Here is a 72089-nt window from a genome sequence, read left to right as displayed (position 1 = left end):
AACATTCAAAGAAGAAATAATACCTATTCTCCTGAAGCTGTTTAAAAAAAAATAGAAACAGAAGGAAAGCTACCAGACTCATTCTATGAGTCCAGCATTACCTTAATCCCCAAACCCGGCAAAGACCCCATCAAAAAGGAGAATTTCAGACTGATATCCCTGATGAATATGGATTCCAAAATTCTTAATGAAATTCTAGCTAATAGGATCCAACAGTACATTAAAAGGGTCATCCACCACGACCAAGTGGGATTTATCCCCAGGATGCAAGGGTGGTTCAACATTCGCAAATAAATCAGTGTAATAGAACACATTAATAAGAAGAGAGAGAACCATATGATCCTCTCAACTGATGCAGAAAAAGCATTTGACAAAGTACAACACCTTTTCCTGATTAAAACTCTTCAGAATATAGGGATAGAGGGAACGTTCCTCAAGTTCATAAAATCCATCTATGAAAAACCCACAGCAAATATCATTCTCAATGGGGAAAAGCTGAGAGCATTTCCCTTAAGATCAGGAACACGTCAAGGATGCTCACTTTTGCCACTATTGTTCAACATAGTACTAGAAGTCCAAGCAACAACAATCAGACAACAAAAATAATTAAAATGTATTCAAACTGGAAAGGAAGAATTCAAACTCTCTCTTTTCACAGATGACATGATACTTTATGTGGAAATCCCAAAAGATTCCAACCCCAAATTTCTAGAACTCATACAGCAATTCAGTAATGTGGCAGGATACAAAATCAATGCACAGAAATCAGCTGCTTCTTATACACTAACAATGCAACTGTAGAAAGTGAAATTTGAGAAACTATTCCATTTACAATAGCACCAAAAACCATAAGATACCTCAGAATAAACCTAACCAAAGAGGTAAAGGATCTATACTCTAGGAACTACAGAACACTCATAAAAGAAATAGAAGAAGACCCAATAAGTTGGAAAAGTATTCCATGCTCATGGATTGGAAGAATAAACTTTCTTAAAATGTCTATGCTACCCAGAGCAATCTATACCTTCAATGCCATCCTGATCAAAATTCCAATGACATTTTTCAAAGTGCTGGAACAAACAATTCTAAAATGTGTATGGAATCAGAAAAGACCCCAAATCGCCAAGGAAATGTTGAAAAAGAAAAACAAACTGGGGGCATCACGTTGCCTGATTTCAAGCTATATTACAAAGCACTGATCACCAAGACAGCACGCAAACAGACATATAGACCAATGGAACGGAATAGAGAGCCCAGATATGGACCCTCAATTCTATGGTCAAATAATCTTTGACAAAGCAGGAAAAAACATGCAATGGAAAAAAGACAGTCTCTTTGATAAATGGTGCTTGGAAAACTGGTCAGCCACATGTAGAAGAATGAAACTCGACCATTCTCTAACACCATACCCAACGAGAAACTCAAAATGGATGAAAGATCTCAATGTGAGAGAGGAATCCATCAAAATCCTAGAGGAGAACATAGGCAATAATCTCTTTGACATCTTCCACACCAACTTCTTTCAAGATACCTCTCCAAAAGCTAGTGAAACAAAAGCAAAAATGAACTTTTGGGACTTCATCAAGATCAAAAGCTTCTGCACAGCAAAGGAAACAGTCAACAAAAGAAAGAGGCAACCCACAGAATGGGAGAAGATATTTGCAAATAACACTACAGACAAGGCTTTTATATCCAAAATCTATAAAGAACTTCTGAATCCCAACACCCAAAAAACAAATAATCACTCAAAAAATGGGCAGAAGACATGAACAGACACTTCTCTGAAGGAGACATAGAAATGGCTAAAATATATTTTAAAAAAAATATTCATCATCGTTAGCCATCAGGGAATTTCAAATCAAAAGCACTTTGAGATACCACCTTACACCATTTAGAATGGCAAAAATGGACAGGGCAAGAAACAACAAATGTTGGAGAGGTTGTGGAGAAAGGGGAACCCTCTTACACTGTTGGTGGGAATGCAAGTGGGTACAGCAACTTTAGATAACAGTGTGGAGGTTCCTCAAAAAATGAAAGAAAGAGCTGCCTTATGACCCAGCAATTGCACTCCTGGGTATTTACCCCAAAGACACAGACGTAGTGAAAAGAAGGGCCACATGCACCCCGTGTTCATAGCAGCAATGTCCGCAATAGCCAACCTGTAGAAAGAGACAAGATGTACTTCAACGGATGAATGGATAAAGAAGATGTGGTCCATATTATACAATGTATATACAATGGAATTACTCCGCCTTCAGAAAGGATGAATACCCAACTCTTATATCAACATGGATGGGACTGGAGGAGATTATGCTAAGTGAAATAAGTCAAGCAGAGAAATTCAATTATCATATGGTTTCACTTATTTGTGGAACATAAGGAATAGCATGGAGGACATTACGAGAAGCAAGGTAAGATGAATGGGGGGAATTGGAGGGATAGATGAACCATGAGAGACTATGGACTCTGAGAAACAAACTGAGGGTTTTTGAGGCGAGGGGGGTGGGGGTGGTTAGCCCAGGGATCGGTATTAAGGAGGGCACATACTGCATGGACCACTGGGTGTTATAAGAAAACAATGAATCGTGGATCACCACATCAAAACTAATGATGTATTGTATGGTGACTAACATAACATAATATAATAAAATTTAAAAAACTAAAAAATAAAATAAAAAAAATCTATGGTCCAATATGTCTGATGAACATAGATGCAAAAATCCTCATCAAAATATTTTCAAAAGAAATCTAACAATAATTAAAAAAAACATTCACCACAATCAAGTGCAATTTATTCCCGGAAATCAAGGGGAGCTCATTATTTTCAAATCAATCAAAGTGATATGTCACATTAACAAAGGAAGGATAAAAACCACATAATCTTTTCAATAGATACAGAAAAACATTTCACATAGTACAACATTCATTCATGATAAAACTCAACAAAGTGGGTTTAGAGTAACATACTTCAACATAATAAAGGTTATATATGAAAAACCCACATCTAAGAGCTGAGAGCTTTCCCTCTAAGATAAAAAACAAAACAAGGTGTTCACTCTCACCACATTTATTCACTACAGCCAACTGGAATTCTTAAATGCAGTAATCATTTAAGGACAAAAACTAGAGGCACACAAATTGGTAAGGAAGATACAAAACTTTCACTATTTGCTGATGACTTAATACTATATATTAGAGAAAACCCTATAGACTCCACCAAAATAATTAGTATAATAAATGAATTCAGTAACATCACAGAAGACAAAATTAATATGCAGAATTTGGTTGCATTTCTATAAACTGGTGATAGTGACATAACAGAGAGAGAAATTAAGAAAATAATCCCTTTTATTATTGAGCCCAAAATAAAAAAAATACTTAAGAATTAACTTAACCAACGTAGTGAAAGGCCTGTATACTGTAAATCATAAATCATTGATAAAAATAATTAAAGGTAATACAAATGAAAAGATATTCCATGTTCATTGATTAGGAGAACAAACACTGTTAAATTATCCATACTACCTAACATGATTTATAGAATCAATGCAAACCCTATCAAAATGCCAAGAACGTTTTTCAAAGAACTAGAATCAATAATCATAAAATTTGTGTGGAAGCACAAAAGACCCCAAATAACCAAGGCAATCTTGAGAAAGCACAAACCTGGAAGTATCAAGATCCCAGATTTCAAGGTTTACTACTAAACTGTAGTAATCAAAGCAGTATGGTACTGACACAAAAATAGACACATAGATCAATAGAACAGCATAGAGAGTCCAGAAATAAATCTCTGCTTTTATGGTCAATTAATTACGACAAATAGGCAAGAATATCCAATAAGAAAAAAGACGTCTCTTCAACAAATGGTTTTGGGAAAACTGGAAAGCTACATACAACAGAATGAAATTGGACCACTTTCTTATATCATACACAAAAATAATCTCAAAATGGATTAAAGACCTAAATGTGAGACCTGAAACAATAAAAATCCTAGAAGAAAACATAGGCAGCAATTTCTTTCACATTGGCCACAGAAATATTTTTCTATATATGTCTCCTCTGGCAAGGGTTACAAAAGCAAAATTAAAGTATTAGGACTATACAGTGGATGAAACCATTGACAAAATGAAAAGGCAATCTACTGAATGGGAGAAGATATTTGCCAATGATATATCTGATGCAGGGTTAATATTCAAAATATATAAAGAACATATACAACTCAACACACACACACACACACACACACACACACACACACACACACACACACACACACACACACACACTACCTCAATTAAAAAATTGACAGAGGACCTGAATAGACATTTTTCCAAAAATACATACGGATGGCCAATAGACACATGAAAAGACACTCAACACCACTAATCATCAGGGAAATGCAAATATAAACCATAGTGAGATATCATTTTATGCCTGTGATAATAGGCATAAAATAAAATAAAAAAATTAACACGTGTTGGTGAGGATGTGGAGAAAAGGGAACCCTCATGCACTTTTAGTGGGAATGCAAATTGGTGTATGCTCTGTGGAAAACAGTATGTAGGTTCCTCAAACATTTTAGAATTGAATTACCAAATGATCTAGTCACTCCACTATCAGGTATTTGCCCCCAAGAAACAAAACCACCAATTCAAAAAGTTATATGCCCCCCTGTGTTTATTGCCGCATTGTTTGCAATAGCCAAAATATGGATGCAATCAAAATTTCCATTGGTAGATGAAAGGATAAGGAAGATATGGTGTATATACAATGGGATATCAGTCAGCCACACAAATGAATGGAATCTTGCCATTTGAAACAATATGTATGGACCTAGAGGGTATAATGCTAAGTGAAATAAGTCAGTCAGAAAAATTAAAATACCATAAAATTTCACTCATATGTGGAATTCAGGAAACAAAATGAAAAAAAAAAAGAGGCAAACAAGAAAACAGACTCTTAAATATAGACAACAAACTGGCGGTTGTCACAGGGGAGGTGGGTGGGGAATGGGTGAAATAGATAAACAGCATTAAGAATACACTTATCTTGATGAGCACTGAAAAATGTATAGAATTGTTGGATTATATTGCATACCTGAAAATAATATAACACTGTTAATTATGCTTGAAAAAATAATTATTGATGTGAATGGTGACTAACATAACATAATAAAATTTAAAAAATTAAAAAAAGAAAAAATAATTATCGATAGGTAATGACTTAGTATTACCACTTTGTTCATTGTTTTCTGGCATTTTGTTTATCATTTGTTCCTTGGTTCTTGCTTTTTTTTTTTCCATTTGAAGACTTTTGGTGTCAGTATGTTTTAATTTCTTTCTTATGTTCTTTTGTGAATTTTACCATAGATTTATTCCCTTGCATTTACCATAAAGCTTACATAAAATATATTAAAATCATGCCACCCTATTTTAAATTGATAATTATTTAATTTTGATAGCTCTCCTATTCTTTACACATTTATTTGCTTACATATTGTAGGTCATTGATGTAATAGTTTACATATTTGTTATATTGTGTACCCAATAGCACATTATTATAGTTATGACTACTTTTACTGTTTTCAACTTTCAAAATAGAATTATAAGTGAATTATATACCATAGCAACCATATTGACTATATATTTACCATCGAATTTCACTACCCTCTTACGTTTTTATGATTGTTAATAAGCATTCTCTTAATTCCACTCAAAGAACTACCTTAAGCATTTCTTGGGTGCCTGGGTGGCTCAGTCGTTAAGCGTCTGCCTTCGGCTCAGGTCATGATCCCAGGGTCCTGGGATCGAGTCCCACATCGGGCTCCCTACTCAGCGGGAGGCCTGCTTCTCCCTCTCCCAGTCCTGCTGCTTGTGTTCCTGCTCTCACTATCTCTGTTTCTGTCAAATAAATAAATAAAATCTTAAAAAAAAAAGCATTTCTTTTAGGGCAGGTCCAGTGGCAATGAACTTCCTTAGTTCATGTTTGTTTAGGAAAGTTTTCATCTCTTTTTCATTCCTGAAGGACAATTTTCTGAGTATAGAATTTTTGGTTGACTGTCCCCATGCCAATATTTTGAATATATCATCCATTCTCTCCCGGCCAAAAACATTCCTGTTAAGAAATCAGCCTACAATCTTAAAGAAGTGCCCTCATATGTAACTTATCTCTTTTCACTTCCTTCTTTCAAAATTTTTCTTTGTTTTTCACTTTTGAGAATGTAATTATAATGTTTCTCAATGTAGCCCTGTTCAGGTTCAACCTATTTGGGATCTTTTGGGCCTCAAGAATCTGGATGTCTCTTTTTCTTCCTAGGTTATCAGCATTATTGCTTTAAATATTCTTTCTGTCTCTATTTTTTATCTCTTTCTGGAATTTTCACAAGGCAGATATTGTTTCTTTTGAAGGCATCTTATAAATCCTGTAGACTTTCTTCACTCTTTGTTATTCTTTGTCTCTTTGCTTCGCTGAATGAATAATTTCAAATGTCATCCTATTAAGTCACTGATTCTTTCTTCTACATGTTTGAGTCTGCTTTGAAGCTCTTTGTTGAATTTTTCAGTTTTGTCATTGTATTTCAGTTTTAGGATTTCTTTTTTAATGTCTATTTCTTGTTGAACTTGTTTCATTCATGTTTTCCTAATGTTGTTTAGTTGTGTGTCTGTATTGTTATAGTCCACTAACCTTTAAGAGATTTATTCAGAATTCTTTGTGTGACAGCTTATTAATCTCCATTTATTATGTTAGTTATTAGAACTTCATTAGTTTCCCTTGGTGGTGTCCTGTTTTTCTGCCATATTTCCTGGACAGACTCTTCCACTGTCTTTCTACTGCAGATGAGAAAAACTGCTGATTGGGAGTACTACATGTATACTTCAAGTAAGAACTTGGTCTGCCAGGATATGCACTGGTTATTGCAAATCCTTCTTCCCTTCTCTATCACAACCAGAATTCCAGTGCTTAAGCCCCATATATTCCTCCATGATCCCTGTGAGACAAGGTTAGGGTGGGGACTCCCAAAAAGTGACACACAATCCTAGGGTAGCTAAATATCTACTACTGGGTCTCTCTTTTCTCACTGGAGAAACTCTAGGCTCCACAGAGACTTCTTAGTGTGGTTCTGTGCCAGTATGGGGAAGGGGCAGTACAGTTAGCATGTAGCCACTTCTCTTAATCTGTAGAATCTCTTGGTCTCTCTAGTGCCGCGAGTGCTTCAGCTTCACTCCATCTTCTACAATTTTCAGTGGTATCTTTTTCATAAGTAGTTGTTATCTGTTCTTGTGAGGGGGTGAATTGGGAACAATCTATGTCAACATTGTTATGATATTACTCTTTCGTTTCCATAGTTCAAAGCCTCATAGAGAGGTGCCTTGAGTCTGCAATTCTGCAGTTTTTTTTCTTGTGGTAGACCCAACAATTAGGCTATTGTTAATATGCCATAATCACTAAAAATATGGCAAAATCCATCTAGGAAAGTATTACCAAACTTAAGAAAAAGCCTTGTGTTCTGATCACTGAGAAGAGTGACCACAATCTGCTTTCAATTCTGCTAAACTGACAGTGAGATTAAATATATGCAGCAGCATAGTGAACACCATCAAATTTCAGCTTATCCAAACAATCAATGAACCAGGCCAAGGTATTTCGTTGAACCTCTAAATACTCAAGGCCTCATTTAGCCGGTTTACTTTACTTTTTAAAATTAATTTATTAATTTTATTATTAAAATAAATATTTTATTATTTATTTTATTTATTATTTTTAATTTATTAATTGAATTTATTTTATTAATTTTTTAGATTAACATATAATGTATTATTCATTTAAGGGGTACTGGTCTATGATTGATCACTCTTACACAATTCACAGCACTCACCATAGTACATACCCTCCCCAATGTCCATCACCCAGCCACCCCATCCCTCCCGCTCCCCTCCACTCCAGCAACCCTCAGTTTGTTTCCTGAGATTAAGAGTCTCTTATGGTTTGTCTCCCTCTCTGGTTTCATCTTGTTTCATTTTTTCCCTCCCCTTCCCTATGATCCTATGTCTTGTTTCTCAAATTCCTCATATCAGTGAGACCATATGATACTTGTCTTTCTCTGATTGACTTATTTGGTTTAGCATAATACCCTCTAGTCCCATCCACGTCATTGCAAATGGCAAGATTTCATTTTTCTGATAGCTGCATAATATTCCATTGTGTGTGTGTGTGTGTGTGTGTGTGTGTGTGTGTGTGTGTGTACATACCACATCTTCTTTATCGATTCATCTGTTGATGGACATCTAGGCTCTACCCATAGCTTGGATAGTGTGGACATTGTTGCTATAAACATCGGGGTGCATGTATCCCTTTGGTCACCACATTTGTATCTTTGGGGTAAATACCCATTAGTGCAATTGCTGGGTCGTAGGGTAGCTCTATTTTCAACTTTGTTAGAAACCTCCATACTGTTTTCCAGAGTGGCTACACCAGCTTGCATTCCCACCAACAGTGTAGGAATGTTCCCCTTTCTCTGCATCCTTGCCAACATCTGACATTTCCTGAACAGTTAATTTTAGCCATTCTGACTGGTGTGAGGTGGTATCACATTGAGGTTTTGATTTGGGGTCCCTGATGCCTACTGATGTTGAGTACTTTTTCATGAGTCTGTTGGCCATTTGGATGTCTTCTTTGGAAAAATGTCTGTTCATGTCTTCTGCCCATTTCTTGATTGGATTTTTTGTTTTTGGGTGTTGAGTTTGATAAGTTCTGTATAGATTTTGTATACTAGCCCTTTATCTGAAATGTCATTTGCAAATATCTTCTCCCATTCGGTCGGTTGTCTTTGGTTTTGTTGACTGTTTCCTTTGCTGTGCAAAAGCTTTTTATCTTGATGAAGTCCCCATAGAAAATTTTTGCCCTTGCTTCCCTTCCCTTTGGTGATGTTTCTAGGAAGACGTTGCTGTGGCTCAGGTCAAAGAGGTTGCTACCCATGTTCTCCTCAAGGATTTTGATGGATTCCTGTCTCACATTGAGGTCTTTCATTAATTTTGAGTCTATTTTTGTGTGTGGTGTAGGGAAATACTCCGGTTTCATTCTTCTGCATGTGGTTGTCTAATTTTCCCAACACCATTTGTTGAAGAGACTGTCTTTCTTCCATTGGACATGCTTCCCTGCTTTGTGGAAGATGAGTTGACCATTGAGTTGAGGGTCCATTTCTGGGCTCTCTATTCTATTCCATTGATCTATGTGTCTGTTTTTGTGCCAGTACCTCACTGTCTTGATGATAACAGCTTTGTAATAGAGCTTGAAGTCTGGAATTGTGATGCCACCAGCTTTGCTTTACTTTTTCAACATTCCTCTGGCTATTCCGGGTCTTTTGTGGTTCCATACAAATTTTAAGACTATTTGTTCCATTTCTTTGAAAAAAGTTGATGGTATTTTGATAGGGATTGCTTTAATGTATAGATTGCTCTAGGTAGTGTAGACATTTTCACAATATTCGTTCTTCCAATCCATGAGCGTGGAATGTTTTTCCATTTCCTTGCATCTTCCTCAATTTCTTTCCTGAGTATTCTATAGTTTTCTGAGTACAGAATCTTTGCCTCTTTGGTTAGTTTTATTCCTAGGTATCTTATGATTTGGGGTGCAATTGTAAATGGGATCCACTCCTTAATTTCTCTTTCTTCTGCCTTGTTGTTGGTGTATAGGAATGCCATTGATTTCTGTGCACTGATTTTATATACTGCCACTTTAATGGATTCCTGTATGAGTTCCACATACAGTATCATATCATCTGCAAAGAGTGAGAGTTTGACTTCTTCTTTGCCGATTTGGATGCCTTTGATTTCTTTTTGTTGTCTGATTGCTGCGGCTAGGACTTCTAATACTATGTTGAATAGCAGTGGTGATAGTGGACATCCCTGCAGCGTTCAGCTTTTCCCCATTGAGAATGATATTCGCTGTAGGTTTTTCATAGATGGCTTTTATGATATTGACATATGTACCCTCTATCCCTATACTCTGAAGAGTTTTGATCAAGAAAGGATGCTGTACTTTGTCAAATGCTTTTAATGCATCTATTGAGAGGATCATATGACTCTTGTTCTTTCTCTTGTTAATGTATTGTATCACATTGATTGATTTGTGGATGTTGAACCAACCTTGCAGCCCAGGGATAAATCCCACTTGGTCATGGTGAATAATCCTTTTAATGTACTGTTGGATCCTATTGGCTAGTATTTTGGTGAGCATTTTTGCATCTATGTTCATCAAGGATATTGGTCTGTAATTCTCCTTTCTGATGGGGTCTTTGTCTGGTTTTGGGATCAAGGTAATGGTGGCCTCATAAAATGAGTTTGGAAGTTTTCCTTCCATTTCTATTTTTTGGAACAGTTTCAGGAGAATAGGTATTAATTCTTCTTGAAATGTTTGATAGAATTCCCCTGGGAAGCCATCTGGCCCTGGGCTTTTGTTTTTGGGAGATTTTTGATGACTGCTTCAATTTCCTTAGTGGTTATAGGTCTGTTCAGGTTTTGTATTTCTTCCTGGTTCAGTTTTGGTAGTAGATGTATCTCTAGGAATGCATCCATTTCTTCCAGGTTATCTAATTTGCTGGCATAGAGTTGCTCATAATATGTTCTTATAATTGTTTGTATTTCTTTGGTGTTGGTTGTGATCTCTCCTCTTTCATTCATGATTTTGTTGATTTGGGTCATTTCTCTTTTCTTTTTGATATGTCTGGCCAGGGGTTTATCAATCTTGTTAATTCTTTCAAAGAACCATCTCCTAGTTTCGTTGATCTGTTCTACTGTTCTTTTGGTTTCTATTTCATTGATTTCTGCTCTGATCTTTATTATTTCTCTTCTCCTGCTGGGTTTAGGCTATATTTGCTGTTCTTTCTCTAGCTCCTTTAGGTGTAGGGTTAAGTTGTGTATTTGAGATCTTTCTTGTTTCTTGAGAAAGGCTTGTATTGCTATATACTTTCCTCTTAGGATTGCCTTTGCTGTATCCCAAAGATTTTGAACAGTTGTGTTTCCATTTTCATTGATTTCCATGAATTTTTTTAATTCTTCTTTAATTTCCTGGTTGACCCATTCATTCTTTAGTAGGATGCTCTTTAGCCTCCATGCATTTGAGTTCTTTCCGACTTTCCTCTTGTGATTCAGTTCTAGTTTCAAAGCGTTGTGGTCTGAAAATATGCAGGGAATAATCCCAATCTTTTGGTAATGGTTGAGACCTGATTTGTGACCTAGGATGTGATCAATTCTGGAGAATGTTCCATGGGCACTAGAGAGGAATGTGTATTCCGTTGCTTTGGGATGGAATATTCTGAATATATCTGTGAAGTCCATTTGGTCCAGTGTTTCATTTAAAGTCTTTATTTCCTTGTTGATATTTTGCTTAGTTGATCTGTCCATTTCAGTGAGGGAGGTGTTAAAGTTCCCCACTATTATTGTATTGTTGTCAATGTGTTTCTTTGCTTTTGTTATTAATTGCCTTATATAATTGGCTGTTCCCATGTTCGGGGCATAGATATTTACAATTGTTAGATCTTCTTGTTGGATAGACCCTTTAAGTAAGATATAGTGTCCTTCTTCATCTCTTATTACAGTGTTTGTTTTAAAATCTAATTTGTCTGATATAAGAATTGCCACCCCTGCTTTCTTTTGGTGTCCATTAGCATGGTAAATGGTTTTCCAACCCCACTTTCTATCTGGGGGTGTCTTCGGGTCTAAAATGAGTCTCTTGCAGACAGCATATTGATGGGTCTTGTTTTTTAATCCAATCTGATAGCCTGTGTCTTTTGATTGGGGCATTTAACCCATTTACATTCAAGGTAACTATTGAAAGATATGAATTTAGTGCCATTGTATTGCCTGTACGGTGACTGTGACTGTATATTGTCTGTGTTCCTTTCTGATCTATGCTGCTTTTAGGCTCTCTCTTTGCTTAGAGGAACCCTTTCAATATTTCTTGTCGGGCTGGTTTCGTGTTTGCAAATTCCTTTAGTTTTTGTTTGTCCTGGAAGCTTTTTACCTCTCCTTCTATTTTCGATGACAGCCTAGCTGGATATAGTATTCTTGGCTGCATATTTTTCTCGTTTAGTGCTCTAAAGATATCATGACAGTCCTTTCTGGCCTGCCAGGTCTCTGTGGATAGGTCTGTTGCCAATATAATATTTCTACCATTGTAGGTTACATATCCCTTCTCCCGAGCTGCTTTCAGGATTTTCTCTTTGTCTCTGAGACTCGTAAGTTTTACTATTAGATGTCGGCCTGTTGACCTATTTTTATCGATTTTGAGAGGGGTTCTCTGTGCCTGCTGGATTTTGATGCCTGTTTCCTTCCCCACATTAGGGAAGTTCTCTGCTATAATTTGCTCCAACATACCTTCTGCCCCTCTCTCTCTTTCTTCTTCTTCTGGGATCTCAATTATTCTAATGTTGTTTCATCTTATTGTATCGCTTATCTCTTGAATTCTGCCCTGTGATCCTGTAGTTGTTTATCTCTCTTTTTCTCAGCCTCTTTATTTTCCATCATTTGGTCTTCTATATCGCTGATTCTGTCTTCTGCCTCATTTATCTTAGCAGTTAGTGCCCCCATTTTTGATTGCACCTCATTAATAGCCTTTTTGATTTCGACTTGGTTAGATTTTAGTTCTTTTATTTCTCCAGAAAGGGTTTCTCTAACAACTTCCATGCTTTTTTCAAGCCCAGCTAGTATTTTTAAAGTCATGATTCTGAACTCTAGGTCCAACATCTTACTAATGTCCATATTGAGTAGGTCCCTGGCAGACGGTACTACCTCTTGTTCTTTTTGCTGAGGTGAGTTTTTTCATCTTGTCATTTTTTCCAGAGGAGAACAGATGAATGAGAGAACAAAATGCTAACAGGTTCACAACGTCCCCAGGAAATATACTGTATACAAATCAGAAAAGACCTGAAACCAGGGGAAAAGAAAGGGAAAGAAAGAAAAAAGAAAGAGAAAAAAAAGAGAAAGAAAAAGATAAAAACAGACAAAAACAGAACAAAACAAAAATAAAACAGAATATGATCAAATATGATCAGGCTAGTGCATAGATCAGTGCCACACACTAGATTTTGGGTGTAGTTTGGTCTGTTAGAAGAAAGTTCCTCGTAAAATTTTAAAGGAAGAAAGACTTATATATGTACAAAATAAGGGTTGATACAATGAAGGGATGGAAGATGACTGTAAAGATGAAAATTATAAAAGGTTTTATAAAAGGAATTGATAAGATAAGAAGTTGTTTGAAAGAAGAAAGAAGATTTAAAAAAAAAGAAAAGAAAAGAAAAAAATGGGAGAGACTGTGATCAGGCAGAAGACTAGAACAAAGCCATACACTAGTGATTTAGGGTATATTTTGATCTGTTAGAAGAAATTGTATCTTAAAATTTTAAAGAGAGAACAACTTATATATATATATGCCAAAAGTAAGGGTAACTACTATGAAGGGATAAAATATGACTCTAAAAATGAAAAATAAAAAATGTTTTCTTAAAAAAGTGATTGATAAGATGTTGGTTGAAAAAGGGAAAAAGAAAAATTAAAAAAAAAACAAAAAACAGTTAAAAAAATTAACTTTGAAAAACTAATGAATCATGGTAAAAAAGCCATGAATTCTATGTGCAGTGTTCCCCTAGCGCCGGAGTTCTCCCGTTTTCCTTGATTGGTAAACTTGGTCTTGGCTTGCTGGCTGTTCTGCTGATTTTCTGGTGGAGGGGCTTGTTGCCGTGGTTTCTTTCTTTTTTTTTTTTAAAGATTTTATTTATTTATTCATGAGAGACAAAGCGGGGGAGAGAGAGAGAGAGAGAGAGAGAAGCAGAGGGAGAAGCAGGCTCCCAAGGAGCAGGGAGCCCGATGCGGGACTCGATCCCAGGACGTCGGGATCATGACCTGAGCCGAAGGCAGATGCTTAACCATCTGAGCCACCCAGGCGCCCATTGCCGTGGTTTCCAAATGTCTTTGCCGGAGGCAGAATTGCCCCGCCCTTGTCAATCCGGGCTAAGCAAGCTGCTCGGGTTTGCTCTCAGGAGCTTTTGTTTCCTGCAAGTTCTCGGTACAGCTTTGGAGGACCAGGGTGAAAATGGTGGCCTCCCACTCTCTGCCCAGAGGAGCTGAGAACTTGGGGCCCTGCTCCTCAGTGCACCCCCAGAGAAAAGCAGTCAATCACTCCCGTTTCCTTGGTCTCCGGCGGCACTCCGTGCTCACCCGGCCTGTGACTGAACGTTTATATCTCTGGCACCCGACCCCGTGTGGAGTCTCCAAACCCAGCAGATCCCTGCGGTGCACACCCGCGCCGCTCCTCCTGGGGAGGAAGGGGAGTCTCCCCAGCTCTGCTGCTTGTTGGGTCCCTGCTGGAGGTGCAGTGGCCCAACTGGGCCGCGGATCACGGTTTATGGCCACCCAGAGCTGAGAGCCCGCGCCTCGGCTCCGTCTCTGCAGCCGGCTTCCCCGCTCTGATACCTGGGAGCTCTGCTGCACTCAGGCACCCCCGGTCTTTCTGTGACCCCGAGGGTCCTGAGTCCACACTGTCCCGCGAGGTTTCCACCTCCTGCTTAGCCACTGGAGTGATGTCCCTCAGTGGAACCGACTTCTAAACATTCCAATTTTTTGCTCTGTGACTCTAGCACTTGCCAGAAGCGGCCGACGGAGGCCCCCTCCCCCGCCATCTATCCTCCCGAATATCGCCTTGGATTCACTTCTCCGCACGTCCTACCTTCCAGTAAATGGTCGCTTCTCTGTTCAGAGAGTTGTTGCTACTCTCTTCTTCAATCTCCTGTTGGGTTCGTAGGTGTTCAGAATGGTTTGATCCCTATTCAGCTGAATTCCTGAGACCAGACGAAATCCAGGTCTCCTACTCCTTTGCCATCTTGCTCCCCATCTCTCCTTCTATTTTTAATGGCAGCCAAGCCGGATCTAGTATTCTTGGCTGCATATTTTTCTCATTTAGTGCTCTGAATATATCATGACAATCCTTTCTGGCCTGCCAGATCTCTGTGGATAAGTCTGCTGCTAATCTAATGTTTCTACCATTGTAGCTTACAGACCTCTTGTTCCGAGCTGCTTTCAGGATGTTCTCTTTGTCTCTGAGACTTGTGAGTTTTACTATAAGATGTCGGGTGGCTGACCTATTTTTATTGATTTTGAGGGGGTTTCTCTCTGCCTCCTAGATTTTGATGCTTTTTCCTTCCCCCAAATTAGGGAAGTTCTCTGCTATAATTTGTTCCAATACACCTTCTGCCCCTCTCTGTCTTTCTTCTTCTTCTGGGATCCCAATTTTTCTAATGTTGTTTCACTTTATGGTATCACTTACTTCTCAAATTCCCACCTCATTATCTGGTAGTTGTTTATCTCTCTTTTTCTCAGCTTCTTTATTCTCCATCCTTTGGTCTTATATATCACTAATTCTCTCTTGTGCCTCATTTACCCTAGCATTTAGAGCCTCTATTTTTGATTGCACCTCATTAATATCCTTTTTTATTTCGACTTGGTTAGATTTTAATTCTTTTATTTCTCCAGAAAGGATTCTCTAGTATCTTCTATGCTTTTATCAAGCCCAGCTAGTACCTTTATGATCATCATTCTGAACTCCAGTTCTGACATCTTACTAATGTCTGTATTGATTAGGTTCCTCGCAGTCTGTAGTGCCTCTTATTCTTTTTTTATGAGGTGAGTTTTTCCATCTTGTCATTTTGTCTGGTGGAAATATAGATGAATGAGTGAACAAAATGCTAAAAGCTTAACAACGACCCCAGGAAAATATACACAAAACAAATCAGAAGGGACCCTGGACAGGGAGGGAAACAAAGGGAAAAAAAAATACGATCAGGCTGGTGAATAGAATAGAGCCACACACTAGATTTTGGGTGTATTTAGGTCTGTTAGAAGAAATTGCCTCCCAAAATTTTAAAGAAAGAAAATCTTTATATATATATATATACACACACACATATATGTGTGTGTGTGTGTGTGTGTGTAAATGCAATGAAGGAATGGAATATGACTGTGAAGATGAAAATTAAAAAAGTGGGGAAATGATGATGGAGTGTAGGTAATAACCCTATCCCAAATGGTCCTTGGAATTGAGCTGGATATCTACCACACCACTCTGAGCACCCATGCAATCAGCCTGAGATGTAAGAAGATCTGGATCTCTACAAACAGAATATCGCCAGCAGATGGTTCTGAGGTATGAAGAGGGGAGCCGAGATTCTGCAGGCCGATATTGGAGGATAAATGGCAGCATCATGGAGCCTGGCTGTGGGGATCTTACACCACCGGGGAGAGATAACCTCCCGCGATGGGGACTGGGCACAGTCTCACAGACCGGTAGGGGTGGGGAAAGGATTTTAGACTGAAACCAGAGCAGCAGTGTCTCATATGCGAACTGTGGGTGGCTGGCGGTTTTAGAGTCACAAATGGCAGAGAAGTTCCCCGAACTGGAGGCAGGACTGGGAGTGCTGCATAGGGGTGCACAACCCAGGATGCTGCAATTTATAGCAGCATAGACAGAAACGGAGAGATTGTGGCCTGGAGAGCTCACTGAAGAATAGACTGTGATCTCTCTGGTCTGAGACAGAAGGTTGGAAATGGTCTCTTCTGCTCTGATTCGCAGAAGACATGCAGAGAGCATCCATGGAAAGCCACCAGAGAACAAAAGCCCCAAAACACCGGTTCCCACTGAGCCCATCCCCTGGCACAGGGGTCAGGGCAACTCTTCCCAAACAGGGTTGCCTGAGTAACAGTGTAGCAGGCCTCTCCCCAGAAGACAGGCTGGGAGAACAGGAGGCCAGCAACCCTAAGGTCCCTAGAAAACAGGTGCATCTTGCTTGGGTTCTGGACAATACTTTGGAGTCTATACATTCCCTCAACCCCCCATCAACATATTGACTAAGAGGAGGAACCCCCAAAATAAGAAAGACTCAGAGATTATGACTTATGCCACAGATTTACAAATGGATGCATATATAACCAAGATGTCAGAGATGGAATTCAGGCTAGCAATTGTGAAGACAATAGCTAGAATGGAGAAATCAATTAATGGCAACATAGAGTCTCTAAGAGCTGAAATGAAAGTTGAATTGGCAGAACTTAAAAATGTTATCAATGAGATCCAATCTAATCTAGATAATCTAACAGCTAGGGTAATTGAGGTAAAAGGAAGAATGAGTGACCTGGAAGACAATTTAATAGATAAGAAGGGAAAAGAGGAGGCCAGGGAAAAACTCAGAATCCATGAAAATAGAATCAGAGAAATACGTGACACCATGAAGCATTTCAATGTCAGAATTACTGGAATCCCAGTGGGGGTGGAGAGAGAGGATTAGAAGATATATCTGAGCAAATTGTAGCTGAGAATGTCCCTAATGTGGGGAATGAAACCAACATTCGTGTCCTAGAGGCAGAGGGGACCCCTCCCAAGATCAAGGAAAACAGACCAACACCCTGGCATATAATAGTAAAACTCACAATCTTAGAACAAGGAAACCACCTAAAGGGCAGTTAGGGGGAAGAGATTCCTTACTTACAGAGGGAGGAACACCCAAATAATGTCAGATCCATCCACAGAGAACTGGCAAGCCAAAAAGGGTAGCCAAGACATATTTAGGGTACTAAACAGGAAAAGCATGCAGCCAAGAATACTATATCCGGCAAAGCTGTCATGTAGAATAGATGGAGAGATGCAGAGCTTCCAAATTGGCAGAAATTGAAAGAATAAGTGACCACTAAGCTGGCCCTGCCAGAAATATTAAGGGGGTTCTATAAAAGGATAAAGACCCCAAGAGTGATATACAACAGAATTTCACAGGGACAATCTATAAAAACAACTTCTTCACAGGCAATATGATGAAAATTAATTCATATCTTTCAATAATCACTCTCAACGTGAACAGCCTAAATGTTCCCAGAAAATGGCACAGGGCTGCAGATTGGATAAAAAGATATGACCCATCCATGTGTTGTCTACAAAAGACTCATTTTGAACCTAAAGATACAACCAGACTGAAACTGAAGGGATGGAGATCCATCTTCCATGCCAGTGGACCTCAAAAGAAAGCTGGGGTAGTAATTCTCACATCAGACAAATTAGATTTTAAACTAAAGTCTGTAGTTAGAGACACAGAAGGACATTATATCATTCTTAAAGGGTCTATCCAACAACAAGATCTACAATTGTAAATATCTATTCCCAAAACATGCGAGCAGCCATCTACATAAGCCAACTTTTCACCAAAATAGAGTTATATTGATAAAAATAGGTTAATTGTAGGAGACCTCAATACTCCACTCTCAGCAATGGACAGATCATCTAAGCAGAAAATCAACAAAGATACAAGAGTTTTGAATGACACACTGAACCAGATGGACCTCATAGATATATACAGAAAATTCCACCCTAAAACAACAGAATACTCAGTCTTCTCGAGCGCACATGGAACTTTTTCCAGAATAGATCACATACTTGGTCACAAAGCAGGTTTCAACCGATACCAAAAGATTAAGATTATTCCCTGCATATTCTCAGACCACAATGCTTTCAAACTGGAACTCAATCACAAGAAAAAATTTGGCAGAAATTCAAAAACTTGGAAGCTAAAGACCACTCTGCTCAAGAATGTTTGGGTCAACCAGGAAATCAAAGAAGAACTTAAACAATTCATGGAAATCAATGAGAATGAAAACACATTGGTCCAAAACCTATGAGATACTGCAAAGGCGGTCCTAAGGGGGAAATACATAGCCATCCAAGCCTCACTCAAAAAAATAAAAAAATCCCAAATTCACCAACTAACTCTAAACCTTAAGGATCTAGAGAAAAAGCAACAAACGATGCCTAAGCCACACATTAGAAGAGAAATATTTAAGATTACAGCAGAGATCAATGAATTCAGAACCAGAAACACAGTCGATCAGATAAGTTGGTTCTTTGAAAGAATTAATAAAATAGAAAAACCCCTGGCCAGACTTATCCAAAAGAAAAGAGAAAGGACCCAAATTGATAAAATTATGAATGAAAGGGGAGAGATCATGACTAATACCAAGGAAACAGAAACAATTCTTAGAAATTATTATCAACAACCACATGACAATAAACTGAGCAAGCTGGATGAAATGGAGGCCTTCCTAGAAACCTTTAAGTTGCTAAGACTGAAACAGGAAGAAATTGACAACCTGAATAGGCCAATAACCAGTAAGGAGATTGAAGCAGTGTTTAAAAACCTCCCCCAAAACAAGAGTCCAGGGCCTGATGGATTCCCTGGGGAATTCTACCAAACATTCAAAGAAGAAATAATACCTATTCTACTGAAGCTGTTTCAAAAAATAGAAACAGAAAGAAAACTTCCAAACCAATTCTATGAGACCAGCATTACCTTAATGCTCAAAGCACTCAAAGACCCCATCAAAAAGGAGGATTTCAGACCGATATCCCTGATGAATATGGATTCCAAAATCCTCAACAAAATCCTAGCTAATAGGATCCAACAATACATTAAAAGGAACATCCAACACAACCATGTGGGATTTAGCCCTGGGTTGCAAGGGTGGCTCAACATTCGCAAATCAATCAATGTGATAGAACACATTAATAAGGGCGCCTGGGTGGCTCAGTCAGTTAAGTGGCTACCTTTGGGTCAGGTCATGATCCTAGCGTCCTGGGATCGAGTCCCGCATCGGGCTCCCTGCTCAGCAGGGAACCTGCTTCTCCCTCTGCCTCCCTCTCTGCCTACTAGTGCTTCTATCTCTCTGTCAAATAAATAAATAAAAAATCTTTAAAAAGAACACATTAATAAGAGGAGAGAGAAGAACCATATGGTCCTCTCAATTGATGCAGAAAAAGCATTCTACAAAATACAGCATCCTTTTCTGATTAAACTTTCAGAGTATAGGGATAGGGGGAAAATTCCTCAAGTTCATAAAATCCATCTATGAAAAACACACAGTGAGTATCATCCTCCTTGGGGAAAAGCTGAGAGCCTTTCCCTTAAGATCAGGAACACATCAAGGACGCCCACTCTCGCCACTAGCAACAGAAATCAGACAAGAAAGAGAAATAAAAGGTATTCAAATTGGCAAAGAAATAGTCAAACTCTCTCTTTTTGCAGAAGACATGATACTTCATGTGGAAAACCCAAAAGACTCTACCCCCAAATTACTAGATCTCATACAACAATTCAGGAACGTGGCAGGATACAAAATCAGTGCACAGAAATCAGCTGCTTTCTTATACACTAACAATGCAACTGTAGAAAGAGAAATTAGAGAAACGATTCCATTTACAATAGCACCAAAAACCATAAGATATCTCGGAATAAACCTAACCAAAGTGGTAAAGGATCTATACTCTAGGAACTACAGAACACTCATGAAAGAAATAGAAGAGGACGCAATAAGTTGGAAAAGTATTCCATGCTCATGGATTGGAAGAATAAACATCGTTAAAATGTCTATGCTACCCAGAGCAATCTATACCTTCGATGCCATCCTGATCAAAATTCCAATGACATTTTTCAAAGCGCTGGAACAAACAATTCTAAAATGTGTATGGAATCAGAGAAGACCCCAAATCGCCAAGGAAATGTTGAAAAAGAAAAACAAACTGGGGGCATCACGTTGCCTGATTTCAAGCTATACTACAAAGCTGTGATAACCAAGACAGCATGGTCCTGGCACAAAAACAGACATATAGACCAATGGAACAGAATAGAGAACCCAGATATGGACCCTTGACTCTATGGTCAAATAATCTTTGACAAAGCAGGAAAAAACATGCAATGGAGAAAAGACAGTCTCTTCGATAAATGGTGCTGGGAAACTTGGATAGCCACATGCAGAAGAATTAAACTCGACCATTCTGTCACATCATACACAAAGATAAAGTCAAAATGGATTAAAGACCTCAATGTGAGACAGGAATCCATCAAAATTCTAGAGGAGAACATAGGCAGTAACCTCTTGGACATCAGCCACAGCAACTTCTTTCAAGATACCTCTCCAAAAGCTAGAGAAACAAAAACAAAAATGAACTTTTGGGATTTCATCAAGATAAAAAGCTTGTGCACAGCAAAGGAAACAGTCAAAAAACAAAAAGGCAACCCACAGAATGGGAGAAGATATTTGCAAATGACACTACAGACAAGGGGCTGATATCCAAGATCTATAAAGACCTTCTGAATTCCAACACCCAAAAAACAAATAATCAATTCAAAAAGTGGGCGGAAGATATGAAAAGACACTTCTCTGGAGAAGACATACAAAGGCTAACAGACACATGAAAAAATGTTCATAATTAGCCATCAGGGAAAATCAAATCAAAACCACATTGAGAAACCACCTTACAACAGTTAGAATGGCACAAATGAACAGAGGAAGAAACAACAAATATTGGAGAGGTTGTGGAGAAAGGGGACCCCTCTTATACTTTTGGTGGGAATGCAAGTTGGTACAGCCACTTTGGAAAACAGTGTGGAGGTGCCTCAAAAAATTAAAAATAGAGCTACCCTATGACCCAGCAATTGCACTCCTGGGTATTTACCCCAAAGACACAGATGCAGTGAAAAGAATGGCCATATACACCCCGATGTTCATAGCAGCAATGTCTGCAATAGCCAAACTGTGGAAAGAACCAAGGCGTTCCTCAACAGATGAATGGATAAAGAAGATGTGGTCCATATATACAACGGAATATTACTCAGCCATCGGTAAGGATGAATACCCAACTTTTGCATCAACATGGATGGGACTGGAGGAGATTATGCTATGTGAAATAAGTCAAGCAGAGAATGTCAATTATCATACGGTTTCACTTATTTGTGTAACATAAGGAATAGCATGGAGGCCATTAGGAGAAGGAAGGGAAAAATAAAGGGGGGGGATTCGGAAGGAGAAATGAACCATGAGAGACTATGGACTTTTCCCTCCCGCCATGGTCTGTCTTCCCAAATATTGCTTTGGATTCACTTCTCTGCACGTCCTACCTCCAGAAAGTGGTCGCTTTTCTGTTCATAGAATTGCTGCTATTCTTTTCTTAGATCTTCTGTTGAGTTTGTAGGTGTTCAGAATGGTTTGATAACTATCTAGCTGGACTCCTGGGACCAGATGAAATTTAGGTCTCCTACTCCTCTGCCATCTTGCTCCTCCCTGCCAGTTTACTCTAGGTTGCAGAATGGTTAATAGAGTTTCTCCAAAAAGTGTAACACCCATTTTTTCATGTAGAGCCTATATGTCACTAGGGTGAAGCCAGGCAACTTTTTTTAAGAATTACATTTATTTATTTGAGAGAGAGAGAGCGCACAATCACAAGCAGGGTAGGGGCAAAGGGAGAGGGAGAAGCCAAGTCTGCACTAAGCAGGTAGCCCGATGTGGGGCTATATCCCAAGACCCTGGGATCATGACCTGAGCCAAAGGCAGCCACTTAACACACTGAGCCACCTAGGCGCCCCCAGGTTACTTTTTAAATATATAATTTACCTTTGAGAAACAAGGCTTGTTGAACTTTTCCCACGATTATAGGTATTAAGTTGGAACTGGCCATCAAAAAAGGAAACATCAGGCTAGAGAGACACAAGGCCTCCATGGTTTTGGTGTTCAGTTTGGAAAAGACCCCAGTAGCAAATGCATAGTTGCTTTTCAAAAGGGATGTATCTAACACTCATGTCAACGAGAAGCTGAGTCCAAAACTGCAAGGCATACCCCCAGGCAGAGTCTGCTTCCCTTGGCCAGAGACTCCAATTATAAAATCATTAGTTACAGAGACTTAAAGCTCAAAGTGGTGAATATGAACATAGAGTCCTAAAGATAAAAAGACTGACACAGCTTGCTGGACTCTTTTCATATCAGAATGTTGTTTTGGGCCCTATTCAAAAGATGCTAATTTGTGGATTAATTGATATAAAGGACCAAACAGCAATCCAAATCCAATATGCAAAGGATCCAGTTTGGTGCCAGGCCTCCTTTTCAGTGGTGAGGGCCTGAAAAGACAACAATTTTTCTTTAGCCGCCCGAGGATTCAGTACTGTGAATCTGCCTACACAGTCCCAAGCAATATAACTTGGCAAGCCGACTCCTGGATTCTGTTGGAGGTTTTCAGAAACTTTTCTTAGGAGAGGTGTGATAATGCCACAACCAACACTTCTGAAACTGAACCTTCTGATTACTGATCATCAGTATATCATGTATATGTATAAAAGTTTTGGAAATCAGTGTGTAAACACTAGCACTAAATTTTGATTTATCCAGGGTACCTGGGTGGCTCAGTTGGTTAAGCGACTGCCTTTGGCTCAGGTCATGATCCCGGGGTCCTGAGATCGAGTCCCACATCAGGCTCCTGGCTCAGTGGGGAGCCTGCTTCTCCCTCTGACCCTGTCCCCTCTCCCCTCTCATGCTGTTTCTCTCTTGCTCACTCTCTAATAAATAAAGAAAATCTTAAAAAAAATAAAATCTGATTTATCCAATTTTCACAAATGACAATGAAGTTTAGGTAACCTTGAAGGAGAAGTACAAAGCATACATCAGAGGCCTTGTTACATACATGAAAACAGATCTTGATTCTCAGGTGCCAGTAGTTTAGGAAAGAAGATGTTGTCAATGTTTAAAACAGTGTACCATGTGCCATTAAGTGTATATAATGGATTCAGTTAGAGTCACACTGTCTGTAACTGCTGAAATTATAGGGGAAACCAATTGAATTTATTTAACAGTAATCCACTATAAACCTCCAGCTCTTCTTAAGAATTTTACATTGGACATACGTGGCTGTTCTATAGTTACCTTCCATCTCTTATAGATTATGCTTCCTTTAAGTATTTAATCAGGGTTGTGATTTTCTTATTTCCTCCTGGGTTTTGATACTTTGTGTTAAACTACCCAGGATGAGACAGAGAGCCTGGTGGGGAAGCTGTTTAGGTTTCCCACTAACACTTCCCTACATGTGACTGAATTTCATCTAGCACTTATGGGACAGGGAAATACAAACATGTTTTTATTATACATTCATATGTAGAGGTCACACCAAGATTGCACAGAATTGACCCCAAAGTTTTCATTCACAAGGTCATATATGAGTTCTCTTTATTCTAAACATGGCCAAAACCCGTAACTTGATTCTGGATGCTGTTTCATTCCACGGGTCCTGTAGAATAAGTGACTTGGTTATCCATATTTAACAGAGTTATAAAAGTTTCATTCTCTTCTCTCATCAAAATTCCCCAGCCTATTCAGCCATCTGAATGGCATTTGATTTCCCCTGGGGATGTTATGGAACCTGGATTGGATCACCCGATGGAAGAACCAAGCGGCACTCGGAGACCTTTGGAGGATAGGAGGTTTATTTAACACCAGCGGTCTCAGAGGAGAATGATCTCCAAAGGTCTGAACCCCAAGCACAAACAAAGGTGGTAATTTATACACTTCTACTTCCGCATACTTGGTACTTGTGGCGCTCACGGGAAGCAGGGCAAGGAGAAGAACCCGGAAAAGCCCCAGGGCAGGGGCTGGGACTCCCTTGCTGGCTCGGTCGGCCATCTTAGGACACAGATTTTTCCTTTTCATTCCTCCCTTTCAATGCCTTTTCTTACTTGAATGGGCATCAATTATTATTAGGGTCCTTGCCAGTCTAGAGGTCTGTATTGGGTTACCAGTAGTTGTAATTTAATTGATTTTATCTGAGAGCTGATGAATTGGGTGATGAGATTAATACTCACTCACACATGGACCAAACAGGAATGCCAATAGGATCATGAGGAGAGGACAAGCTAGGGAAAGGAGCCATGTAGCCCAGCTCCAGATATTATACCAATTGCCCCAAGAATTTGCTAATTCTTCTCTCCTGTGTGCAACCTGACCTTGTAGTTGTTGGATCTTGTCTCTGACCAACCCTGATTGGTTCATACAGAAACAACATTCCTCATTTAGGAAGAGACAAAGTCCCCCCTTTTCATGAGTGAGCATATCCAAGCCCCTCCGATTCTGTAGTACCACCGCTGCAAGGGAGTCTATCTGATCTTGTATAGTCATACACTTGGCCACCTGTTCCATATCTTCTGTGAGATTTTCTGACAGTTTCTGGTAGTAATAGGAGGATGAAGCGATGCCTCCTATTCCAGTGCCCACAGCCATTGTTATGCCTAATCCAACCAACAGTGGAATGAATTGGACAGCCCTTTTGGGCCGTGTATGTGCCAACAAGGGAATGGGAAAGGATTGATTATTGGGGATTATGTCTACCTGGATAGTAAGAAGCATCAATGCACATGTCTCCACCCAGTTAACCAGTAAGCATCGATAAATATACCCTCCACACATGAAAATGATACCAGGTTCTGGAGTGCGCCGTGGTGTGGCGGACATGCACCCATCAAGCAAAAGGCAGCTGTGGGTTTGGAGACGTTGGGTGGCAGATAGGCTTCCTACTGAATGTGTTTCCCCAGGATTATGGACACAGTGGGGGGCTGGGTAAGACAACAACATATCGGCCGGTTTGGGGTCTATTTCTGTGGGTTTGGGAGGATCACCTGTGGGTCTGATCAGGTTGAGGAAACTCAGTGGGCTTGCTATAAGTGGAGGGGGCCCAGTTCGCAGGCAGAGCCAGCAATCTGCAGCCAACAGAGGGTTGGTTGTGTTGAGTAAATGGTGGACCCCTTCTAATATACCATTTACTTGAGGGTCTAGAGTGAGAGGTGCCCGATGGGGAGGAAACCTCAGCAGTGGTTGATAAAGGTCAGGTTTCCAGCAGGTTAGGCCCTTTTCCTCAGGACATCTCAGATCCCTATATTCCCAGTATAGTCTGGGCCTAATTTTTCCTGTCATGAGTGTCTCTCCCCTATTGTGACAAATAGTAACTTCCTTCGAGTCATAACATTGTCTCAGCATGCTAGGGTATACCGAGGTACAAGAACAGGGAGACCATGGAGCTGGTGTTGTCTGTTCTCGGTTGGATGTGGCTGCAGTTAGAGTAAGAGTGGGAGCTCGGGCAGGGGCCTTCCAGACAGGAGTGGGGAGAGGCCATGGAGGGGCCGGGGGGTCACCAGGGGGTAGGGCCGCATAGCAGTTGGGACACTGGTCTGTCGGGTGACTGGATACGTAGAACAGACTCTCGTGTTGGCAAAGGGTTGGGTGGCATTTAGCACATGCATTGAGGTTATTTGCCCAAGAGGGCTTGTGGTAATTCTGGCATTTACATGGCAGGTAGTTGGTGCTCCCTAGTATCCCTATGGCCTGGAGAGTGAGGGAGAGGAAACCTGTGAGCAAGTGAGTGTAGTAATACATCCTAAGGTGACCCAATAAACAACAACAATGGCAAGTCTCTGGGGGAAAGTCCAGTCAAAAGGGGCAACAGTATAGAGTCCGACTCCTAGGATGAGGGATATCATGCCGATGAGAGCTAGGGACCACGACAAGCAGGTGTCCATTAGTCGGTGGGGTTTCGTCAAAGGTGAAGCTGGAGTGTGTCTGTGAAGTTTGGCTGGACTTTCCACTGGCGTGACTCCCCGTCTGAATGATGAGCTTTCTCCACTCCAGAGTGGTGGACCCATGGGGTGACACCTGAGACCTTGAGGTGGTCTTGAGCAGTTTGAGGTGGTCTTTCTTCCAATCTTTGACCCAAACTAAGTCCCCTGTTTGGAAGGAGAGTACCTGAGACCCTAAGGAGATAGGGGTCTGCTCAATGGTGTATTTTTGTAATTCATTTAGGGTGGCCCCCAGGGCCTGAGCTGCTCCTTTATTTTTTTTATCCCAACCTGATATAAGTTTCTTGAAGCCTCCCCAGTCATGGGGGAGGTCATCCATGTATTAATTCCAACAGGGAGAAACCTAATGTACCAGGCATGCAGCAAGCATGCAGGAGAGCTAGGGGTAGCAGATCCAGCCATAGGAGGTTAGTCTCCTGACAAAACTTTGCTAAGGTTCCCTTGAGGGTGTGATTCATTCACTCTACTTTCCATGAACTTTGGGGCTGGCAAGCGGTGTGGAGTCTCCAGGTGATGTTGAGAGATTTGGTCAAGACCTGTACAATGTCTGCCACAAATGCGAGCCCATTGTCACCATGGATTGTTAATGGCAGGCCAAACCGGGGCATGATCTCCTGCAAGAGGACTTTAGCTACTTCCTGGCTTTGCTCTGTCCTGGTTGAAGGCTTTGACCCACCCAAAGTATGTTCATACTATTACTAGGAGATATCTGAACCCACTGCTAGGTTGTACATCTGTGAAGTCTACCTCTAGATCTTCGAAGGGGGTTGCTTCCAACCTCTGGATACCTGGCGGGGACCATGGTGCAGACGGAGCATTATTTTTAGCACATGTTATGCACCATTCACTCGTTGCTCGGCATAGTGCTGGCAGTTGACTGATGTAGTAGTGCTTCTTGAGAAGGACCTCTAATGAAGTTTTTTTCCAGATGAGTGAGTTGGTGGTATTCCTTGACTAGATGCCCTCCAGTTGCTGTTGAAATGAAGATGTGCTTGTCTGGCATCATCCACCATCCCTTTTCAGTCAGGGTGGCTCCCTCAGCCATGGCCCATTCTTTTTCCTTTTTAGTGTAACTGGGCAGAGGGACTTCTTCTGGAGATGTCAGGGCTATGGTGAGGGAAGGGGCTCTGTCCATGTCCTCACTGGCTGTGGTCTTGGCTGCCTCATCTGCCAGACAATTTCCCCACGCTATGGGGTCATCTCCTTTCTGGTGTCCCTTACAGTGTAGGATTGCTACTTCCTTTGGAAGCCAGATGGCTTTGAGGAGTCTCAATATCTCCTCTTTGTTTTTGATAGCTTTTCCTGAGGCAGTTAGGAGTCCACTTTCCTTGTAGATGGCTCCATGTATATGTACAGTAGCGAAGGCGTACCGAGAGTCAGTATAGATGTTAACTCGCTTGCCTTCACCGAGGGTGAGGGCTTGGACTAAGGCATATAATTCAGCCCATTGAGCAGACCATCCAGCTGGTAATGCCTTAGCTTCTAGGACTTTAGTGGTTGTGGTTAGTGCATAACCTGCTTTCCAGTCACCCTCTTGTAGGTAACTGCTTCCATTGCTGAACACCATGAGCTCTGGATTCTTTATGGCTTGATCCTGCAGATCTGGATGGCTCACATAGATTTCAACAGTTACCTCAGAGCAGTCATGGTCTGGTTCCCCCTCTTCTGTGGGGAGAAAGGTTGCTGAGTTTAATGTCTTTACTGTTTCAAGGGTGACCCCCAGGTTTTCACAGAGGAGCCCTTGGTACTGTGTTAGCTGAGAGTTGGAAAGGAAGTGGTGCCCCTGTGCATTCATGAGGGACACAACTGTGTGAGGGACCTTGATGTTAAGTTCTTGCCCCAGGGTGAGTTTGTCCACCTCCTTGATGAGTAGGACTGTGGCTGCCAGCTCCACGAGGCACAGTGGCCATCTCGCTGCCACAGGATCCAGCTTCTTTGACAGGTATGCAACTGGCCATTGACAGGGCCCAACAGTCTGGGTAAGTACTCCGAGCGCTATTTTTTCCTTTTAATGCACAAAGAGATTAAAGGGTTTTTCTACATCTGGTAGGCCCAGGGCTGGAGCCTGCCCCAGGGCAGTCTTTATCTCTGTGAAGGCGGCTTCTGCTTCTTCAGTCCAGGCAGGGGGTTCTCGATCTAGTCCCCCTAAGAGATCATAGAGGGGTCTTGCTATTGCTGAGAACCCAGGGATCCAGATGTGGCAGAATCCTGAAACCCCCAGGAATTCTCGTAGGCCCCTTTTTGTCTGGGGCTCTGGCAGGGAGATGATGACTTTCTTTCTCTCTGGCCCTAGTTCTCTCTTCCCTTGGGTGAGGAGGAAACCAAGGTATCAGACCTGTTGTTTGCAGATTTGTGTCTTCTTCCATGAGACTCGGTATCCCAAGTCTGACAGGAGGTGCAGGAGGGTCTTTGTGACTTTTATGCAGTCTTCTTGTGTGTCACTGGTGAGGAGGAGGTCATCCACATACTAGAGGAGGGTACATCATGTGGCCTCTCTTGGAAAGCTGGTGAGGTCCACAGCCAGTACTTCCCCAAAGAGGATTGGTGAGTTTTTAAACCCCTGTGGGAGGCGCGTCCAACTCAGTTGCATCTGGTGCACTGTATCAGGTTTAGTCCATTCAAAGGCAAACAGTGGTTGGCTCTGGGGAGCCAAGCGGAGGCAGAAGAAGGCATCTTTTAAATCTAGGCAAGTGAACCATCTGGCCAACCCTGGGATTTGGCTGAGGAAGGTGTATGGATTCGGGACCACTAGGTGCAAAGAGATGGTCACCTTGTTGATGGCCCACAGGTCTTGAACTGCTCGGTATCCCCCTCCTGGCTTCTTGACTGGCAAGAATGGGATATTCCAGGATGACTGGCACTCGATTAGAATACCTGCTTCTTGAGTTTGGCCAGATGTTCTTGGATGCCAATCTTAGCTTCTTGTGGAAGGGAGTATTGCCTTTTGCCTCTGAGGTTGGGCTCCTGGGATCAGTTCAACAATGATAGGGGCCCAATTCTTGGCTAGTCCATGTGGGTTGTCTTCAGCCCATACTGAAGGGAAGGTGAGTCTGAACTCCGGCGGGCTGCTTGGTTGGGCCTGGGCACAGAATAACCTCCGTTCTTCTTCCCTTGGCATGGTAGTTGCTAGTACCAGAGACCCCATCTCCTCTTGCCTTGGGTTCAATCAGATGCTAGTATGTCCAGTGGGCTCAAAGGTTATCTGAGCCCCAAGCTTGGAGAGTATATCTCAGCCCAGGAGAGGGATGGGGCAATCAGGCAGATAAAGGAATTCATGTCAGACCTTGTGGGCCTTGAGTTCACGCTGGTGAACCTGGCAAAAGGGCTGTTGTATTGCCCACATCCCAGTGGCCCCATGGATGGTCGCAGTCTTTTTGCTGAAAGGGGCCACTGGGGAGGTGACAACAGAGTGCTTGGCCCCAGTATCAACCATAAAAGTCACTAGTTGGCCCCCTACTTTCATTTTGACTGTGGGCTCATGGGGGCCAAGGGGGAAAGAGCCTGGTCTCCCTCAGTCTGAGTCTATTCTCGCAAGGCCTATGGGGTCCTCCTCTTGGGGTTCTTCCTTGCAGCAGCTGGGCTTTTGAGCCCTTCCCTGGTTGGGACATTCATTTTTCCAATGCCCTTTCTCCTTAAATTAGGCACATTGATCCTTTGCCAAGGGGATTCTGGGTCTCCTCCCTTTTGGTGGTCGGGATCTCCCTGCCTTTGTGTCTTCCTTTTCTTTCAGGGCGGTGGTGAGGAGGCTGACTTTCTTTTTCATCTTTTTGTCGGCTTCCTTTTCAGCTGTGACCTCCCTGTTCATGTAGACCTTATTGGCAATCTCTATTAGCTGGGTGATGTTCATCCTGGTGAAACGCTCTAGTTTCTGAAGTTTTCTTCTGATGTCTGGTGCAGCCTGAGCCACAATGGAGGTATTTACCATCTGTTGGCTTTCCTGTGCCCCGGGGTCAAATGGAGTGTATATCCTGTAGACTTCACATAGTCTTTTGTAGTAGTCCCCGAGGGACTCCCCTGGTTGTTGAGTGACTGAGGATACCTTAGTCATGTTCATGGGTTTCTTAGCTCCTGCCCAGATTCTCCAGAGGAGGCCTCCTGGTGTCAGTGGATGTGGGCCTGTCCCTCATCCATGGTAAAGTCCCATGCTGGGCATTCCTTGGGTGGGGCTGTGTTAGCCCAGGCTGTAGGATTGATGACTCCCACTGGTGCGTGCTCTTCTAGGTACTGCCATGCTCCTTTCATTATTCTCCTCTCTTCTGTGTTAAACAGCGTATGGAGTAACTGTTGGCAGTCTTCCCAGGTTGGCCGATGAGTCTGGAAGAGGGATTCCATGAGGTCTACCATAGCCTCAGAGTAGGAAGGAGTGTTGTGTTTCCAGTTGAGGTCGGTGGTGGAGAAAGGTTGATAATACATCATGGAACGACCGGGTTGGACTGTCCTGTCTTCATCGCACCTCTCGGGTTCCTGTGTCTCTCATACCAGCATTTGGAGGGTGCTTGCACCAGCCTGGCGCACAGCCTGGCTGCTGGTCCCGGAGAGAGTGGATTCTCTGGGCCCTGGGTGGCGGGGAGACTGATGGTGGTGGAGTGTCTGGAACTGGGGGTGCAGAACCTTGGGGTTCATATGGTGGAGGCAGGATTGGTTCATCTTCAGGATCTCCAGCTAGAATCTGTGGAGGCTGGGGCTTCTGTTGGTCTTCTTTGGGCCACTTTGATGAGGCGATTAAGACCCTGGCCTGTCCCTGCCTATTGCAAACGAATCACACCCAAGGGGGAATGGTCTGGGCAATTCCTAGCCAGGAGTCAATGTATGGGAACTGGTCAGGGTGTCCTGGTTCTCCTGTTAAAACTCGCCACACTCAATGGATCATTGGGACATCCAATGTCCCTTCTGAAGACCACCCAACATTAAATGTGGGTCATTCCAATTCACATAGGGTTCTCAGTTTGCCAGGATTCATCCTGACTCCATAGTCTCCTGAGAACCCCTTCTTGAAATTTTTGATCATGGTCTCGAGGACCGTGGGTTTACTCTGTCCTGAACCCATGGTGATATTCCTGTGCAATGGCACAGAGACATACAAAGGGGGGGTGCCTCCTGAGGTGAGGAGACCAATCAGATGCCCATCTGGCCGTGTCCTGAAGGAGCTTAGGTGAGGCTTAGCCGTAGTGGTCTCAGCGTTGGGACTTATGATTGGAAACTATTCTGATGCCACCCTAGGCTGTATGCCGTTCACCATGGAATTGCAGATGGTCCCACTCAGACTCCATAGGCTTCTGGGGACCTTAAGGGTGCCCGCCTGTGGAGCCACAGAATCAGTTTACCTCGTGGTAGTCAGGTCGGACTGCACACTCACTCACACATTCACTCCAGAGGTTATTACATTCCCTCTCTGGGAATCCCTACCTGTGAGACCTCTATGAGGTCTCCGGGAGGTGATCAAGCTCCCCTTCCACCCCGACGGGTGGGTCTGTCTGGGTCTGGGGTCCCAGGCCTTACCGTGATCTGACGTCAGGACCGGGTCCTCACCTGCCAAGTCTCCTGGAGTCCGGTGGGAACAGCATAGCAGGGCCAGTCCGAAGCGACCGGGCAGGAGACTGCTGAATATTAGGCAGAGCACTCCTTCTACATTATGATCTCCCATTCTGTCACAGCCCCGCCATTGACCCCAAACCACTGGCAACAATGGGCCAGCGCAGTTGGGTTTCCTAGTCAGGTACCAAATGTTACGGAACCTGGATTGGATTGCCTGATGAAAGAACCAAATGGCACTTGGAGATCTTTGGAGGATAGGAGGTTTATTTAATGCCGGTGGGCTCAGAGGAGAATGATCTCCAAAGTTCTGAGCCCCGAGCACAAACAAAAGGGGTAATTTATACACTTCTACTTCCACATACTTGGCACTTTTTGGTGCACGCGGGAAGCAGGGCAGGGACTGGGACTCCCTTGCTGACTCGGTCGGCCATCTTAGGACACAGATTTTTCCTCTTCAGGGACAGAGAGCTTTCAGCCCCATCTCTAATTATTTTTCCCTTATAGAAGCTGTGGCTGAGTTAAAGCAGAGGGAGGGATCCCGAGGGCATGGAGGGAGAGTGTGGCTCTGTAACCATTAGAAAGGCTTGGTATTTACTTCTAATTTTGTGTGGCATGGTGGCTGCCTGTGTCTTATGCAATCAAACTTTCCATGTTTTCAGATGACTTAATGCTCTATGTCAGGTGGCAACACCTTAATTGCCAACATCATCTATTTTAGCCTTAGACCATGTCTTGACTCAGCAATCACAGTCGCATTAACTTTCAGTGAAATTGTGGGTATTGCATGCACCATCAGGCTGACTTGGCTTACATAGCAGGAAACTTTATTTGAGAAATTCACCATAACCTAGGGTCTCTGCTGCCCCATTAGGAAGATATTATCTCTTATTTTCTCACATATTTGCAACATAAGAACTGGGGTTTTTCAAGGGAGGTGGGATTGATCAACAAGAATTTATATACATTTCTTTGGTTCAATTTCTCATTCTTATTGGTTAATGTCATTAGTAAAATTTTGGGTAGTAAGAGCCTGAGTACTATTCAAAAACTCATTTATGGTACACACAGGAATTTGTCTTAGAAAATCTCTCCAAGAGGGTCAAAACACCCTTATGCACACAGTAACCACTTCAAAAGCCAACCAATCAAGCAAAAAGTAACTGAAATATTTGCTGTTATCTCCAAATGAATCTAAGGTTTGTATGATCATGTGAAGGAAGGGCTGAGTCATAAGATAGCCCACCGATTTACATTCTTTAGGTTTAAGCATTATTTGCCTAACCCTTTCATCTCCATAGCCAACTAGCAGAAGTTCTAAGGATTCTCCAGTTTCTGCTTATGATTCCTGTGATGACTTTCCTTTAACTCCCAGTGTCATTGTGTGTAGACTCTGTTACCTAAAAAACAAAAACTTCTGCTTACCCAGGATCAATCTTAGTGCTATTTGATACAGTAGAATGGGCCTGAGGTTAATGAACAGATTGAGGAGCAAGTTGCCTCACTAGGAGTTCAATTAGCAAGAAACAATGCATAGTTCCAGCCTCTGTCATTGATTCTATATCCTGGTCTCATCCTGGAAACAATTCCTCAAATTGTCCTCATTAACCTTTTATTTTTCACATCAAGAATGACAGGTGGAGGATCGGCAATTTCACTCTAAATTCCTGAGAACCACATACCACAGGGTGATGTGAAATGGGCACTTGACATATCTGTACCCAGTAGACTGCATTACAGGAAAGGAAACCAGTTTAATTAACATAATATTTTATAATGAGTAGGAAATACGGCTTTTAAGATTTTTTCCTCTGGAAGGAGACATTAATATTTATTAAATTTCAGTTAAGTATCCCTGCCCATTGCTACACAGAGAAATATTATTCCATCTTAAAAATATGTTTGTTATTCACACCCCCTCCAAAGGAATGTGACAAACAAACAAAAAACGTTCAGTGCCTTGCTTGCAAAACTTAAACATGAGAAATCCATACAGAATTGTCTTCCAACAAAGTAAAAGAGGAAAACTGCTCTAAACATGACATCTTCCAAAACACTAGATAATGGTAAATTTATCTCAAACTGAACTCCCACCAACAGGGTATAGGATCTCCCACTTGTTTATCTGGTTGACAATACATATTGTCAAAATTCATACAAATTGCTGATCTAATACATATGAAATTGTATATCATTTAAATTTCCATCTTTCTAATTACTGGTGAGACACAAGAAACCAGGAAATAATTATTAAGCACCTACTATATGCCAGACACTATTTTAAGTATTTGAGATACATCAGTGAAAAAAAAGGAAGGAAAACCACACATTACAGGCTTATATTCTGAGAAGGGGGGGAAAAAACCTTATTAACTAAATAAATTATAGAGAATTTTTAGAGAGAACCTATATTATTGAAAAGAAAAAAATAATGGGAAGCAGTTTAAAATAATGAATGTTTATTGACCATAGGACCTCCTATTTTGTGAAATGTCTGTTAATATTTTTTACCAAGTTCTCAATGGGCTGTTTGTTTTATTCTAATTTAATATATATTTTATTCATTCATTTTAAATATCAAAGTTTACCCTAATCTTATTGTGCCCAACTTTGTAGAGAATGATTTTAGAAATTAGAAAATTAAAGTCTATAAAATCAAATTTAACAAATTTTTCAATATTTGTGGATTTTCTGCATTAAGGAAATTTTTTCCCATTTGCATGGGGGAAAAAACGTATTTCTTTACAAATGATATTTTCCAAAAATAAGTATTAAGTATTTTCCATTTGAAATTTGGGCATAATATGTAATAAAGGGATTAAAATTTACTTATTGGCAACCAGAAAACACATTAATACTGAAATAGTTGTTGAATAAAATGTCTTTTCATCGTTCATCTATTATGTCACCTCTGTTATGATTCAACTTTTCTATATGAAAATCTATTTCTACATTTCTACTCTGTTTCCCTGATGTACATGACCTACCTTTTATCTTCTTTGAAGTCCAAACAGACAACTCTCCAGAGTTGCAAGAGTGCTCCTGTTAAAATATGAGGGAAATCATGTCGTGCCTATGCTGAAAATACTCAAATGGCTCCCCATCACACTCAGCGTAAAAACCAAATTCCATTCTAGGACTTCTAAGGCTCTAAGCTATCAGCTTCTGCCAGGTCCCCATCACCTCTCTGAACTTACTTCCTGGTATTCTCTACCTCACTCACTTGGCTCCAGCCATCCTGGTATCATCAGTGTTCCTTGAGCATGTCGGCTTACTCCTGCCCTGCTGTCCCTCTACATGGAATGCTCCTTCCCTGGACAGCCACAGGGCTGGTCCTCTCACTGCCTTGGTCTTTACTCAAAAGCCACGTTCTCAGTGAGCCCCTCCCTGGACTCTATCTATCCAATTTCAGTCTCCCACCTGGAATTCCAATTCCCCATCCCTTGCTTTATTTTTCCTTTCTTAACACTTATCACTTTGAGAATACTTTACATTTCACTTATTGTATCTTGGCTACTGTCTGTCTCCCACACTAAAATGAAAGCTCCACCAGGGTAAGATTGTTTTATTTGTTTATTTTGCTCATTACCATATCACCAGTACCTGTGCCTGAAGACTGCCTGGCAGAGAGCCCACCTAAAGTAAGGATTGGTAGGATGAAGACAAAGCAAATGAATTAAAAAGCAAATGGGGTCCGCTTAAGCCAAAAGTAGAGCTAGGCAGTTCCCCCTGGGTCTAGCCCCAAAGCTACAAATGCAAATGCCTTCAGGGGACAACTGGGAATTTTATTAGAGTGAATCAGGCCAGCTGGGGGCATGGCTAGTTTGAGAGAACATTCAGAGTCTAAAATGGGCTGAGCCCTTCCTCAGACCCAGCTGCTTGTATTCTTGTTGGAATGTGGGCCATAATCCTCAGTTTATTGTTCTGTTTTCAGGTGGGCCAGAAATATGGATTTTTGTAATGTGAAATCTCCCAAATGTCTAAGTAACTAATTTAAAAATAGAAAACAATAAAAACACCAGGATCAAACAAAACATGACAGCTGGCTGAAATTTGGCCCATGGGTGGCCTGCAGGTGTTTTGCTAGACTAAATTTCATGATGTATGAAAGAAAGAAAAAAAAACTAAGCCCTGCAAGGTGGGCTTGCCTTGGGCAATTCTTCAGGCAAACCATTTCAGGCCATGTTGGGTGGAAAGAATGAACTGGAATTACCGCCTTTGTTCGACTTCTGGAAGCTCCTTGCCAACAGCTACACCCCTGCCCCACTATGTATGGAGTTAGGGAAGCCTGGGGAGTGGGGTCACCTTAACTCTTTCTTTGAGGGCAGGGGTATATTTTAGTGAAGTGTGGGGTGGGGAAACCAGAGAGAGTGTCTTGAAGGGACCTTCCACAGCAGGACTGGGGAAAGGCAAGGAGAAAAAGAGGACACAGACCCATGTGTTGGGGCACCATATCTCTGAGGGACTTTATTGGCGTTACTGCACCCTCTCCCCACTAACCACTGCCCTTCTAGGTGGCATTATACAGTTGAAGGAGTTAGTTATACAAAGTCACAACTCCCAGCCCGACTGCCCCATGCCATCCATCTCACCTGGAAACAGAGATGCACAAACTTCCATCACAGCTTCTCTGTGTGCTTGGGGTGGGCAAGACTGGCCAGGATGTACCTGTGAAGGGTCAGTAGCCACCAGCTTTGTCGGGGTATAGCCTGAATAGGGCTTCTGGAGGCAGCAGACCTCCATTCAGTGAAGCATTGGGTGGAGCCACCTGTGGTTTCAGGCAGCTGCTGAGAGAAGCATGGACTGTCAAGTACTCCCCATGTCCTGGAGAGAAACATTAGGCTCAATCCTCTGATGCCCCTCCTCTACAGGGAGGCAAGGCACAGCCCAGTAGGAGAAAGAACAGTGAGGGGACTCCCGTACCTGTGTTCAGCAAGGTTCCACTTTTTTTTTTTTTTTATAAAAGACTTTCCAAACCCAAGGTGGCACATCTAAGTCCTGAGCACCCCGCTGACCCATTCCCCACAAGAACTGTTTATCCAGCATAGGGGGAATGAACCAAGAACTTCAGGTCCAAGATTTACTGCACCTGGGTCCTCTGGGAAAGGTGAGGAGGCTGCTCACAGCCCCCTGCTCATGGGGTGTCAGGTCAGTGTGTTTAGGCTAAGGCTTGGGGTTCTACTTGGCAGGTGTGGCATGAGCTCTCTGAAGTAAGAAAAGCCTTTTAGGTATAAAGTTGGCTCCTGCTTAACTCTTGAGTCATCCCTGTCAAAATGCCATTCTAGGGAACTTCCAATCCATTTGGTTCTTTGACAGCTGTCACATCCTTTCTGCACAGAGCAAGGGAGAACAATGTGGATACTGCCAGAAGTCCAACTTTTTCCTGGGCCTCCCCATCTCTCATGGGCCCCACTCCCCACACCTCCTTTTCTGTGTTCTCACTTCCTCTGTCGGTCTTTCTCCTTGGAATTCTTTCTTCTTCAGTGTTCCTCCCCTTCTGGCTCCTTACTCATGCACAGACCCTCCTTTTGAGTATCCTTTAGCCCCTCTCCAGATTCCTGCCAACTTCTTTCTCCCGCCTTGCTCTGGACCTCTTCTAAGCTTCTTTGTGTCCCTCTCTGCTCAAGGCATTCTGTCTGTTTTCCTCTAAGTCCCAAGATCTCACTCTCCCTCTGTTATTCTCCACCCCCTCCCAGTTGGGTGCCTCTCTCTTAGGTCATCCCTCCCCCAGAGAGCCTCTCCATTTCTGGCCCTGCCCCACCTCTTCCTAAGCAGTCACCTCCCCTTCTCCCTCCCCCCACAGCCCATCTCTAGTTCCTTCTCCTCCCCCCTCTCTAGACCAGGCCAGCTAAGTCCTATTCCATTTTTAGATGACTGATTATGATACTAGCTGAACTTTATTCACAGCCTGCATTTACAGCTGTCCCTTCCTTCCATGCCCCATCCACCAAACACACCCAATCTTTTCAACATGACAAAGTCCTTACACACAGCATGTCATGTCCACATAAATTTGTATTTTTCAGAACAAAACAACAGTTACGCTGGCAGAGATGTTGAATTAACAGGGACCCTTAAGCTTTCAATACACTGAAAAGCAACATTATTTTGCATGTCTACAAAGTATACATTTGTTTTCACAAATGTGGCAAAGTTTACCCTAACAGTTAGGACTTTTTCACCAAATCATAGACATAGATATGGAAATCATCATCAAACTTGATGAAATACACAGAGGGTTTGGCTTCCACTTGGTGAATGACCATGCCAATCCGTTTGGAGCCATCTTCTTTGGTATATTCCACATGTTTACCTATCAGGCCATCTACAACTCCTCCTGGCTCCCTCTCTGCTGGAGGAGACTCACTGGACTCTGGCATGATACGGAGGTCTCCTTCTTTATAATCATCTAGAAGCTGGTACATGTACAAGACAGGATCTTTCTCATAGGTAATATAAAACCAGGCTTTCATGATAGGTGCTTGGGCTAAGACCATTCCCCTCCATTCATCCTTAGAACCATGCTCACCCTCAAACATATGTTCCACAGCTTTACCAATTATGGTGTTTGCAAGGTTTGCATCACTGACTTGAGATGATGCCACCCTGTCGGAAAGAATTTTAAGAGACAAAACTCTTTCATCTCTGTGAAGTTCCAGTCCATAGACACAGTCAATTCCATCATATTTGACCAGATAAAGAGAGGGATTTATAGGCACCTGATCCAGAACGGTTCCTTTCCACTGGGTGATGGGCTCATCACCTTCCTTCCATCCATGCGAAATTCTGCAGCCCACGATGTTCCTGCGGGACTGGGACGAAGGTCTACCCCTCTGCTTCTTTTGGGAGGCTTTTTTCTTCGTCATGTTTGCCGACCCAGTGGCCCGGCCCACAGCTGCCCTGGTTTGTTGCCCTTCGGCCTCCTGTGCGTTGGGGGTCTTCATGCCTGCAGGGGGAGAAGAGAAGATAAGAGAGAAACATTCAATATGACATAAGGTGAAGTTCTCCCAACAGCGACGTGTCTATGTACCCTGCGCCAGAACCTAAATTTTCCCCATGTGAGCCTGGCAGCTGTGCTGGAAATCCTGGCTGCGTGCCGGCCAAGTGCTCTCCCTCCTCGGTTCCTTTAGGCTGCGGGGAAGGGCGGCAGCGGCGGTGGTGCTGGCTGGGGTTTGGAACTCTGCAGGAGGGGGCGGGCTACCTCCTTGTTCAGAACCCACTGCCTCCATCACCCGCCACTGGCCCCCACTCTCAACCCCTGCAAAGCGCCCATCCCTTCACCGCCTTGACCCGCACGCACTCACTGTCGTCCTGCCCTGGACGCCTCAGCCTGCTGCCCTATATACGCCCCTTGTCTCCCCAGGATCGCTTTCCCGGCATCCAGTGCCCTCGCTTCCCCAGGCTCACCTTCAATTTCTTGCCTGGCTCCTAACGCCACCCCGTTTCCTATTTCCCATCGCACTCCCCTACTCCAGCCTCACCCGGCACCCGCCCCCACCCCTTATCTCCTGCAGGAGTCCACCCCATCCCCCTTCTCCATCCTGGAGCCCACCAATGGCCTTGCCCTGCCTGGCGTCCACCGCCCCGGATCGCGGGCCTCACGTGCCCAAATCGGACACCTCGCTGCTGCCTCCGCGGTGAGCCTGTGTCGAAGGAGGATCAGCAGGCGACAAGCAGGCACCCGGCTGCCTGGCAGCGTGCAGGCTGGGAGGGGAGGATCCGTAGGCGCGGAGCGCGTCTAGCAGGGCGGCTGGGTAGGCGAAGAGGATGGCGGCGGTATCCCCAGCTCTGAGCTTCGCGGGCCCTCCGCCTCCCTGTCGGCGGCGGCGGCCCCTCTGCCACATCGGGCTCCCACCAGCCGCTGCTGCCGCCGCAGTCTCCTCCCTCTTTCCGTAGCGCAGCTTCCTGCCAGGAGTGAGGCCTCCCCTTCCTGCCAAACACTGTTTGCCCACCCCCTCCCCCCCCACTTTTAAGCCCACCACCTTGGGCCTGAGAGTTGCTCTTGTTCTCAAGGTCCTGGCCCTTTCTGAAAGGAGTCGCGGAGCCCTCAAGTATCGGCCCCTCCCCCATTTACTGTCCTCTCTGCTACCCATTTCTGGACCCATTAGTTCCTCTGCTCACCTCCAACTCCACCCTCTCAGTGCCCCTTGCCCCATCTGTTTTCCTCTTCCAGGAATTAGTCTTTTCTTCTTCCCAGGACCCTTGTGTACTTATTTTTTACACATAAATCTGTGTTTTGTTTGTTTTTATAATTTACAAGGATTTGTGGTGGGGAGAGAGAAATGTGCTAGTGCTCAGTTTGCCATCTTGACCCAATCTCTGTGTAATTTTTTTTTTCTGACTGCTTGTTCTTGTATTTTACTTCTTAGAGGATTTTCTCTTTTTCTTTTCTTTCCTTTCTTTTTTCTTTTACTATATTGCAAACGAATATTTGCAAGAAGTTAACACTGTAAATATCAGAATATTGATGTGAAGAAAATAAATCAAATGAAGTTCATCCCAGCTCCCATTCACCAGGGCTCACAACAAAATATTAATACTCATTATTTCTCTTTGTCATTTTTCTAGGCTCTTACAAAACTGGGATAATTTTCCATATGCAATTTCATTTCCTGCTCGTTTCCATATAGAGTAAGCATTCTCTCAGGACATTAGATATTTTTGAAACCATTATTTCCATTATTCATTTGAGAAATATTTTTTGAGCACCTTTTACATGTCTGGTCATCATTCTATAAAACTCAGTTTTACAGTGACCACAAGTTAACTTTTCTCCCATTACTGTACATTTAGTATAATGTTTCCCCCATAATGGTAATATGATCTATTTATCAGAAAGGAGAGCTTAGGAAAAATAACTTTACAAAAAAAATAGGGAGAGTGGTGGTTTTACAATTCAGTGGAGAAAGACTGGGTATTCTTTAAGAGATGCTGAAATAATTCTTTAAATATTTGGGGAAATTTTACACTAAATTTATTCCCATTTCGAAATTAATTTGTTAAAATGTAAAATGAAGGAAAATAAAGCACAAGAAAAAGCAAATGAACGAACCAAAGAGCATAAACAATATGAATATTTAATAGGTACTAAGTCAGGTGAACAGTTACTGAATTAGGTGATGGGTTGAATGTTAACAGAATAAGCTTAAAACAATAAAATAATTCCTAAAAGGGAGAATATGATCGATAAAAATCTTGACTCAACAATCAAAGTATGAAAGAACATTAAAATATTAATGTCACTGAGCATGAGAAAAGTGTTTCACATTTAGTGCTGATGCAAATGAAAATTCATCCAATTTTTTATGGAAAACAATTTGCAGATACACTTTCCTTTATGTAAGGGTTTATTTAGTTCTGATTGACCCTTATTCCTGGGATATCACACCTGGCATCCCAACCAAAAGTGAAGGGGGCTTACCAGGGCTCTAGGCTCCAAATTCTGTATCCTTAGCTTCAACAAAATGGCATAATCTCTTCTTAGCTTCTAAGACTTTTAGCAGTTCCCTCTAGAATGGGTTAACTTCCCCAAGGGAAAAGCATCATTCACCAAATTTACTGTTTCTCTCTTGAACCTGTTCTCCCCTATATCTTAGCTGGGTAATTATTTCCTATATTCTTAATTTTCAGTTGCCTTTGCAGATTTAGTTTTTGTTATTTCATTCAGTTTTTGTTTTTTCAATGAATGTTTCTTGAATTACTGGTTCTTATCACTAAAATCCAAAACCCAATAATTTATTATAAAATATATGTGTTCAACTATTTGTAATAACTCTAAACTGGAATTCACCCAAGTTTCCATCAACAGTAGACTGGATATGTGTTGGCATTTTCATACATGGGACTACAACCACATTCAACAACATGAATAAATCTTACAAATATGTTGAAAAATGAAGACAACAAAAGGGCACATATTTTTCTTTCCAATTTATTTAAACACCAAAAACAATCAAACTAATCTATTGCCTTAAAAGTTAAAATAACAGTTACTCTTCCAAAGATATTTTCCAAACAGATGATAACAATTCCCATTCCACCAGTACTTGATGAAAGAACACTTTTGTGGAGACATTTTTGAATGAGTATATATGGCAAGAAGGGATCATATAAATGCTGAGCAGCAAAATGTGTTGAATTGTAACATCTTTTGGTATTGCAGCCTAGCATCCAATCACAGTTCTTCTGGCAATAGTGCCCCCATTTTCCTTTTTGGAACAACTTAAGTCTGACCTTTCAGAGCACTGAAACAGGGTTAGAGTGATTGTTTTAGGAGTAGGCACACAACCTAATCAGAGACAATGAGGCACAATGATATTTTGCACAAACTCCTGGGTATGAGGTAGATGATCTTTTCCATTGGACATAAGTGAACCTGAGAGGATATGAAGATCAAGTTGCTCTATTAATCTTACCATCATCTGGAGACTAAGGATGTAAGCAGCACAGAGAAGAGATCAGAGCCAAGATAAGCAAAAAAGGGAGATTGTTGTTCTAGTGATCCCACTCTAAAAAGTTACTCTAAGCTAATCATGGTAATATTCCTCCTGCAAGTGATTGGTTTAGCATTTGGCGTATGATCTAATCCTGGCCAATTAAACATAATAATATGTCTGCTCAGGAGCTCTGAAAAAATTGTCTTTCCTCTTAAGAAAGAGAAACAGGAAATGATGTTTCTTTTTATTTTTTTAGGATGTTATGTCATATATAACCCTTGGAATCTCTGTAACCAGCCTGAGAGCAAAACTAGCATAATGAAGATGACAAAGGGGGGAATGGGAATGCTCTGATCATTTCATTTAGCTGCTGATCAGACCCATTTCTGGAGTCCTACTTCTGACTCAAAGTTACGAGATAGAAAAAAATTTTTTATAGATAAAGCAATTTGAGTCTGTGTTTACTATTACTTGCAATTCAAGGTATCTTAAATGGCAAAGTGTTTGATTAATAAATGTATGTCTATCTGTGCTTTTTACATAAAAATACATATATAAAAATATCAAGCTTGATGTAAGGTTAAGAATAAGTAAAATTTGAGGATAGAAGTTAAATTAAAAATTAGAAAGCTATTAACTTCTAACTTAACTATATTTGTTGACAGATTTTAATGGAATTTATTTACCTACATAAATGATAATGTATAAAATTTACATATGTAAATTATAAATTTATATACATATCATTATAATCATATTTTAAAAATAATTTGAAAACTATTTTTCCAACAGAAGCAAAACAATTGAAAAAATAATTTTTTAAAAGTTATTTTTAGTGAACTCAACTTTTAACTAGCTTTATATAAGTTTTAACTAGCTGCTATTTATTCATATGTCACTGACATTTTTTTCTTTGCATCGTTTGGCACAAATGAATTGGACTTTTGTAGAATTAAATATATGCTGTTTTAATTCTCAAAGCCCACGTTACACACAAGGACATGGAGGATAAAACATAAAGGTAGTCAAGGACAGCCAATAGGCACACATAGGCCATTTAAAAGTCCTCCAATCACAGCCGCCTATTTGCTAAGATTTTGTAATACTGATCTTGCATACATTTTGTATATCTTCCATGAACTCAATGTCAGTGTTGCTCATGGGATTTCCAAGAAAACCCAATGAGAATGATTATAAAAATAAGATTTTGTCAAAGACATTTGAGCTTTGGAGGGTTACAAACCACTGTAACAGGTAAGATTCTTTTCATCTCCCATACCAGAGATCAATTTTCTCCCCCTTTGGGGGCAATACCATCCTAGTTGAGAATGCTGATCTAGGGATTGCAGGGTAAAGCAAGAAGATTCATTTGGATATCAACTGTAATGGGAAGCCTTTGGAGATTTTCAAGTTTTAAATATAATCTCATTTATATTTTTAAAAGATCACTGGCTATATGTGGAGAATTGAAGGAAAGGCAAGGAGACCTTAGTTCTCCACACCCAATTTAATCAGGGGTAAGGACTTACCTTTTCTACAATTTTTAATTATTGAGTCAACGCCCTTCTCCCTCCAAGCTGCCAAAGCATCAGGTCATGTGTTTACTGTTTTTGATTTCAGTTCTCTGTTCATTGTTGGTCCCTGGGGATTTTCCTCACACTCTTTAAAGCTCAGCTATACATTGAATAGGTGATCTGTCATATTTTAGCTAACATTTTCAAGTGATTTTAATGAAAGAGTATTTCTCTATCCACATTTTGGTCTCTTTTAAGCCAGTGGGTTAATTAGGCACTCCTGTGGACAACCAGTGGTGAAGTTTTCTCTCTTCATGATGGAGATAAGAGGATTATAGGGGAATCAGGTAAGTCATACCCATACTTTAAGAAGGCCCTCCTTGAATGTCTGCTGTTGCTTCTTTAATGAGTGAGCTAAGCAGTTCACAGTTTATCTCAGAAGCCTCTCAAATTGGTTTTAAAAAGGACATTAAAGTCCTTTAAAATATATTTTTAATATTTTTAAATATTTTATTTTATATTTTATTCATATTTATATTATATAGAATATATATTTTTATTTAGATAATACTTATATATAATAATTTTATAAATATAATAAATTCATATATCTTTTTATATGTTATCATATGTTTATATATAATAAGTGTATTATGTTAACATATATTATAGTAATATATAATTAATTATATTACATATTATATATAATATATAATGTATTATCATATTAACATACAATAATACAATATTATATATAGCATGTAATATATAATATAATTTATAATATATAATTAGTAAATATATTATAGCATAGATTATTATATATAAATATATTAACATAATTAATATATACTTATATAATATGATTATGTATTTATATACTTATATATAATTAATTATATAATTATATATTAATAGATAATATGATAATTATATTAATACAAATACATTTATAATTTAAATATTTTAAGTTTTTTAAATTTTTTAAAAAACTTAAAATATTAATCCCCTAGACTATAACCCATTGAAAATTATGTTCAGTATGTTGTACAATATATTAACTACACAAAGTTAAGAAATTGTGGGCAAAATGGGTGAAAGGTTTCAAAATCTACAAATTTCCAATTATAAAATAAATAAGTCATGGGGATGTCATGTGCACCATGATGACTATAGCTAATGTACTGCCTTGCATACTTAAAAGTACATTAATAGCTAATGTACTGCCTTGCATACTTAAATGTTAACATATATTACTATAATATATGTTAACATAATACACTTATTATATATAAACATATGATAACATATAAAAAGATATATGAATTTATTATATTTATAAAATTATTATATATAAGTATTATCTAATAAGCAATTATTTTTTTAAAGGACATTTCATTTCATTCTCCTACCAAGTCTATGTATGATAGTTGTCAAATAGGACCCTCATTCCCCTGGCCTCATATCTCCCAATAACTTCTTTAATTGGTGACTTTGCTAGAAGCTGGACATGTGAGAAACCTTTTGAGTTGTCTCTTGGATTTATCTCTTTTAGGCAGAAGAAGCAATCCAATTTATATTCAAACATAGAATAAGCTTTGCAGGCCGGGGACCTGTCTATCGGGAAGGCCTGCAGTTATTCGGTTCTGCCTGTGACTAGGTGAAGTTTGAGGAAGTCCTTGTGGCCTCATAGCTAAGTATGTCCTCCAATTTAGCTTTTATCAGTTATAAAGGAGATATTTTGACTTCCATTTGTGTAATTATTATGATTGTCTCTCAAATGGTTACAAACTTACAAAAAGAAAAAGGATTTTATTTATCAGTATTCTGAAACCTCAACCAAAACATTATGTTGAGCTGTGGCACAATTTTAATCTGGGAGGGAAGGAATAGCCCTTATGGGTATGCCAGGACATGCATTACTTCTCTAATATAAATACAGGAAATGGGTTATTAAGAAATGTATTGTCATCTCTAAGACAGGAAAGGACTTTCGGCATTCCAAAGTGGTACTTTGCAATTGGTTCCAGTAATGACCTGGGAAAGGGTTGGGAGATTCTGATCATATGTCTTTAATAGCAATGCACACAAAAAACTAGACTGTGTGATCCAATCACTAATAACTAATCACTACCACCATACGACCTCCATTTTAAGTTTATACTCAGAAAGGACAATATCACTTGAGCTTGGGAAATGGGGAATGGGATGTGACCTAGGCAATACACTTTGAATAATTCTATATAAGTATAGGTCTCTGTCCTTTACCGGACACAGTACAAGGTCAAGACCTGTCTAAATCCTTCCTGCTTTTGAACAGACAATTATGTTAAATCCTTTAAAACTAACTGTTTAAAACCCATGACAAAATCAGCTTGGGTACCTGCTGCCCATTACCATGATAGCATCTTTAAGTTCTCAGTTGGGTCCAATAGAAGAACTAGAAAACATTTGAAGGAAGTAAAGCTGAGAATAAAAATTTGCATAAGTTTTGTGGTCAGTGTCTCTTTCACCAGGAGGTCATTACATCAGCATCATACACCCAGTCTGAGGCACTAAGAGCCCAAATGCTTCATTTGTTGTTGGCTCAAGGATATCAGAAAATCTGGAATCTGGTGTTGTCATTGACCACCACCCATCAATTTCTCTTCCACCAGATACCTTGTCTAAGCTCCAATTATACAGGCTATGCTTCAAAATATATCCAGAATTCCACCCATTCTCATTATACCAACTGCTGTCAGACAGGATTAACACATCATTACCTGTTACCTGGAATACTGGATTACTCCTGAAAAAAATCCCTTTTTCCAACCATGTACCCAAAACAGACAACTCTCCAGAGTTGCAAGAGAGCCCCTGTTAAAATATGAGGGAAATCATGTCGTGCCTATGCTGAAAATACTCAAATGGCTCCCCATCACACTCAGCGTAAAAACCAAATTCCATTCTAGGACTTCTAAGGCTCTAAGCTATCAGCTTCTGCCAGGTCCCCATCACCTCTCTGAACTTACTTCCTGGTATTCTCTACCTCACTCACTTGGCTCCAGCCATCCTGGTATCATCAGTGTTCCTTGAGCATGTCGGCTTACTCCTGCCCTGCTGTCCCTCTACATGGAATGCTCCTTCCCTGGACAGCCACAGGGCTGGTCCTCTCACTGCCTTGGTCTTTACTCAAAAGCCACGTTCTCAGTGAGCCCCTCCCTGGACTCTATCTATCCAATTTCAGTCTCCCACCTGGAATTCCAATTCCCCATCCCTTGCTTTATTTTTCCTTTCTTAACACTTATCACTTTGAGAATACTTTACATTTCACTTATTGTATCTTGGCTACTGTCTGTCTCCCACACTAAAATGAAAGCTCCACCAGGGTAAGATTGTTTTATTTGTTTATTTTGCTCATTACCATATCACCAGTACCTGTGCCTGAAGACTGCCTGGCAGAGAGCCCACCTAAAGTAAGGATTGGTAGGATGAAGACAAAGCAAATGAATTAAAAAGCAAATGGGGTCCGCTTAAGCCAAAAGTAGAGCTAGGCAGTTCCCCCTGGGTCTAGCCCCAAAGCTACAAATGCAAATGCCTTCAGGGGACAACTGGGAATTTTATTAGAGTGAATCAGGCCAGCTGGGGGCATGGCTAGTTTGAGAGAACATTCAGAGTCTAAAATGGGCTGAGCCCTTCCTCAGACCCAGCTGCTTGTATTCTTGTTGGAATGTGGGCCATAATCCTCAGTTTATTGTTCTGTTTTCAGGTGGGCCAGAAATATGGATTTTTGTAATGTGAAATCTCCCAAATGTCTAAGTAACTAATTTAAAAATAGAAAACAATAAAAACACCAGGATCAAACAAAACATGACAGCTGGCTGAAATTTGGCCCATGGGTGGCCTGCAGGTGTTTTGCTAGACTAAATTTCATGATGTATGAAAGAAAGAAAAAAAACTAAGCCCTGCAAGGTGGGCTTGCCTTGGGCAATTCTTCAGGCAAACCATTTCAGGCCATGTTGGGTGGAAAGAATGAACTGGTATTACCGCCTTTGTTCGACTTCTGGAAGCTCCTTGCCAACAGCTACACCCCTGCCCCACTATGTATGGAGTTAGGGAAGCCTGGGGAGTGGGGTCACCTTAACTCTTTCTTTGAGGGCAGGGGTATATTTTAGTGAAGTGTGGGGTGGGGAAACCAGAGAGAGTGTCTTGAAGGGACCTTCCACAGCAGGACTGGGGAAAGGCAAGGAGAAAAAGAGGACACAGACCCATGTGTTGGGGCACCATATCTCTGAGGGACTTTATTGGCGTTACTGCACCCTCTCCCCACTAACCACTGCCCTTCTAGGTGGCATTATACAGTTGAAGGAGTTAGTTATACAAAGTCACAACTCCCAGCCCGACTGCCCCATGCCATCCATCTCACCTGGAAACAGAGATGCACAAACTTCCATCACAGCTTCTCTGTGTGCTTGGGGTGGGCAAGACTGGCCAGGATGTACCTGTGAAGGGTCAGTAGCCACCAGCTTTGTCGGGGTATAGCCTGAATAGGGCTTCTGGAGGCAGCAGACCTCCATTCAGTGAAGCATTGGGTGGAGCCACCTGTGGTTTCAGGCAGCTGCTGAGAGAAGCATGGACTGTCAAGTACTCCCCATGTCCTGGAGAGAAACATTAGGCTCAATCCTCTGATGCCCCTCCTCTACAGGGAGGCAAGGCACAGCCCAGTAGGAGAAAGAACAGTGAGGGGACTCCCGTACCTGTGTTCAGCAAGGTTCCACTTTTTTTTTTTTTTTATAAAAGACTTTCCAAACCCAAGGTGGCACATCTAAGTCCTGAGCACCCCGCTGACCCATTCCCCACAAGAACTGTTTATCCAGCATAGGGGGAATGAACCAAGAACTTCAGGTCCAAGATTTACTGCACCTGGGTCCTCTGGGAAAGGTGAGGAGGCTGCTCACAGCCCCCTGCTCATGGGGTGTCAGGTCAGTGTGTTTAGGCTAAGGCTTGGGGTTCTACTTGGCAGGTGTGGCATGAGCTCTCTGAAGTAAGAAAAGCCTTTTAGGTATAAAGTTGGCTCCTGCTTAACTCTTGAGTCATCCCTGTCAAAATGCCATTCTAGGGAACTTCCAATCCATTTGGTTCTTTGACAGCTGTCACATCCTTTCTGCACAGAGCAAGGGAGAACAATGTGGATACTGCCAGAAGTCCAACTTTTTCCTGGGCCTCCCCATCTCTCATGGGCCCCACTCCCCACACCTCCTTTTCTGTGTTCTCACTTCCTCTGTCGGTCTTTCTCCTTGGAATTCTTTCTTCTTCAGTGTTCCTCCCCTTCTGGCTCCTTACTCATGCACAGACCCTCCTTTTGAGTATCCTTTAGCCCCTCTCCAGATTCCTGCCAACTTCTTTCTCCCGCCTTGCTCTGGACCTCTTCTAAGCTTCTTTGTGTCCCTCTCTGCTCAAGGCATTCTGTCTGTTTTCCTCTAAGTCCCAAGATCTCACTCTCCCTCTGTTATTCTCCACCCCCTCCCAGTTGGGTGCCTCTCTCTTAGGTCATCCCTCCCCCAGAGAGCCTCTCCATTTCTGGCCCTGCCCCACCTCTTCCTAAGCAGTCACCTCCCCTTCTCCCTCCCCCCACAGCCCATCTCTAGTTCCTTCTCCTCCCCCCTCTCTAGACCAGGCCAGCTAAGTCCTATTCCATTTTTAGATGACTGATTATGATACTAGCTGAACTTTATTCACAGCCTGCATTTACAGCTGTCCCTTCCTTCCATGCCCCATCCACCAAACACACCCAATCTTTTCAACATGACAAAGTCCTTACACACAGCATGTCATGTCCACATAAATTTGTATTTTTCAGAACAAAACAACAGTTACGCTGGCAGAGATGTTGAATTAACAGGGACCCTTAAGCTTTCAATACACTGAAAAGCAACATTATTTTGCATGTCTACAAAGTATACATTTGTTTTCACAAATGTGGCAAAGTTTACCCTAACAGTTAGGACTTTTTCACCAAATCATAGACATAGATATGGAAATCATCATCAAACTTGATGAAATACACAGAGGGTTTGGCTTCCACTTGGTGAATGACCATGCCAATCCGTTTGGAGCCATCTTCTTTGGTATATTCCACATGTTTACCTATCAGGCCATCTACAACTCCTCCTGGCTCCCTCTCTGCTGGAGGAGACTCACTGGACTCTGGCATGATACGGAGGTCTCCTTCTTTATAATCATCTAGAAGCTGGTACATGTACAAGACAGGATCTTTCTCATAGGTAATATAAAACCAGGCTTTCATGATAGGTGCTTGGGCTAAGACCATTCCCCTCCATTCATCCTTAGAACCATGCTCACCCTCAAACATATGTTCCACAGCTTTACCAATTATGGTGTTTGCAAGGTTTGCATCACTGACTTGAGATGATGCCACCCTGTCGGAAAGAATTTTAAGAGACAAAACTCTTTCATCTCTGTGAAGTTCCAGTCCATAGACACAGTCAATTCCATCATATTTGACCAGATAAAGAGAGGGATTTATAGGCACCTGATCCAGAACGGTTCCTTTCCACTGGGTGATGGGCTCATCACCTTCCTTCCATCCATGCGAAATTCTGCAGCCCACGATGTTCCTGCGGGACTGGGACGAAGGTCTACCCCTCTGCTTCTTTTGGGAGGCTTTTTTCTTCGTCATGTTTGCCGACCCAGTGGCCCGGCCCACAGCTGCCCTGGTTTGTTGCCCTTCGGCCTCCTGTGCGTTGGGGGTCTTCATGCCTGCAGGGGGAGAAGAGAAGATAAGAGAGAAACATTCAATATGACATAAGGTGAAGTTCTCCCAACAGCGACGTGTCTATGTACCCTGCGCCAGAACCTAAATTTTCCCCATGTGAGCCTGGCAGCTGTGCTGGAAATCCTGGCTGCGTGCCGGCCAAGTGCTCTCCCTCCTCGGTTCCTTTAGGCTGCGGGGAAGGGCGGCAGCGGCGGTGGTGCTGGCTGGGGTTTGGAACTCTGCAGGAGGGGGCGGGCTACCTCCTTGTTCAGAACCCACTGCCTCCATCACCCGCCACTGGCCCCCACTCTCAACCCCTGCAAAGCGCCCATCCCTTCACCGCCTTGACCCGCACGCACTCACTGTCGTCCTGCCCTGGACGCCTCAGCCTGCTGCCCTATATACGCCCCTTGTCTCCCCAGGATCGCTTTCCCGGCATCCAGTGCCCTCGCTTCCCCAGGCTCACCTTCAATTTCTTGCCTGGCTCCTAACGCCACCCCGTTTCCTATTTCCCATCGCACTCCCCTACTCCAGCCTCACCCGGCACCCGCCCCCACCCCTTATCTCCTGCAGGAGTCCACCCCATCCCCCTTCTCCATCCTGGAGCCCACCAATGGCCTTGCCCTGCCTGGCGTCCACCGCCCCGGATCGCGGGCCTCACGTGCCCAAATCGGACACCTCGCTGCTGCCTCCGCGGTGAGCCTGTGTCGAAGGAGGATCAGCAGGCGACAAGCAGGCACCCGGCTGCCTGGCAGCGTGCAGGCTGGGAGGGGAGGATCCGTAGGCGCGGAGCGCGTCTAGCAGGGCGGCTGGGTAGGCGAAGAGGATGGCGGCGGTATCCCCAGCTCTGAGCTTCGCGGGCCCTCCGCCTCCCTGTCGGCGGCGGCGGCCCCTCTGCCACATCGGGCTCCCACCAGCCGCTGCTGCCGCCGCAGTCTCCTCCCTCTTTCTGTATAGGAGTAGACTTTTCAGTTTCCTGTTGGTAAAGAGGCCTCCCCTTCCTGCTAAACACTAGGCAACTAGCCTTCGGAGCCCTGAATGAACTCCTGGTCTGCTCCGCCTCCTTCCAAAATTCAGATCCTTGGGACTTATAGGTTGTCCTTTCCTCTTCCTGTGTACCAGCACCATCTCAGGCTCTCTAGCTCCACCTCTCATCCCCGCTGCTGGAGTGTCTTTTTATTTTTCGCATATTCTGCACACTTTTTGTATACAGACAAATTGACCAAGAAATACCCAAAACACATATGAATACAGAAATCCTTTATATTCGTACAAAAATATATGTATGAACACATACACACACACACATATGTATGCACATTGTCTCTATGTATTTACAGATAATCATATCCCCAGACACATAATCCCAAATACACACCTCTCCAATCACACAACACACAGACATAATTCTCTGAATACACATACACGGAAATACATACAATAAGAGTTTTTCCAAAACAGGTTTAGGCATCTTAGATTTGGAGATCTAGCTTTGGAGAAAAGTGTCTTATTTTAAACTGAGGTCGTTATTCTTGAATGTGATTACAATTAGTAACAACCTTAGCTAGTTTTGCATAGAATGACACCCATTTTGAGTCTTGTTTGTAACGTTTTCTGTTGTGTATAGATTTTTTCAACAATATCTTATAATTCTGTAAAATATGAATATTATGGTGCTATATCTGGTATGCTGTTATCAGTTACTTGCAAGAGGAAAGCAATCTTGCGGTGCTTGGGTGGCTCAGTTGGTTGAGCATCTGTCTTTAGCTCAGGTCATAATCTGAGTGTCCTGGGACCAAGCCCAAGGTTGGGCTTCCTGCTCAGCAGAGAGCTTGCTTCTTCCTCTCCCTTTGCCCCTCCGCCTCGAGTTTTCTCTCTCTCTCAAATAAATAAATAAAATTAAAAAAAAAAGAGGACAGCAATCTCAAACTGATTCAGAATAAACATTATTTACTGGTTCATTATTTGAAAAATCTGATAGGTATCAGATTAGGGTTAATCTATGTGCTCAGTTTCATGAGTGTCTACTCTAAATTCATATGTTTATGTCCTAGCCCCTAGTACCTCAGAATGTGAATGTATTTGGAGTAATTAATGTAAAAGCAGTAATTAATGTAAAATGGCATCACATGGGTAGATTTTAATCCAATATAACTGTTGTCTTTATAAGAAGAGGATATTAGAACACAGACACTCATGAAAGAAAGAACATACAAAAATAGTGGGAGAAAATGGCCATCTACAAGCCAAGGAGACAAGCTTTAAATCTTGGACTTGGACACCTTGATCCTGGATTTATAACTTCTAGAACTGGGAGAAAATAGTTTGCATTATTTAAGTCACTGAGTCTTTGTTACTTTTTTATGACAGTCTTAATAAATGAATATATTCAGTAAAGACATCCAAAGCCAGTTTTATTTTTTCTTCTATTTTCTCTCTGATGTCAGTTTCATCCTGAAGCATATGTTACAATATGGCTGTCAATAACTTTGGCAGTTATATACTTCCTTATTATTATGCAGTGACAGAGAGAACCCGTACAACAACTTTTGATCAAAATTTTGCTTTGCTTTGATTGGGACCAGCATAGATCATTTTCCTGCTCTTATAATATGGATAAAGATAATGCCATGCTCACTTATCTTAGGTCCAGTGTATATACTTATTTGAAAAATGGTCACATTAACAAAGTGAGTCCATTTGAATAATTGGCTTATGCTAATCAAGTGATACCCCTAAAGTTGGAGGTGGAGTCAATCCCACCAAAATGACATAGGTACTCCACAATCAAGGAAGATTGAAATGGATACTGGTACCCATCAACAGGGTGATGGGTATTAAGGAGGACACATGTTGTGATGAGCACTGGGTGTTATATACAACTAATGAATCATTGAACACTACATCAAAAACTAATGATATACTATATGTTGGATAATTGAATATAATAAAAAAATTTTAAAAATTGTGTGTTAAAAATGGATATTGGTGAGGTAATCAACAATGTGTATAGAAATTCCAGGTTATTTTGAAAGACAATCTGAAGCTTCTATCATTCTTCTAAAATTTGTGTTTCTCTGATACTGTGCCTAGATATGCCATTGCTAATTAATTTCAGATTTTTTTGACTAGCTCATAACAATTTACACTCTCAAAATTTTTATTTCTAAATTCTTTCATCTTGTGGGTATATTTACACAATTCCTTGTGACATCTGCTGTCTTTGGACTTCATTTATAAAAATCTTTCACAGAAATTTGGACCAGCTTTCTACAGTTGTCGTTTCACATTCATGATTTTGAAGTGTCTGACTCTGTAAGAGTAAACAGTAGGATTAGATTAGTACATTAAATGTTCCAGGGCATCAAAGCTCACATTGTATATAGAAACCAACAAGAATCTTCTATAATGAAACAGTTTTCTGACATTTGTTGAATCACTGTCTTTAAAGGGAATCTGGAATAACTAGTGAGTCTTAACCTCTGTACCTTCTTGGGAATTAGGGAATTAAGGTAAAGTGAGAATAATTTGATAATAAGCCCATTGGGTACTTGCATTAAGGACTTTGATGTTGTCTTAGTATTTCTCCTGGTACCACTACAGGTAAAAACTATGCAGTGTGTAAGAATGACTCCTTAAATACCACTGAGGGACAAACTTTCCAAACTCTTTTTACTTATTCCACTTTGTGCCTTCTCCAAACTACAAAGGTTTTAAGGGAAGATATGTTTCTCATCTACTATCTTCTCTTTAATCTTGGCCTTATTTAGCCTTTTCTAAAACTGACCCCACATCTTGCCATTTGCCTTTGATATCCCATTGCACACAAGTTTTGGGCTTCCTGTCCTCCTTTAAAGAGTTATTACACCTCAGAGTCACCCAGAAATCTTCAGAACTCCAAGCACTTTCTATATTTTCCATGTGTTAACTCAACCATACATCTATTAAGAAATTCCAGCTAAGTTCCTCGAGCTGAATATGTATAATGGCATTTGCATGGAGTTGTGGTATAAACTCAATCTGGAAGAAAGAAAGAACTATTCCATATCTATGGTTTTTGGTCACTGGATTAGCACTCTACTTATAAAGCACATATTTTTAGGGGAAACAGTTATAGTTATCTTTAAGAAAGGGGAAGGTTGTTGATGCTCACAACTATCTCTCCCATTGCTTTGTCATACCATATTGAGTACCTCACATTCCTTGGTTCATTGCACTGGTAAATAAGGGCATCTTCTCACTATGACTGACACTGGTGAAGTTGTCCATTTAAAGATTGACTCAGGCTGGAATTAGTGGCCTGGTTGTGATAATTGTGCAGCCCATTCAGAAATCTCATTGAAAGTATATGTGGCCAGTTGATATGTTTGTGGACTTTGTCATCATGTGTTTCAGTTCCCTACAAGGCTACTTCTCACCGTGAAGTTGTGACAGGAAAGTACTATGCAAGACAGCATTGAAATGCTTTTTATTTATCCATGTGCAGAGACTACACAGACCTCTAATACCTCAGATTTGGGGGGAGGGTGAGCAATGCAGTGTCTTAAAGTCACAGAGCCATGAGGAAAGGGGCATTAGGGAGATGTGCTTTACATATATCTTTAGTTTAAATTTGTGAGGAAATGGTTGGCTGTTTCTGACCATAATTTAATACATGAACAAACCAGGGCTGACTGGTGCCCCATTATTTCATATATATATATATATATAAGATTTTATTTATTTATTTGACAGAGAGAGGAGTGGCAGAGGGAGAGGGAGAAGCAGACTCCCCACTGAGCAGGGAGCCCGATGCAGGACTCGATCCCAGGACCCCGGGGATCATGACCTGAGCCAAAGGCAGACGCTTAACTGATTGAGCCAACCAGGTGCCCCTTTCAGCTGTATATATTATCTTTTCTTCCATCTTAACTCACATTATGCCATTCCAGTGAGGCTTGGGAAATGGGTTGTGTAGCAGACTGAAATTTGCCCCCCCAAATTCATATTTTGAGGCCCTAACTCCCAATGTGATGATATTTGGAGATGGGGCCTGTAGGAGATAATATGGGTTAGATGAGGTCATGAAAGTGAGGTCCTCATAATAGGATTAGTGCCCTTATATGAAAAGGAGGAGACATGAGAGCTCAATCTCTACCATGTAGGGACACAGTATGAAGGTGGCCATCTGCAAGCCAGGAAGAAAGTTCTCACCAGGAACTGAATTGCCTAGCACCTTGATCTTGAACTTCTAGCCTCTAAAATTGTGAGAAATAAATTTCTGTTGTTTAAGTCATCCAGTCTATGGTATTTTGTTATGGCAGCCCAAGCAGACATAATATCAGTTGTGACCTTGGCAATGAGGCTTAAGCAATTTTCCTTCCAGGTCAGCACTTACATTTTTTCCAGGCATATATGTCTGTCTTTTATCTTACCCTGTTTCAAAGAGCGAATTTATTTAAATCCTACACTAACCGTTATAACTCCTTGCCAAACTCACTTGATTCTCATTGTTGGAAATATTGGGAAAGAGAGTTTCAGTGTGTTAAAATCTTCTTTCCCCTCAATTGTAAGCTATTTCTTGATTTCTATGGAAAGAATCCAGTTTTATTCAATTTCTATCTTCTCAGCAGAGAAAGACTTTAGCCCCATGAGAATCTAAGCACTGCAGTTTATCTTTAGATGTCCAAATGATTCATTCTACTATGCCCAAATGTTTAAGATGATGAACTTTGTGTTACCACACTTTAATTCTTGAGAATCAGGCCTTCCAGATTCTTCTGTAGAAAATAGAGCATTGCTACTGGGCATTGTATTGAGGTAGGGGCATTCACTTACTTTGGGACACAATCTTTGGCCTAGTAAAACCAACTTCTGGGAGAAACAAACTCAGAAGTACTTGGCAATAGGCCAAGTGAGCCTCCTGTATTTATATTAACAGACTGTGAAGGAGGTCCTGGGGAGGAGTCTAGGATCAATAGGCAGCATCACAGTCTCAGCCTGAGGAGGACCTTCATGGGCCTTGGACTCATAGATCCATCTCAACAGATTTTGGCTGTGGTCTCAGAGAATCTACATGAAACTGATGGGAGCATATTCAATCAACTCTTAAGGATGCCACTGCCTCTAGCCTTCCTACAAATATTGTTAGTCAGCAACAAGTAGGTGAAGGGGATTGAGGTTTATACAGATAGTATTTCAAAGAACTTAGAAAAGTTCTTATTTCCCTGTGATATTCTGAAGCCACTGGAAAATCTCTTTAAGGGTCCCCTTTCCCTTGGATAAGATCTTTGTAATACCCTCCAGTGACTTCTAGGAGGACATTTTATTTGGCCTGTTAATTGTAAAGCAAATTGTTTAAAATGATAAGTTGCAAATTGATGGGTATGCAAGACTAATGAGTGTAAATGATTGTTAGAAAATATTTTATTGAACTGATACATTAACTGCTTGTATTGAGATTTCTGATTAAAATATTTCCTTATGCAATAATTGTCTGGTGATTGAAATAACTGAAAAAAATCATAAAATAAGAAATAATTGTTTAAAATAGTTTAAATTGCTTGTTGAAGTACATTAAAAATATTTTAGAGTGCTTGGTTCCCTTTGGAGCTGAACTATAGTTTCTTTCTCTAAATAATAATGCCCTAGGACTAAACTCTAGACTGTACAGCCTAACCTCTTGAACTCAAATTTTAACGTGCCTATGAATCATCTGGAGGGGTCTTATTAAAAATGCAGATTCTGATTAAGTAGGTCTGGAGTAGGATCTGAGGTTCTGCATTTCTTTTTTTTTTAAATTAATTTATTTATTTTAAAGATTTTATTTATTTATTTGACAGAGATAGAGAGAGAGCACAAGTAGGCAGAGAGGCAGGCAGAGGGAGAGGGAGAAGCAGGCTCTCCACCGAGCAGGGAGCCCGATGCGGGACTCGATCCTGGGACTCCAGGATCATGACCTGAGCCGAAGGCAGTCGCTTAACCAACTGAGCCACCCAGGCACCCGAGGTTCTGCATTTCTAACAAGGTCTCAGGTGATGCCCAAACTGCTGATGCGTGGACTACATTTTGAGTAGCAAGAGGTAGAGTTTGCATTAAATAGCTCCTTGGCCAAATAAAACTAGGGTAAACTTTCTCCTAAAAAGCCTCGGTTGATGAGGCTTTTCTCTAATTAATCTGAAAAGAAGACTTAGTTCTCAGAACTATAAAAGGCTAGAAGAGCTTATTACCTGGCTTTTTCTACCTATTGCACCAACATCTGGGATGTTGTATTGTGTTATTTTATAAACCTCCATGTATTCTTTGAAGGCCTGAGACATAGGTGTGGTGGGTATCTACAAATGAAATTCAGTAAGCTTAAATATATTGTTCTTATGTAAATCAACATCTTAAAGCAGTGGCATTCAAAAATTTTGCCTCATGTACCCACTAGTAATCTGAAATACTAATGCACTCACTTGCATGTTTTAGGATAGCATCAAAATGTTTTCATTACAGGGGTGCCTGGGTGGCTCAGTTGGTTAAGAATCCAACTCTTGATTTTGGCTCAGGTCATGGTCTTGGGGTGCCGGGATTGAGCCCCGTATAGGACTCCCCACTCAGCAGGGAGTCTTCTTGTCTCCCTCTCCCTTTGCCCCTTTCCCTGCTCATGCTCTCTCTTTCTGTCTCTCAAATAAATAAATCTTTAAAAAGATGTTTTGTTACAAGTTTGTATACTTAGAAAGGATGTACTTTCCTTTGTATTGTTAATACTAAAATTTTTAAATGAGGTTATATCACTTTTTAAAATGGATGTAACTAAATAAAAATGCCATACCTATTAGATATTACCATCATCAATTTTTTAAAAATTAATGCAGAAAACCTTTATTGGAAATAATTATTTTTTTTAATTTGAATTTCCATCCTACATTTGTCACAAAAATTTATCCTAATGTAATATGCTTATGCCTGAACATTTTTTTCACTCATACTTCTTTGCAACAAAAACATATACATATTGCAATTGAAAGTTTTCAAAATGCTTCCTCATCACAAAGCACTAACAGGGGAGTGGTCAATAACTACGGCTCTCCTGTCAGTCTGATGCTCGCACCATGTGGAGGCGCAAGCAGGCGAAGCCCCAGCACATCAGGGCAGGCAGTAGCCACAGCAGCTGGACCCGGAGTTTGCAGATGCGGCCTCAGCATGCCAGCGGCAGGGGAGCCCGGTGCTCCAGTGAACCCCCCAGGGAATGGCAATGAGGCTAACAGGGATGGATTGACAGCAAAGAGGACTCATCAGGAGAAGACTCACATCTGTGAGAAATGTGCAGAGTTCTTCAGATTCTCTGAGTTCTTAGAACATAAGAAAAATTGCACTAAAAATCCACTTGTCCTCATCACGAATGACAGCGAGGGGCCAGTGCCTTCAGAAGTCTTCTCTGAGGCTGTGCTGAGCCACCGGCCCACAGTCCAAGCAGTAAGGATGGTCACAGGGAGGATGGCTGCAGCTTGGGGGAGATGAAGGAGAGGCTGGGTGCCAAGTCTGTCGTGTACCTGAAGACAGGCCTGCCATCCACGTCCCAGGACATAAGCTATTTACCCAAAGGCAAAGTGACCAACATTAACATCACTCTTCAAGCACTGTGGGGCACCAAGGTGGCAGCGAATCAGTGGAGCACAGATGCTCTGCCAGTCCCCTTGCTCTGCACCAGCAGCATCCCGTGGGTCCTTGAGCAGATACTGTGCCTGCAGCAACAGTAACTGCAGCAGATCCCGCTCACCAAGCAGATCCACGTTCAGGTGAACATGTGGGCCTCCCAGCCCTCCACTCCAGTGTGGTGGGAGTGGAAACCCTCAAGACCTTGGGCAGCCACATGTCCCAACAGGTTTCCGTGGCTGTGGTTTTGCTCAGTCAGAAAGCTGGAAGCCAGGGCCTGTCTCTGGACACCTTGAAACGAGCCAAGCTACCTCACACAAACATTCCTCCCACCACCAGCTCCATGTCCCAGGGGCTGGCGCCCTTCACCCTGAAGCCAGGTGGGACAAGGTTGTTGCTGAGCATCATGCCCCGTCTTCCTGGTGCTTTGCTATCTCAGACCCCAGGCTCTGTGCTCTTCCAGAGCCCTTTCTCCACTGTGGCATTAGACCCGTCCAAGAAAGGGAAGGGAAAGCCACCAAATGTGTCTCCGGTGGAGGTCAAACCCAAAGACTAGGGCGTCCTTTTCAAGCACAAGTGTAAGTACTGTAGCAGGAGTTTTGGAACTGAAAGCTCCCTGCAGATCCACCTCCCCTCCCATACTGGAAAGAGACCCTTTGTGTTCTCTGTCTGTGGCCACTGGTTCACCACAAAGGGCAACTTCAAGGTGCACTTTCAGCGACATCCCCAGGGGGAAGTTGAAACCCCAGTTCTTTGCCGAGTTCCATGACAAAATGGTGGCAGGCAGTGGCATTTCCTATGCACTCTCTGTACCTGTCCCCATAGATGAATCAGGTCTCTCTTTAGACAGCAAACCTGTCCTTGTAATGGGGACCCCTAATGTAGGGCTACCTCAAAATCTCTCTTCAGGGACTAACCCCAAAGACCTCATGGGCAGGGACCTACAGCCTGGGCCTTCTCCAGAAACTGAGGATGGATCCCTACTATCTGGGGTGGAGCCAAACCACAATTCCCCAAGGGTTGGTGACTTCCAAGGGAGTGGAACACCCGAGCCAGGGTCAGAGACCCTGAAATGCAGCAGCTGGTGGAGAACATCAACAAGGCCACCACCGACCCCAGTGAATGTCTCATTTTTCACCTAGTCTTAAGCTGCCAAAGCTCCCTCAAAATGCATTATTGCACCCACACTGGGGAGAGACCGTTCCAGTATAAGATCTATGGTCGAGGCTTCTCCACCAAGGGCAACCTGAAGATGCACCTTGAGGTCCACAGAACCAACACGTCCATAAAGAAGCAGCATTTGTGCCCCATCTGCCAGAAGAAGTTTACCAACCAGGTCCTGCTGCAGCAGCATATCCGGATGCACACGGGCGGCCAGATTTCCAACACACCTCTGCCTGAGAAATCCCTGTGACTTTACGGGTCCCGAATCCGCGATGGTCGGTGAAAATGGCAGCGCAGGTGCAGTCTGTCACGATAATGTTATCAAAAGCATTGATGTTGACAAGGTCAACTCCCAGGATGCCCCTAGTAGCTCCTTGAAGGTCCTGCTGCCTCTTCCCAGCATCCACTCGGCATTATCCACTCTTGGGTTCGTTGTGATGGCTTCCCTAGATACCCCGGGAAAGGTGGGTCCTGCTCCTCTTGTTCTGCAGCAGCAGAACAACAGAAAAAATGGTTCGGTGGAGAGTGATGGCTTGACGAACGACTCATCGTCCTTAGCGATGGGAGACTAGATGTACCAGAGTCGAAGTCCAGACGTCCTGGAGAATGTGTCTTTCCAGTCACTGTTCCCAGCCAATAGCCAGGCAGAAAGCATCAACTCCAGATCTCCTGATGTTGGTGGCAAAGCAGGCAGCTCTGAGAACAGCCGCACTGAGATGGAAGGTCATAGCAATTTGCCATCAACGTTTATCCGAGCCCAGCCAACCTATGTCAAAGTTTAAGTCCCTGGCACATTTGTTGGACCTGCGACCACGTCCCAAGGTTTGACACCTTTGTTAGTGGCCCAGCCACGCCGACAGGCCAAACAACGCTGCACATGGTGTGGGAAGAACTTCTCTGCAAGCGTTTTTCAGATTCACCAGTGGACTCATACTGGGGAGAAGCCTTTCATGTGTAACATATGTGGGTGAGCTTTTACCACCAAAGGCGACTTGAAGGTCCACTATATGACGACGCATAGGGCCAACAATATCTCGGCTCCGCGTGGGAGGAAGCTGGCCATCAAGAACACTGTGGCTCTGTTAGGAACTGATGGGAAGAGAGTCCCTGAGATGTTTTCCAAGTAAATCCTTACCTCCTAGATGAACGTGGACCCTGTTGTGTGGAACTAGTACAACACCATGCTCAATAGAGGTTTGGCCATGACGACTAATGAAATCTTTGTGATCCAGAGTGGTGGTATTCCTACCCTTCCAGTTTCTCTGGGGGCCAGCTCCATTGTGAACAACACCACTATCTCCAAGATGGATGGCTCCCAGTCGGCTATCAGTGCTGAAGTGGAAAAACCAGGTGCTGCTGACAGCATCCCCAAACACCAGTTCCCTCACTTCCTCGAAGAAAACAAGATTGCAGTCAGCTAAGCTCTGGAATAACCCTTGTTGAAGGAAAAATGCAGGCAGAATAACCTCTCTAGAACTGTACATTTCTTTTTTTTTCTCTTTAAAAGAATCCATCTCCTCCTGTTTGTTTTCTTACTGATGCGCAAATGATGTTTGCAGTTGTGATCACAACCTCAGGCAAGTCCTACAATCAGATGTTGTTACGCTGCTTTGCAAAAAAAAAAAAAAAAAAATTGAAAAAAGATAATACATACTAAGACAAATACAGACTAGAATTTTTTTCTTTAATTTTGGAAAGATGTGGGTCTTGCAAAGTAGCTTTGTTACTTGTGACAAACTGTATACATAAAACCTTGTACAACTGAGAGTAACTATTTTTAAAGACTATCCCCCTATTTCAAGTTGAAACTTACTAAACTACAATGGAAAAGACAACAGTTAACCTAATTGGGGGGGTACTATATGCTTCCCTGGTGACTGTATGCGGGTGCATGGACAAGATCTGGCATCTGTTTAGGGACCTGTTTTGTGTGACCCCCAACCCTGCACCCATCCTTTCTTTCTTTTTTCTTTTCCTGAATGTACTTTTATTTTTAAGCTAAGGTTGTAGAATTACAAAATTCCTTCAACTTTGGAACTTTAAGTAGGATGCCCTCAAATGGACTGAGTTTAGTCCTTAGGGAGCCAATGTGTGTTGCTGCTTATTTAAATACAGTTCAGTTGGAGCCCCAAGAGTGCCAATGTACTCCCTATGCTTTCCAGATGCCTCCTTCCTGAACCATCAGGAGAGGTGGGCACCTGAGCAGGGACACTCAGGTGACTTAATTTGGTTCACCCATGCTTCCTCGATTGAAGAACTGGGTTTTCATTCTTTTTTCTTTAAAGATTTTATTTATTTATTTAACTGACAGAGAGAGAGAGAGAGAGAGAGAGAGAGAGAGAGAGAGACAGCGAGAGAGGGAACACAAGCAGGGGGAGTGGGAGAGGGAGAAGTAGGCTCCCCGGGGGAGCCCGATGCGGGACTCAATCCCGGGACTCCAGGATCATGACCTGAGCCGAAGGCAGTCGCTTAACCAACTGAGCCACCCAGGCGCCCCCTGGGTTTTCATTCTTGAAGAAACTCACCAAAGGGCATGTTTCTCACAGGTTCTCATACTAATTTTTACAAAAATGCCCTTGGTGCAGCTTATGCCAAGTTATTATGAAGATTGTTCTTGGGTATTACATGAAGGCTATGAAGTTGGAACAGACAAGTCCTGGGTTTGAAAGCTTTAATTTATCTACTTCACTTATGTTTTATTTTTGTAGCCATAGCATCTATTTTCCTATTTTATGACTGCTGAAGTGTTCTGATGCCCTATCTTAAACCTGAGTTGATGTGTGGTGGGAGCAGCTGTATCTTTAAAATATTTTCATGATTCTTTTTTTCCTGTAAAGTCTCCCCATTTTGTATATGTAATGATGAAACACGCTCTAATGGTTTAACAAGGAAGGAGAAAGGAAGACCTTAATTTCTGAGGGGAGAAGTCTCCCTCTTTGTGGAAAAGTAGATCAAGACTATTATCAAAAGTTGGTCTGTGTTATTGCACCTGACTTTAGGATCCAAAAAAATTTTTTTTTTTTTTGCCACATTGTGCCTTTCCTCCTGGAATTTTAGGTGGAACACAATGCTAGTACCTGTTTACGCTGTGAAGTGGATATTGTTACAGAGAACACACCAGAGCCTTTCTCACTGTTAAGCAAATAATGCCCTTGTGAATGTGTTCTTTTTTCTTCCCCTCCCCCCAAAAAGCACTAACGGTTAAATTTTTTCTTTTCTTTTTTAAGATTTTATTTATTTATTCAACAGAGAGAGAGACAGCAAGAGAGGGAACACAAGCAGAGGGAGTAGGAGAGGGAGAAGCAGGCTTCCCCGTGGAGCAGGGAGCCCAATGTGGGGTTTGATCCCAGGACCCTGAGATCATGACCTGAGCCAAAGGCAGATGCTTAACGACTGAGCCCACCCAGGCACCCCACAGTTAAATTGTTTCTTATGGATTCAATTACTAAAATTACTATTGGTATGCAAATGCTTGTAATGGTATAAATATATTATAAATATATGTTTTGAAACATAAAAAATAAAACTTCAGTGGAAATGCATCTTTTCTTCTTTTTTTAAAAGACTTTTTATTTACTTGAGAGAGAGAGAGAGATAGCAAGAACAGGATTAGGTGCAGAGGCAGAGGGAGAGAGAGAAGCAGACTCCCCACTGAGCAGGGAGCCTGGTCCATCCCAGGACCTGAGCTGAAGGCAGATGTCCAACACACTGAATCACCCAGGGGCCCCTGGAAATGCATCTTGATGCAGTTTGTGCTTCTTTCCCCTCCCCCCACTATTATGTTCATATGTGCATTAATGAATATTATTTATTACTAGAATGAGAAAGAATTCAGAATCAATACCAGCTCTATTTCTCATTTGTATGGGTGTAAGTGCAGAAAATCCTTCTTCACATAAATATGTAGATGTTACTGGAAGGAATTTTTATATAACAATATCACTCAATTCTCTAAATTCCAAACTATAAACACTTAGTAATGGCACAAAAATACTTAGTAATCTTTCATAAAAATTGCTTTCAAATTGTAAACCACCTGACTTGCAAAAGAATTTGTTACCCACTCATTAGAGTCAATCACTTTCTCAACACTAATGAAGTATTTTAAAAATAAGCTCCTTTATTTTAGAATAGTTTTAGATTTCCAGAAAATTGCAAAGATTATACAGAGAATTCCCATGCATCCAATTCCCCCTATAATTAACCTTTTACATCAGTATGGTATATTTGTCACAATTAAAAAACAAATATTGATACATTATTTTTAACCAAATCCATACTTATTCACATTTTCTCAGTTTTTACCCAATGTCCTTTCTCTGTTTCAGGATACCATCCAGGATGCCACATTTCATTTAGTTGCCTAAGTCTCCTCTTGGCTGTGACATTTTCTTAGACTTTCTTTCTTTTGATGATCTTGAAAGTTTTGAGGAGTACTTGTTGGATATTTTGTAGAATGTCCCAAAATTGTGATTTGTCTGATGTTTTCCTAATGATTAAATCTTGGGCCATGGATTTTTCAGTAGCAAGAATATAAAGGTAAATTTCTATTCTCATCACATCATATCAAGGGTACATACTATCTAGAAGACTTATCACTGTTGATGTTAACCTTCATTACCTGGCTGAAATAGTATTCATCCAGTTACTCCACTGTGCAGTTACTTTTTCTCCCCATACTCTTTAAAGGAAGTCACTATCTATAGTCTGTAGTTAAGGAGTGGAAGTTCTGGTCCACCTCTTTCATCTACAGACATTATTTGGATTTTTTAAAAAGATTATTTATTTATTTATTTAAGAGAGAGAGAGAGAGAGAGAGAGAGAGTGAGCATGAGCAGTGGGGAGGAGCAGAGGGAGAGGGGAAAGCAGACTCCTCGCAGGGAGCCCAATGTGGGGCTCGATCCCAGGACCCCAAGATCATGACCCCAGCTGAAGGCAGACTCTTAACCAAATGAGCCACCCAGGCGCCCCTGTATTATTAAGATATATACATTATTTTGAATTATTTTGCATGGGAGATTTGTCTGTTCTTCCATATTTATTTATTCATTCATTCATTTAATCATTTGTTTATATCAGTATAGGTTCATGGATATTTATTTTATACTGTGGGTTATAATCCAATACTGTGTTATTATTTTGTTGCTCTAATAGTTCTAGCTTTGGCCATCAAAAGTTCTTCAGTTAGCTCCTATGTTTTGTTAACATACCCCATCACTTTGGATTTTGTTTTTGAGCAACTCTTTACTTTCTGGCACTATAAGATGCTCCAGGCTTATATATTTTATGCCTTAATCCTGGAATCAGAAATTTCTCAAAGGGGCCCTGGTTCCTTTTATTGAAAAATAACATTAGAAATGAGATCTGGGTAAGAGATGCACTCATTGCTGCTGGAGTGTCATTTCTTCTAGGCTCTCTCAGCTGACAGAGAAGGAAGACGTATGTGTGTATACTAATTTGTGATTATATACACATAGCTATAAAAATTTCTATATGTAACCACCTGTACCTATATTAAGCTAAACATGAACTCATACCAGTGCCTTCAAATCAAAACAATTACCATGTGGATTAGTCTACCCTTGCTTGTCTGTAACTTCTCACTCTAAATGTGAAAAATTTGGCTCCCAACATCCACCTAATCATTTCTGAATTGCTCAATTCTAATACACGTATCTATCAATTTCAGATTTGCTAAGCCTAAACCTTTGTAGGAAATTACTTTATCAAACCAGAATACAGTATACTTCCATCTGCCTTTAGTGTTGCAGGTTCTACTTTTCTCAAAAGTTAATTAGGTCAGCAACTTTTCTCCTCACCACCTTCAGTGTATTATTTAATACATTTGTAAACACAGTTTGGTTTTTGTGTTACAGTCTACATAACATTCTGGTATCCTTTACATTCTAAATTATTCTTTCTAAATTTGTATAAAGTTTACTTTTGATACTCTATAAAGTTCGGTGGATTTTGACAAATACATATATCATATATCCACCTATATTAGTCTATTTGGGCTTCCATAACAAAACATTATATATTGGGAGTGCCTGGGTGGCTCAGTTGGTTAAGCAACTGCCTTTGGCTCAGGTCCTGATTCCAGGGTCCTGGAATCAAGCCCTGCATTGGGGCTCCCTGCTCAGTGGGGAGTCTGCTTCTCCCTCTCCCTCTGCCCCGCCCCCACTCATGCTCTCTCTCTCTCTCAAATAAGTGAACAAAATCTTTTAAAAAACGTCATATATTGGGTGGCTAAAACAACAGAAATTTGTTTTCTCATAGTTCTGGAGGCTAAAAGCCTCAAATCAAAACACTGTTAGGGTTAGTTTTTGGTGATACCTCTCTTCCTTCTTTTTATGTTCTCACATGGCCTTTTCTCTGCACTCTTGAAGAAGGAGAGAGAGAGCGCAAATGAGAGTAAGAACAAGAGCAAGAGTGAGAGAGAGCAAGAGAGAGAGGGAGAGATGGAAAGCTTTTTGGTGTCTCTTCTTCTAAGAACATCAGTCTTATTGGATTAGGGTCCCACCCTTATGACCTCATTTAACCTTAATTACCTCCTTATAGGTCCTGTCTCCAGATGTAGTCACATTGGGGGTTAAGACATCAACATATGAATTTTGAGCAGGACAAAATTCAGCCCATAACACCATTATTATGGTATCACACAGGATGGTTTCATTATCCTAAAAACTGCCCTTCTGTTCACCTATACCATAACACCCCTTCTCAAACCACTCTTCTGTTTATCCACTGTAATAATTAATTTTATGTGTCAACTTCCTGGGCTATGGTACCCAATTATTTTGTCAAACAGGAGTCCAGATTTTGATGTGAAGGAATTTTAACAATGTGATTAAATTTAAGTCCATAGAAAAACTGAGAATATTTCCCCTAAGGTCACAAAAAGGACAAGGATGTCCACTCTCACCACTTTTATTCAACATAGTACTGGAAGTCCTAGCCACTGCAATCACACAACAAAAAGAAATAAAAAGCATCCAAATCAGTAAGGAAGAAGTCAAACATTCACTATTTGCAGATGCCATGATACTCTATATAAAAAACCCTAAAGACCCTGCAAAAAATACCTAGAACTGATTTATGTATTCAGTAAAGTTGGAGGATACAAAATCAATTTGCAGAAATCTGTTACATTTCTATACACCAGTAATGAAGTGACAGAAAGAGAACTTAAGGAATTAATCTCATTTATAATTGCACCAAAACCAATAAGTTATCTAGGAATAAACCTAATCGAAGAGGTGAAAGATCTGTACTCTGAAAACTATAAAACACTGTTGAAGGAAATTGAAGATAACACAAAAAAATGGAAAGACATTCCATGCTCATGGATTGGAATAACAAATATTGTTTTTTTAAGAACAAATATTATTAAAATGCCTATACTACCCAAAGCAATCTCCACATTTAATGCAATCCCTATCAAAATGCCAATAGTATTTTTCACAAAAATAAAACAAATAATCCTAAAATTTGTATGGAAACATAGAAAACAATGAATAGCCAAAGAAATCTTTTTTTTGGTAGCCCAATTCCATTTTAGTTTATTTATTTTTTTCAAATTTTATTTTATTATGTTATGTTAGTCACCGTACAATACATCATTAGTTCTTGATGTAGTGATCCATGATTCATTGTTCTCGTATAACACCCAGTGCTCCATGCAGTACGTGCCCTCCTTAATACCCATCACCGGGCTAACCCATCCCCCCACCCCCCACAAAACCCTCAGTTGGTTTCTCAGAGTTCATTATCTGTCATAGTTCATATCTTCCTCTGATTTCCCCCACATTCATTTTTCCCTTCCTTCTCCTAATGTCCTCCATGCTATTCCTTATGTTTCACAAAGTGAAGCCATATGATAATTGACTTTCTCTGCTTGACTTAAAATTCACTTAGCATGATCTCCTCCAGTCCCATCCATGTTGATGTAAAAGTTGGGTATTAATCCTTTCTGATGGCTGAGTAATATTCCATTGTATATATGGACCACATCTTCTTTATCCATTCATCTTTTGAAGGGCATCTCAGGTCTTTCCACAGTTTGGTCATTGTGGACATTGCTGCTATGAACTTTGGGGTGCATATGGCCCTTCTTTTCACTACATCTGTGTCTTTGGGGTAAATACCCAAGAGCACAATTGCTGGGTCATAGGGTAGCTCTATTTTTCATTTTTTGAGGAACCATCACACTGTTTTCCAAAGTGGTTGTACCAACTTGCATTCCCACCAAGAGTGTAAGAGGGTTCCCCTTTCTCCACAACCTCTCCAACACTTGTTGTTTCTTGCTCTGTCCATTTTTGCCATTCTAACTGGTGTAAGGTGGTATCTTGATGTGGTTTTGATTTGAATTTTCCCGATGGCTAATGATGATGAATATTTTTTTCATGTGTCTGTTAGCCATTTGTATGTCTTCTTTGGAGAAGTGTCTGTTCATGTCTTCTGCCCATTTTTTGACTTATTTGTTTTTTGGGTGTTGAGTTTGAGAAGTTCTATTTAGATCTTGGATACCAGCCCTTTATCTGTAGTTTCATTTGCAAATGTCTTCTCCCATTCTGTGGGTTGCCTCTTTGTTTTGTTGACTGTTTCCTTTGCTGTGCAGAGGCTTTTTATCTTGATGAAGTCCCAAAAGTTCATTTTTGCTTTTGTTTTACTAGCCTTTGGAGCTGAATCTTGAAAGAAGTTGCTGTGGCCGATGTCCAAGAGGTTACTGCCTATGTTCTCCTCTAGAATTTGGATGGATTCCTGTCTCATATTGAGGTTTTTCATCCATTTTGAGTTTATCTTTGTGCATGGTGTTAGAGAATGTTAGAGTTTCATTCTTCTGCATGTGGCTATCCAATTTTCCCAGCACCATTTATTGAAGAGACTGTCTTTTTTCCATTTCATGTTTCTTCCTGCTTTGTCGAAGATTATTTCACCATAGAGTGGAGGGTCCATATCTGGGCTCTCTATTCTGTTCCATTGGTCTATATGTCTGTTTTTGTGCCAGTACCATGCTGTCTTGGTGATCACTGCTTTGTAATAAAGCTTGAAATCGGGCAAGATGATGCCCCCAGCTTTGTTTTTATTTTTCAACATTTCCTAGATGATTTGGGGTCTTTTCTGATTCCATACAAATTTTAGGATTGTTTGTTCCAGCACTTTGAAAAATGTCATTGGAATTTTGAACGGGATGGGTTTGAAGGTATAGATTGCTCTGGGTAGCATAGATATTTTAATAATGTTTATTCTTTCGATCCATGAGCATGGAAAGTTTTTCCATCTTTCTGTGGCTTCTTCAATTACTTTCATGAGTGTTCTGTAGTTTCTAGAGTATAGATCCTTTACCTCTTTGGTTAGGTGTATTCTGAGTTATCTTATGGTTTTGTTTTTTTTGTAAATGGAATCATTTCTCTAATTTCTCTTTCTACAGTTGCACTGTTAGTGTATAAGAAAGCAACTGATTTCTGTGCATTGATTTTGTATCCTGCCACATTACTGAATTGCTGTATGACTTCTAGTAATTCAGGGGTGGTGTCTTTTGGATTTTCCACATAAAGTTTCATGTCATCTGGGAAGAGAAAGAGTTTGACTTCTTCTTTGCCTTTTGAATATATTTTATTTCTTTTTGTTTTCTGATTGCTGTTCCTAGGACTTCTAATAATATGTTGAACAAGAGTGGTGACAGTGGGCATCCTTGATGTGTTCCTGATCTTAAGGGAAATGCTCTCAGCTTTTCCCCATTGAGGATGATATTTGCTGTGGGTTTTTTATAGATGGATTTTTATGAACTTGAGGCATGTTCCTTCTATCCCTATACTCTGAAGAGTTTGAATAAGGAAAGGATTCCGTATTTTGTCAAATGCATTTCTGCATCAATTAAGAGGACCATACGGTTCTTCTCTCTCCTCTTAATAATGTGTTCTATCGCATTGATTGATTTGCGAGTGTTGAACCACCCTTGCATCCCAGGGATAAATCCCACTTGGTTGTGGTGGATGATCCTTTTAATGTATTGTTGGATCCTATTAGCTAGGATTTTGTTGAGGATTTTGGGATCCATATTCATCAGGGATATCAGTCTGAAATTCTCCTTTTTGTTGGGGTTGCTTGGTTTGGGGATTAAGGTAATGCTGACCTCATAGAATGAGTCTGGAAGCTTTCCTTCTGTTTTCATTTTTTGAAACAGCTTCAGTAGAATAGGTATAATTTCTTCTTTGAATGTTTGGTAGAATACCCCAGGGAATCCATCAGGCCCTGGACTCTTGTTTTTTTGGGAGGTTTTTGATCACTGCTTCAATCATCTTACTGGTTATTGGCCTATACAAGTTGTCAATTTCTTCCTCTTTCAGTCTTGGTAGTTTATAGGTCTCCAGGAAGGCATCAATTTCATCCAGGTTGCTCAATTTATTGGCATATAGTTGTTGATAATAATTTCTAGTAATTGTTTCTATTTCCTTGGTGTTAGTCGTGATCTCTCCCCGTTCGTTCATAATTTTATTAATTTGGGTCCTTTCTCTTTTCTTTTGGATAAGTCTGGCCAGTGGTTTATTGATCTTATTAATTCTTTCAAAGAACGAGCTTCTAGTTTCATTGATCTGATCTACTGTGTTTCTGGTTTCTAATTCATTGATCTCTGTTCTAATCTTAATTATTTCTCTTCTAATGCGTGGTTTAGGCATCATTTGTTGCTTTTCCTCTAGTTCTTTAAGGTGTAAAGTTAGTTAGTGAATTTGGGAATTTTCTATTTTTTTGAGTGAGGCTTGAATGGCTATGTATTTCCCCCTTAGGACCACCTTTGCAGTATCCCATAGGTTTTGGACCGATGTGTTTTCATTCTCATTGGTTTCCATGAATTGTTTAAGTTCTTTGATTTCCTGGTTGACCCAAACATTGTTGAGTGGAGCAGTCTTTAGCTTCCACGTGTTTGAATGTCTTCTAAATTTTTTTTTGTGATTGAGTTCCAGTTTTAAAGCATTATGGTCTGAGAATATGCAGGGAATAATCTCAGTCCTTTGGTATCAGTTGAGACCTGATTTTTGACCCATTATGTGGTCTATTCTGGAGAAAGTTCCATGTGCACTCAAGAATGAGTATTCTCCTTTTTTTTAGCATGGAATGTTCTATATATATCTATGAGGACTATCTGGTCCAGTGTGTCATTCAAAGCTCTTGTTTCTTTGTTGATTTTCTGCTTAGGTGATCTGTCTATTGCTGAAGGTGAAATATTGAGGCCTCGTACAATTAACATATTGTTATCAATATGACTCTATTTTAGTGAACAGTTGGCTTATGTAGATGGTTGCTCCCATGTTGGGGGCATAGATATTTACAATTGATAGATCTCCTTGTTGGACAGACTCTTTAAGAATGATATAGTGTTCTTCTGTTTCTCTAATTACAATCTTTAGTTTAAAACCTAATTTGTCTAATATAAGAATTGTTACCCCAGCTTTCTTTTGAGGTCTGTTGGCATGGAAGATAGATCTCCATCCCTTCACTTTCAGTCTGGATGTACCTTTAGGTCCAAAATGATTCTCTTGTAAACAACATATGGATGGGTCCTGTTTTTTTATCCAAGTTGCAACCCTGTG

At 41.3% G+C, this 72089-nt stretch overlaps 2 protein-coding genes and 1 pseudogene across 9 annotated transcripts; 1 reads left to right on the top strand and 2 right to left on the bottom strand.

Annotated features, from left to right (window-relative positions):
* Positions 1 to 37835: 37835 nt before the first annotated feature.
* On the bottom strand, positions 37836 to 50598 carry LOC118355940 (spindlin-2). 5 transcript variants are annotated; one of them, XM_035725805.1, is made up of 2 exons: positions 50491 to 50598; positions 37836 to 38951 (listed from the first exon to the last, which is right to left on the bottom strand). In XM_035725805.1, exon 2 carries the CDS (start codon positions 38947 to 38949, stop codon positions 38173 to 38175), a length of 777 nt encoding a protein of 258 aa, XP_035581698.1. In that variant the 5' UTR covers positions 38950 to 38951; positions 50491 to 50598; the 3' UTR covers positions 37836 to 38172. The 5 variants fall into 5 exon arrangements, with proteins under 5 accessions (XP_035581698.1, XP_027465498.1, XP_027465499.1 ...); XM_027609697.2 differs by lacking the exon at positions 50491 to 50598 and adding an exon at positions 39570 to 39882; XM_027609698.2 differs by lacking the exon at positions 50491 to 50598 and adding an exon at positions 39625 to 39882.
* LOC113931572 (spindlin-2) lies at positions 49602 to 51732 on the bottom strand. Of its 4 annotated transcripts, none has more exons than XM_035725807.1 (2): positions 51336 to 51732; positions 49602 to 50717 (listed from the first exon to the last, which is right to left on the bottom strand). In XM_035725807.1, the coding sequence occupies exon 2, from the start codon at positions 50713 to 50715 to the stop codon at positions 49939 to 49941; it is 777 nt and encodes a 258-aa protein (XP_035581700.1). In that variant the 5' UTR covers positions 50716 to 50717; positions 51336 to 51732; the 3' UTR covers positions 49602 to 49938. The 4 variants fall into 4 exon arrangements, with proteins under 4 accessions (XP_035581700.1, XP_035581701.1, XP_035581702.1 ...); XM_035725808.1 differs by having other exon boundaries at positions 51391 to 51732; XM_035725809.1 differs by lacking the exon at positions 51336 to 51732 and adding an exon at positions 51179 to 51245.
* A 7055-nt stretch (positions 51733 to 58787) lies between these two features.
* LOC113931476 lies at positions 58788 to 61916 on the top strand (annotated as a pseudogene).
* The last annotated feature ends 10173 nt before the right edge of the window (positions 61917 to 72089 follow it).

Source organism: Zalophus californianus, chromosome X (assembly GCF_009762305.2).
Source record: "Zalophus californianus isolate mZalCal1 chromosome X, mZalCal1.pri.v2, whole genome shotgun sequence".
In the NCBI taxonomy this organism is placed as follows: domain Eukaryota; kingdom Metazoa; phylum Chordata; class Mammalia; order Carnivora; family Otariidae; genus Zalophus; species Zalophus californianus.
Note: the sequence above shows the minus strand (reverse complement) of the source record. Positions and strands in the feature narration are given on the sequence as shown.

Excerpts from the sequence above, each read along its gene's own strand:
- LOC118355940 (XM_035725805.1), bottom strand. The coding sequence starts at position 38,949 with ATGAAGACCCCCAACGCACAGGAGGCCGAAGGGCAACAAACCAGGGCA.
- LOC113931572 (XM_035725807.1), bottom strand. The coding sequence starts at position 50,715 with ATGAAGACCCCCAACGCACAGGAGGCCGAAGGGCAACAAACCAGGGCA.